Source organism: Microchirus variegatus (assembly GCF_963457635.1).
Source record: "Microchirus variegatus genome assembly, chromosome: 23".
In the NCBI taxonomy this organism is placed as follows: Eukaryota; Metazoa; Chordata; class Actinopteri; order Pleuronectiformes; family Soleidae; genus Microchirus; species Microchirus variegatus.
The window spans coordinates 13455674-13522752 of record NC_139824.1 but is presented as its reverse complement, the minus strand read 5'-3'; the positions used below and the strand labels follow the sequence as shown (position 1 = coordinate 13522752).

The 67079-nt window shown below is 42.1% G+C and overlaps 5 protein-coding genes across 5 annotated transcripts; 2 read left to right on the top strand and 3 right to left on the bottom strand.

Annotated features, from left to right (window-relative positions):
* Positions 1-2048: 2048 nt before the first annotated feature.
* Positions 2049-5314, top strand: cdk2ap2 (cyclin dependent kinase 2 associated protein 2). Its single transcript, XM_083909491.1, has 5 exons — positions 2049-2101; positions 3108-3263; positions 3682-3773; positions 4333-4453; positions 4693-5314. Exons 2-5 carry the CDS (start codon positions 3209-3211, stop codon positions 4758-4760), a joined length of 336 nt encoding a protein of 111 aa, XP_083765617.1. The 5' UTR covers positions 2049-2101; positions 3108-3208; the 3' UTR covers positions 4761-5314.
* A 143-nt stretch (positions 5315-5457) lies between these two features.
* aip (aryl hydrocarbon receptor interacting protein) lies at positions 5458-10314 on the bottom strand. Its single transcript, XM_083909490.1, has 7 exons — positions 10200-10314; positions 9110-9292; positions 8821-9009; positions 7548-7724; positions 7079-7220; positions 6519-6748; positions 5458-6415 (listed from the first exon to the last, which is right to left on the bottom strand). Exons 1-7 carry the CDS (start codon positions 10296-10298, stop codon positions 6410-6412), a joined length of 1026 nt encoding a protein of 341 aa, XP_083765616.1. The 5' UTR covers positions 10299-10314; the 3' UTR covers positions 5458-6409.
* A 2211-nt stretch (positions 10315-12525) lies between these two features.
* Positions 12526-15413, bottom strand: tmem134 (transmembrane protein 134). The gene is made up of 8 exons (XM_083909731.1): positions 15244-15413; positions 14595-14852; positions 14451-14518; positions 13765-13851; positions 13570-13646; positions 13355-13399; positions 13021-13074; positions 12526-12904 (listed from the first exon to the last, which is right to left on the bottom strand). The coding sequence occupies exons 2-8, from the start codon at positions 14808-14810 to the stop codon at positions 12822-12824; spliced, it is 630 nt and encodes a 209-aa protein (XP_083765857.1). The 5' UTR covers positions 14811-14852; positions 15244-15413; the 3' UTR covers positions 12526-12821.
* A 1577-nt stretch (positions 15414-16990) lies between these two features.
* On the top strand, positions 16991-21402 carry serping1 (serpin peptidase inhibitor, clade G (C1 inhibitor), member 1; the record flags this gene model as incomplete). Its single annotated transcript, XM_083909627.1, has 10 exons — positions 16991-17038; positions 17164-17272; positions 17355-17516; positions 17592-17894; positions 17974-18189; positions 19000-19143; positions 19302-19505; positions 19585-19724; positions 20779-21001; positions 21155-21402. The coding sequence occupies 10 exons, from the start codon at positions 16991-16993 to the stop codon at positions 21400-21402; spliced, it is 1797 nt and encodes a 598-aa protein (XP_083765753.1).
* Positions 21403-27337: 5935 nt separating this feature from the next.
* On the bottom strand, positions 27338-58948 carry doc2g (double C2-like domains, gamma; the record flags this gene model as incomplete). The annotated part of the gene is made up of 10 exons (XM_083909063.1): positions 27338-27477; positions 33712-33808; positions 33989-34070; positions 42361-42485; positions 42991-43047; positions 43876-44002; positions 53309-53418; positions 56967-57041; positions 57641-57720; positions 58561-58948. The coding sequence occupies 10 exons, from the start codon at positions 58946-58948 to the stop codon at positions 27338-27340; spliced, it is 1281 nt and encodes a 426-aa protein (XP_083765189.1).
* Between the last annotated feature and the right edge of the window lie 8131 nt (positions 58949-67079).

Sequence of the window (67079 nt, the reverse complement as noted above, 5' to 3'; positions counted from 1 at the left end):
ATATAATAATATCAGTCCAATTTTTTTTTGTTAGACGGGTACTCACGACTCCAAGAGCAGTCAGATATGAAGATGGGAGGGGAAAAGGCAAGGTGCAGTTTCAGCGGCAAGGGAATGGGCGTGCAGCAAATTCAAGCAGCTCCAGTCTCTCTTCCAGCGGTCCAGGACTCTCCCGCCCGGTCCTTATTCTCTCCCTCTTATGGCAAATGTCCGGTCCTGAATCACATAGTTCCTCTTAGTAACTAAGCTACAACCTCATTGACGGCGAAAAACCCACAGTAAATCAATTGCTAGCTACAATGCAAAATTAGCAATGTGAAAATCCCATGAGCAGGCTAAGCTAAAGGCTAGCCGCGATTAGCATTTCAGCTCGTCTTTTACATATTACACAAACAACAGAACTTAGTACATCAAAAACACATGTATTTACCTCTGGTAGATTCTCAGAGTTCACACACATCAACGACAGTCGTGTTACAACAGTTCACGGCTGTCCAGCTCGGATGCTAACCGTGCTACAGCACAAACGTCAGGTGACGCTAAGCCACGCCTCCCTGAACAAGGTGAGGCCAGATTGGCTAAGGACTTCAGACAGACCAACAGAGATGATAGAATAAAAGATGCTTCACTACCTCACTGTATTTGTGCACACAACCAATTAGAAGTTATTTTATTTATTTAGAACCAACACCACTCTTTTGTCCTCTGACTTTTACCTGTTTATAGAATGAATGTTTTAACATGTTATAATCAACTAATTTTAAAACAAATTTGCACTTCATGAATATGTTATTATTCATGAAAGAAAATAAGAGCCACAGGGCTACATAATGATTCAGAGTGCTATGATGACCCCATCCATGTCGAGGAGGTAATGGAAAACCATAATAAAGTATGGTTGAGCCGTGCCCTGCCAAGCCGAGGTGAGCTGTGCTGTAACTATGAACTGCATGAACTGTTTCTTGATTGATTTCTAGGTTCTTGTCCTTGCTCTCTCTGCAAGATCATTGATTATTTCTTCCACCCACTCTGTCACTTCACTTACAGAACACTACATGTCTTATTTCTTACAGGTTTTGAAATAGTAATTGTACTTAAGGTAACTGTCACATTTGTCCACAGTACTTTTTCACCTTCTGTCTTCAGGAAATAATATATTGAATAGCCACTTAGCGCTCACTCAGTTTGAATGGAAATCTATGGGGAAATTAGCTTCTACTTCTCTACTTTGCACTTGCTTTATAACTTTAGTTAACATTTTCCTGGTCTAAATCGTTAGTTTTCAGGTCTTCTTCAATAGCATGCTGCTGCATTTAACCCATTCAGGCCAGGGCCCACCATACACAGAGGATAACCACCCCCATGGAGGCAGGAAACAGGTCCCTGAGCCAGTCTGGGGTAAATCCTCCAAGGTCAGGTAGGGCCCAAAGGTCCCAGGGTCTGACATGCCCAAATCTGCAGTGCCGATTTTGTCCACATACCGGTTGCTGGCTTTCCTATTGAACGTATCTTGATAAATTCCACATCCTTTTCGGGATTTTAACATCTTTTTTCTTTATTTTCTTTCTCCCAACTATGCTTCTTCTCCTCGTTCACTTGCTGTTTGTTTACATTCGCGAAGCCATCAACATGGCCGCCACGTCCCAGAATGCAACGCGGTGCCCGAGCCCTGAAGAAGATTAGAACCTGGAGTACTGGGAACCTTCACCGACATACTTTGCTATAGTTTATAGACATTTGACTCATTGGAAAGAAACAGAGTTTTACCTGTGAATTCTGGTGTCAAACATCAAAATGAGATGCCAGAGTTGCAAAGGTTTTCTGTCCTGGATCCAGCAGCTCTGAGGTAGTCATTATGTAATACATAACAGACACTTTGGGATAAGTAATAATTATGTTGTAGTTGCTGTGTTGTTACTATTCAACTGTAGTTAACTGTAGTTAATAGATTATAATTTAACACAGTGTGACGACTTCTTCTAAGCAACCAATCATATAGCAATAAAATAACCTACTACGCTCCGCCTTTGCGCAGGCGCAGACGAACACACAGAGGAAGGAGCAGAATTTTATCCACAAGGATTTCAGCTCTTATTAAAAGGTGAGAAAATACAAATTGTTGAATTTCTCGTGTGGTTTTCTCAATAGACACGGACGTGTATAGCGTTGCCGTTGTCCTAACTCTGTTTGTAGAATACCACAGCTGCGTTACGACGCGTGTGTCTGCATTACTCTTTTGATGTTGTGCTACTGCTAACCGGCGAAAGCTAGCTAAACGAGCTAACGTTATCAAGTAGTAGTTAGCTCCCTGGGAAGCTAACGTCAAGCTTTTGTTTCAGCCAACAGCTGCGGGTACATTCGTCTGTTTTTCCCATCACTTCCATAAATCCACGACATGCCGAGATAATGTTCTCCCGAAACAAATAACGTGAATCACAAGACACCGCTCATTACGTATGAATGGTAAGCGAACATTGATTGCATTGAAAGGTTATCATCGCTCGACCTAATTCCCAATGGGACATCGTCGGTTCGGGCCCGTCTTTGCTTTGTGGAAATGACGAGTAAAGGTAAAACGTGTCCACGGAATACTAATAACATTCGTCATGGCTGTCAAACAGTTGTCACCACCAGTGATAATGACTACACACGTTTGCGCAGCTATTCTTGGGATTTTTAATTATTCTGATTTTCATTCATTGGGACAGCCTTATCAAAGCTTTATCCCTGATCTTAACCATCACCAGTTCATTTCAAACCCTAACCTCAATTAAACCACAATTCAAATCTTACCTTTAATCCCAACCAGGTCCTCAGAAATTAGGTTCAGCCTCATTAGGAGCATTTTGGTCTCCATAAAGACTGCTAGTCCTACAGGGTGAGAAAGGTCATAAAGAAGTAAAAGAAATATATGACCACACCTGATTCAAATGACCTGCTAATTGGCAAACACAGCAAAAGCCTGATTACAACCCATTTGAGTCAGGTGTGTTTGATTAAGGATACATGCAGTGGGTTTGGAAACCACAACTTTTCACTGTATTATGATGATAAATAATAATAAAAATGAATCATCTTCTCTTGTGTTTTCTCTTTTGTCGTATCAGCTCTTAGGAGCTCATCACCACCAGTAAAGCTGTATAAGCACCGGGTTGACGGGACCGAAGGAAGTGGCGCATCTTACGGGGAGCTGCCTGCTGACATCGCCATGAGTTACAAACCCATAGCCCCTGCGCCGTCTGGCTCCAACCACACTCCTCCAGGTATTCTGACGCTTGACTCTACACAACCCTGATGATCTGTGTGTGGAAAAGTATTAACGCCATTGCCCTTAAAAGTATTTATAATTTAGTGGTGGCTGACCCTGAGAGTTCATTAGTGAGAGAACATCGTATAAATATCCTCATGTTTTGTCAAGTGTGGTATGTGATCGTATGAAAGTGGCAGAGTTGTTTTCAGAGTGAAAGTTTAGCTTTGGCTTGTGAGTGAAAAGAGGAGGTTGTTGTTGTTGGTTGGTATTTTACTGCAATTGGCATTTTCTGTTATTTCCCCTGCTTTCATTGTCGTCCTCTCTTCTTAGGTTGTCGCATAGAAAGTTAAACGCTATTTTCTGAAAGCAGGTTTCTCATCATTTTTTTGTGTAACGACTGTTACGTGATCGAATGTCCTCTGTTTATCCAGGCTCCTCGGTTCCCTCTCCATCCCTCCCCTCGTCGTCCAGCTTTAGGCCAGCTTTCAGTGACTTTGGCCCACCCTCCATGGGTTTTGTTCAGGTATGTCTGCAGTGCACTCCAGTTTTCCATACTGTTCTGTATGTGACATTGCAGCTTTGTCAGCCATTTATTTCATTTATTTTGTATTTGAAAGGCACAGTTTACATAAGTAACATACAGTGTAAGTGAATGGCGTGCAGTACGTCTTAGAAAACTCATGCACCTGCCAACAAAACAAAGTTTTTCTGACATAGAACACTTGAAGTTAACCATTTGCATCATTTAGACATAGTGTACACATAAAACAGGATGTAGCGGAACCCTCTTAAGCTAATTCCCTTGAAAAATAACCTGCAGACAGACAAACATTTCTGAGTATTACCCCACATCTACGCTGCACTGCTGAAGCACAGTAATGACTGACTAATGGCTCTTGCTATAGTCCTCGCCATGTAGTGATTATAGAAAGTTTTAAATAGAACAATTTGTGTCTGAAAGATCGTTACCCAGTCTGTTCTTTCATTTGAAGAGTTACATTATCACACATGTTTTCTCTGTTGAGTTGTAATGGATTTTTTTTCCCCCCATCCTTTAAATTATATGTTTGTGGGAAAAACAGCCTGTCAAAGTGTCTCAAGGATCCACCTACAGTGAGCTGCTGTCTGTCATCGAGGAGATGAGCCGTGAGATCAGGCCCACATATGCCGGGAGCAAAAGCGCTATGGAGCGGCTAAAGAGAGGTATGTTTTGCGCTTTAAATAATATACATCAAGCTGTATAGATGTATATTATTAAGTGGAGAATACAGCGGTAGTAGATGAATGAATGAAAATATGTATTGTTACAATTTGCCTGGAAGCTGTAATTTTACAGGCAGGTGCTGAAGTAGTCATAAGCAGAAAACTACGACTCACAACTACGTTACATATACTGTTCATGACCTAATTTAACTCAAACTCGATTGAACTCTCTTGTACAGGAATAATCCATGCCCGTGCACTGGTCAGGGAGTGTCTTGCAGAGACGGAGAGAAGCGCCCGCACATAACCCTTTGGAAAGATCTCCCTCACTCTCACTGTAAAAGCCTGCCCTTGTTATTGTCTGTTTTTTTTTTTTATTTCTCCCATCTTTTGTGCTTTCTCTGCTGCCTTTTTGATATTGGCACAGTATGTTCCTCTTGTCGACACTGTTCCCCGTATCTCTACACCTGATTTGTTGATGAAATTTCCTGTGACCTGTGGGGTGTGTACAACATGCAGTTTTGTATCTATTTTGAACACATTTTTAAGTAGAGTTGTTGGGGGGGTGGAAGAAAAAAAACGTGTTGAATGACAATATTTAGTATTTGTTTAATAATGGCCACTGACCAATAGATTCTCTTCTCTTAAATGTTCACTATTTAAGAAAAGCAATGTTCAAACGACACATATCCTCAAATTTCTATTCTCATTGCAAACCACTTAATATTTTCAGAATTTCTTGAACAGAGCTTTGTTTCATATTTTGTAGTGTAAACTCAAGACGGATGTTTCACAACCCCAATAACTCTGTACATCTCAATTTGTTAATATGGAAATTTTGTAAACCAAATTTTTGCAGTTCAGTATGTATATCTTAATTAAATAAGAAAAAATAAAATTGTGTTTGATGTTTTTTGACAGAGAAACTCTTTTTGAGGTCACTCACTGCAATAGCAAACGTATAACGAGACAAATGGCTTATAAATGAAATATTTGGGATAAACAAATTTATTTTCAATGACAATATTACGACCCAGTGACATCTTACTTGATAATCGGCAGCTGCTCCTCGTGAATTAATTTCTTTCAAAGCAAGTGTAACAGCAAGTTAAGAACATACTGAGGGTTTAGACGAGTTCATTTTGATACAAAGAACAATGCTGCTATTTCTAACAAGTACACAGAAGAAAGCAAATAAATCGATTTCACGAGTCTAATGATTGTCACAGTCACTTCGACCGGGAGACGGCGGTCTCCTGCTTCTACTATTGACCACGAGAGAAAACATGGGTCTGACAGTGCAAGGCTGTGGTCGTGCATGAGTACATCATGATCTTTGTGCAGAATTACATTTGTTTGGTTTTCTTTGTTGGGCTAAAACTAAATTCAACAGCTTTTCACATTTCAGACAAAGCAATACAACAGTAAAGGCATAAAGTAATAATGGTAGCAAATTGATGGTTGATACATATATAAAGGCTGTATAACAACTTCCACAAGTGGTGATAAGTTAAATCATAAACAAAAGAGAAACATCTTTCGCAATTCCTTTGATAATAGTCGCCAAGGGTCACGGTTCGGCACGTTATTTACAAAGAATCTGACATTTCTGAAACCTACTGGGCTTCATAAGACCTCAAATTTTAGGTTATGGGTCAGACCACAGTGGATTATTATGGCATTTTTTAAAAATATAATTAAGTCCCAATCAAATAATTTACTTTCTAACAAAAGAGAGGGCTTTAAAAAAAAAAAAAAAAAAAGTAATATGGCAGGAATGCGAGGTTAGTTGTGGTTGTGTATGTGTGTACAACCGAACAACAAGACAATGTTTCCATGGGGGCAGAGTTTGACTTGGGTGCATTAAGGATAAAACTAAAACACCAGCAGAGTCTACAGTTCCTCCTCTGTCTTGAAATTCACAGGCATCCACTTGTTTCCAACCTAATGAGAAATTCAACCCTGTCAGGAGGAGAGAGGATTTATCGTTTATGTAACATTTTATCATAACTTGTGATTTCTGTTCAATTTTAGATACAGTTTACAAAGAAAAATGTGGACTGACTGTAGTAGCAGTGGCTGGTGGTGCGTTGTAGTCAAATAGGCTTTTGTAGCGACCCTTATCCTCCTTGTCCTTAGAGCGAATCCTCTCCTCCATGGCCCTCAGCTCCTTGGCGACAGACGGTCCCAGAGATGGGTCCAACTCCAACACCTTAGTAAAGTCAGCTCGCGCCTCTTTCTCGTTCCACACTGCGGCGTGGGCCTTAGCTCGCTTGTAGAAGGCCTTGACGTTGTCTGTTCACAAGAGAGGGAACATTAACACCAAGGACATGGCCTCAACTGACTTTGTATTAGAGGTGTAAAGTAAAAGCATGCGACTATAAATTACATGGTGTGGTAAATACATTATATTAAGTAAATATTAAGTTGTTTTTTTTGAAATACTGATACTATTCATGGAATATTACAACAACACTGCAGTTAAAGATTAAGTTTTGGAATCAATAATTGAAATGGCAATTAAATAAACCAATCATGGATTGAGTTGTCTGTGACTCATCAGTATCAAAGGACTAGTTCTATAGCGGTAAAAACAGTATATAACAATTGCCAAAATAGTCTCACCCTCATATCTGAAGACCAAGGACGTGCAGTGCTCTATGACCTCATAGTACTGGCCCTGGAGTAACTTGCACTGGCAGTAGTTGAGGAGCAGTGGTGTGATCATAAGGTCCAACTTTACCCATGCTCCATCTCCAGGATGCTCCTAAAGCACAAGATAAAAGAGTTGATGAGACTGACAGAATTACAGCTTCATTGGCCTGTGGCCCCCTGGTGGTAAATGCAGGTACTGCATGTGAACCAAAACAGTTTAAATCTTTCATAAATTCCTTTACTTTGTTGTTACATTTGCTCAGATTATTATGAGACACATTCACATACTATTGTTGCAACAGTATCTTAAAAGTCTGTGTAAAAGCAAATGTGGAGATTCTCCTCTTCACACAGTGTTAGAAAATAATGTCTGAGTGCATGTGAGGAAAAATGTGTTTACATTACTGCTAACTGAAGTGAACATAAACTGAGCCCATACCTTCATCTGTAGATTTTTGAGGCACGCAATGCCATTGTAGTACTTCTCCGTAGCCTCCTTAATTTGGCCTTGTTTAAAGAACACATTGCCCTCCTCGTGAATCTGAGGCACGAGCTTGAGTTTTTCTTCGTCCGACATAGCCCACACGTCCAGCTGGAACGATCCTGGAATCAGAACCTGAGCAGAAAAAAAACCTGGACATCAGTGGGGAGAGTGACACTGTAATGACAGGGTTAAATCTTTTTAATAACTATGGGGTCATCAAGTCCATGTGCAGCGAATGCAGAGCTTCCCCCTCTTCACGCTTTATATGCATTAGAAAACTGGGGCTGGAAAAGCTGTGGGGTAAAGAAGTATGGTGTTGAGACTGAACTCAGTTTTCTTTAATAAACGTCTAAAAATATGGTTATCTAACACACTGGAGCCGTAGTTAGAATAACTCCTCCTCAAATGCTGTAACAATATAAAAAAAAACCTCAGTGTGCTTTGTCTGTGGTGTGCCTGTGCACTCATCTGTAATTGCACCCGCTCCTACACTTGTGCTTGCTATCTAGCGGCGATGTCTTTGTCTTCAAAAAATATGCAGAAATGCTCTGCCACTTATATAAATTCTTAAAGATGAGGACATGAAGTACAGAAGAAGAACAACAGAAAGAAGAGCAGAATTGTGCATCGAGGGCAGGACTGGAGCTGAAGCAGCTCTCTGTTTGTCTTTTTTTTGTTGAAGAATATGTTTTATTTTTTCTCAAAAGTTAAATAGAAAAAAAGTATTTGTTAGGGCTATCATAGTATTGATTTTTTACTTACTGCACACATTTCTCAAATACTGCTGTTGTAACCACTATGCAGCTATGCACAGCCTGCACTTACATCCCTGTTGCTTTGTTGATTGTTTACTGGTTCACATGCACAATGTAAATAACTATTAATACACACAAAAAAACACACATAAAATAATCATGGTCAAAAGATAACATAACATAATCCTGAAGAATCATGCAGACGTCAGTGCAGAGACACATCTAACATCCCAGGCCCAGCAGCTAATATGAAAGAATCCCACTGGCAGGGCCCTCTGGTAGTGATGTGTTTGACTCTGCAGTGAGTCAGTGTAACCAAGGAATTGCAGAAACCGCAACAGCCCAAGTACTGGTTTAAAAACTCATGTATTGTGTCACAACATAATTTCTTTTTCAAACAAACCTCTGCCTTAAGTGTAATACAATAAAAAAAGCCATCAGTACAAACTATAGACTCTATCCTGCCTGCTCACCTCAATAAGTTCGATGGAGAAGACAAGAGGCTGTGGATTGGCCTGAAGACTCTCCAGATCCTTGTGCCCCAAGGAATGGTGGGAGTGGATCTGGGCGATGCCACAGCAGTGCCGCTGGCCCTCCAGGGGATCCTTACCAGCACTGATGTTTCTCAGGGACTGGGACACCAGCGGGTACAGCGCTGTGTGCTGAGGGATGAAGAGGAACACGACATGCTAACCCGTCACACCCAGTATCACACGACGGATGCACAATGTTTGCCTAATACCATGCAGCTCGGTCACAAACCTTAGTATCACAGGTGAATTCTGCCATTTCACCTGCTCTCATGGTGATGACCACTCTCTCCCACACAGCTAGTTTAAACTTCTTGCCCAGAATAAGCTCCATGGGTTTGTTGTGGCCGCCCATGGTTCTGGAGTCATCCAGCACTGTGCCATCACACAGGCTGGTGCGGTAGTGGAAGACTACCTGGTAAGGGAGAAATGGAGATGAACAAAATTCAACACTACTATGGAAATCATACAGCGTTTACAGCAGGATAATGGTGGAAAAAGCTACTTTAAGGGATGCCCCGTCCACATTCAATACATAGACTTTTTGCACTTTGTTCTATATGTTGTGAATATATAGAGCAATGTATTGCATCATGGTACTGTGTGATTCCCACCTCTAATGATAAGTCACTTTTTGCACGGTATAGAAAAGTTTAAGACTGAATAAATGATGTGCATACTTTGGGGTACGTATGTGTACATACACAAGAATTGTACTTGTCTATCCATGTTCAGTGTAACTTAATCTAAAACTAATACCCCCGCTACGTTTAAATATGCCGGTAAATACACACTGCAGCCCCGCCACTTAAAAAACAAACAAAAAAATCGATTAATCTGATCGATTGTTTACTATAAAACAAAGGAGCAACCACCACTTCTTCAGACAGGCCTGCAGCGCCGTCTATGCGTCACCATATTCTGACCAACCACAGTGAGAGGAATTTGATTGACATGACAAGTAAACCAATAAGCATTCATAAACACACGCCATCCTGTCCCGCCCCCTTCCCTTTCCATCAGATGAAAAAAAATAGGGAAAAAAATCCAACACGGTCGAAAGGGATAAAAGTCGTCCAATAGTTACAAATCTACCTTTATATCACCACACAGAAAGTTAATAAAACTACAAACTGGGCTGTCTGTGTACAAGCACACCGTTTTTACTCTAACACGAGTCCAAATGACAGCGTTCTAGAACCTACTGTTAGCCAACATACAACTGGTGATAGCATTAGCTAACGCGCTTCGTCGCATTTCAAACTCATTTGGACGTTCAAACGTAACCTCCCCCAAACACTGTAACGCTGTATTTTATTTACCTTAGTCCCATCAGGAAACGTGGACAGCTCTCCTCTGCCGGGACTGACCAGTTTCTTTATAATTCCTTCCTCGAGAAGCTTGCGTGCCTCTTCCTCCATCCTTCTCGGTGTCTCGGGTTCGCGCACGACAAAAAAATGACGATGTTTGCCGAAGTTGGCGCTGCAGCTTCGTCAGACGTCGGTTCAGGCCTCACAGCGCAGCGTGTGTGTGTGTGCGTGCGTGTTTGCGTTGATTGTCTTTACAAAATGACAATAATAAGAACAAAACACCATTACAACACAATTTGAACACGTTTTTCAAGAAATGGAAACTCAATTTCTCTTAACTCTCTTGAATAACTCTTAACGCAAAAACAGAAACTTCACAAATCTCTCGCTAACAGGGCCGGCCCAAGCCTCCATGGGGCCCAGAGCAAAATTTGATTTTGGGGCCCTCTATTACTGCCAATAATATTGATTGATAAGATTATTGATCATTCACACACCTACTATACTTAAGGTATTCTACTTATTCTACTCTGTTACGAATACGAATACACTTGTAAAACTAAACATGAGAACGTTTTGTTGTATATAGATTGTAATCCACAGTGATTAATGCATGGAAGCAGACACCAGATTTGCAAACTTCCAGAAAAATCTTTCAATTAATATTTGGCAAAATCAGCAACTCCCCCTACTGGCGACACAGAGAATCAATACATAAAACCAAACAGGTCATAAATAAAATATTAAGATATTAAGGTCTGAAAATCAAAAAATGTGCACAATCTTTGGGGGGATTCAAAATACACTCCTGTAATACAAAGATTTGACTTTTATATGTAAAAAACACAGCATTAAATAAAATAAACAAATATCAAACAAATACTTTTTTTTTTTAGTTAATTGCTTTTGGGGGCCCTCTAGTGGTCACAGGGCTCTAAGCAGCGGCTTAGTTCGGTTATGCATTGGGCCGGCCCTGCTTGCTCAATGATAACCATATTTTCAATTCACCAATAGCAACACTCCGGAGATACATTTTACAACATTTTACAACAGTAATGTTTAAATATGTGTTGCTTCATGGGGCCATATTTACAGTTACATATTTAAACACTTAACATATGTATGAGGAAATAGGTTTCTTTCATTTTTCTCGTTTTGGTTTAGCTCTTTTCCCCTGAAATAATATTTACAGCATTATGCAACACTTATTACACTTCTTTGTGTCATAGTATGGTGATTTCACCTAAAAGTACAATGAGAAACACTAGAGAAAATATACAAAATGGTAAAATACAACAACTATCTACATGTAGTTGAAAACTGAAAAACAGATGCAAATGCAATAAAACAAATCACTCTGCGTCATATCACTGACCTCAACTGACCTTATAAACTCATATACTATGCAATTTATACATCTATAAGCATGACCCAGCAAGCTTTTATGTTTTGCTGCACACTTAAAACAGAAGCTGAGCTCAACATGAGTGAGACGTATTGGTAATCAGGGTGATTACACTGTAGAGGTCACTGTTTCTAGGTCAACAAAGTGAGCACAATTGTGCAATTTGTGTTTGCAAAACCTACGATTCACATCACAACCATGTCTGAGTGAGACCAATGTGATTGTGTTCGGAGTGAAGCAGTTTGTGCTCATGTTTCTCATAAAATAGTTCATATGTGTGTGTGTGTGTGTGCACAGTTGCATAGTTTCGGGTGGATATCATGGGAAAAACCGACAAAACCATCTGTTTTTAGTGCCGTGGCTGATCGGTGTGTTCGTTTTTCGACATTTTTGACTTCTTATTTATTTTCTAAATAGATTATTTCACAAACAGAGACAGGATTTTAATATATGTATTGGACAATAACAGCTCATATCCTGAGTTCAGTGTTCTATTGATTGATTACTATTTATTTAGGACTATGGTTATGTTTTAAATTATGTTCTATTTTATATTATGTCCTATTTTGTGCTTGCTTTATCTCTGTCCATTTGGCTGCTGCAACACAGGAATTTCCCCAGTGTGGGATCAATATCAAAATCTAATCTAAAAACGTGGTTGCTATTTGTCTGAATATGATTACGATAATGTGCTTAATCTGAAAAAAAAAGTTTACTTTTACAAGAATGATAAGGGAAATGCAATGTGAGCCTTTAGTATATAAAATAAAATAAAACCTCCATGTTTCACATTAAACATTAAAGCTCCCCATGGTCTCCAGCTGTGGTATGCAGCTGTTTTGCTTTAAACAGAGAAAAACAGACTATACATGCTCTATTTAAAGGTTTTACTCCAGTGATCCACCACCAAAACCAAGTCAACTGATGTCTTAGAAAATAGAAAACGTTTTATTGTAATTTCACAGTCATTATTCACACAAAAAAAACACAGGCAAGACCCATGTCCTTCTTTTCATGTAGCCACACAACAATGTCAGTTCATACAGTGGAAACACACTCCGGACACCTAGTGGTTAAATTAGTGGTCATAACAATGACAAGGAAAAAAAAAAAACACAACGTGAGCGACAATGTGACATGATACGTTTGTTACGAAAGTGACACAAAAAAATAAAAATTCATTTTAAGATAAAATGTAGTGGAAAAAAGTGTTGCATGATCAAATTCGGTCACTTTTCAAAATAAGGCAGGTAGAACAGTTTGAAGCCTCTTCTTCCACGGACGGCGCAGCTGATGTATATCACATGGTACACTGGAGGAAATGAAAAAAAAAAAGGGTTATGTCAACAAAACAAAAGCCTGTATTGGGTCATGCAGCCAAAGGGCGTGCACAAAAATAAGTTTTTAATAACTCGATCATCTGTTTACCTCCAGGGATGAAGAGAAGGAAACCAGGGATGAAGAAAATAGCACTTGAAATTCCTGTAAGGACAATTTCATGAATGACCATTTATAATCAAATCAACCACACATTAGAGGATCAGTTTGACATCATTGGAAATAGTTTTGCTGGTAATTACTTGTCCATATCACTTTCTTTTCTCTAATCTTTACAGCTCATACATTAATCTACTGCATGTTCTTTAACCGTCTTTCTGACACTTTTATTTTGAAATATCCTGAGACATAATCTGCATAACGTGCAGGTTAATAACACGTCATTTATTCTACATTATTATGAACAAAACTAGAGAAATCTTACCCCCGCTTGGATTCAGCTGTATGACAACACCCGTGAAAATAAGAGCTGCAAGGAAACACAATGGAAAAAGTATCAGTAGATTAGTAGAATAGGGAGGAATACGACTTATTCTGGGGAATACTGAATATACGGGTCCAAAGATGTAAATCCATTTCCAAATGGCCTTTCTAAATATACATTTTTGTAGTGACAAAACCATCATACTCAAGACTCACCAAGTCCAGTGATAAGGAGAAGAAACGAGGCAAGAACCACTCTCCTGTTTTTCTTCACCAGCGGATGGGACACCCACCTGCAGCCACAGAAAATTCCAAAAAAACGACTGTGTTTATTTGTTGTTTTTCCTCCTCTGCCTGACAGAGTGTACGTTTCAGCTGGGGGTTTTTTGTGTGTGTGTTTTTTGAACGTACCCGCAGCAGTGTGCAGAAAGCTGCGTGACAGAACTCAAGGTGCTGAAAGACCACTGGGAGCTGCAGTAGGAAAGAGTTGCCGGATCACTGAAGAAAGAGCAGAAAGAGATTCTTGTTTCTGACTTATTTGTAGTTTATGACCCATATATACATATACATGTGTGTATATATATATATATATATATATATATATACACACATATATATACACATACACACATATATACACATACACACATATATAGGTATATATACATATACACACATATATATATACATACATATATATACACACATATACATATATACATATACATATATATACACATATATATAAATACATATACATATATATTATATATGTACATGGGCCTTTAATGACTCGTATATATCGTAATGCAAGGTTCAAAATGAATGCATTGTTTCCTACATACATATATACATAGATATACATATATACACATATATATAAATACATATATATATGTACATGGGCCTTTAATGACTATATCATAATGCAAGGTTCAAAATGAATGCATTGTTTCCTAAATGCACAGAATATACAAACCATAGAACAATCAAAACTAAAAGAATTGAACAGCAGATCTTGCTTGAAACTGCATTTTCATTTTAACCACAAATAATTGCTCAGTCTCGACACAGGATAACCGTACAGGGGAACTCACCTGATTTTAAATAAGTTATTGAAAGAGGAGTTGCCATTGCTGCCAAAGGCGTCTTCATTTTCCAGATTCTACAGAACAGGGAGACGATTATTATTGAAGAGCTGTACAGTTTTATAGCTTTATATTATAAGCACTTTGGTGTACCTGATACTTCAGGTTACTGTGGTCAGGGGAGCCGCTGGCAGGAGGAACAGAATGAGTCTGAGGTTTGGAGAAAGAGAGAGGACCAAACGTCATCTCTCCTCCGTCTCTGTCCTTGTTGTTTCGGCCTTTCCATCCCTCTGTCTCAGCATCAGACCCAGCTCCCTCCTCTTCTCCCTCCAGCACAAAGGCATCATCGATGCTAAACTGTGTTGCCATGGTGATTGGCCCCTTAAAACCTCAGGTCCTCTTTAATGCGCACTGTGGGTTTTGGGAGAGCAGATCGATGGTTGATCACAAGCATGTACTCACAGTTTATTTAAATGGTTATTATTCACTGTTTACATGGGATGTTTTCAACTCGTGTTATTCTGTCACGTGAATGTACGTAGAGAGCGAGTAAACGTTATCTTTTTGGGGGCTTTTTGATGTACGTGACGATGCTAAAGTGCGTTTTACATATCAACTACGTAACCACACTGAATAAAGCTAAAACATCGCAGTCTAATAAAGTGGAAAAGTACGTAATAAGATGAATAACTGAGGAGATCAGCGCAGATTTGTCTGAAACAAACGAGCGACTCGTTGTTGCTCTCCTGCCATTGTTGCTCTCTTTCCGCTAGTCGGTCATCTGACCAGGAGGAAAACTTACTGTCTTTGAGTTAATCTTGTTTTGTTGCTGCGAGGCCAGACTCGACTCCACGTTGTTCGGAGACGCGTCACATGTTGATAAACTCAGTGGAAATCCTCCGCAAAGGCTTTTCGATTAAGCCTCTGCTTTGTTCTCGAACGCGAGAGACGCCTTTAAAGGAAAGTTTCAGAGCTCTTCCTTTCTCTTTTTTTCCTCTCCTAACACACGGTGTTCGATTGCTCACGACTGATTACACCCAGCGGTGGTGTCGTCTGGAGTCAGGCTGCTCAAACGAGGATCGATTCATCGATCGGCAACGCCGTGTGCGAGTTTAACTTTGTTTTTGTCATCGATTACAACTTCTCACGACCAAGTTCACCATATAAATCGAGATTCTAGATTCTTTTTTGAAACTATTTGAATTTTAATTGAATTATTTTGAATATATTTATAATATTATAATACTTTGAGGCCACGAAATACTATTTTGAGGCCACAATCATTTTTTTTTGACCATGTCATGTCCGGGGCTCCGTAATAATGTACTTGATAAATTGTTATTTTATGATTTATTTTTGGGGATTTTTGAAGGGGTTTTATTTACTACCCAGTTTTAAAATTCAGGTAAAAAAAATAATAAATAAAAATAAAGTAATATTACTATTATTAAGTATGTACCAGATTTCGATTGTTTATTTTGGCAAAAAAATAAAAGAAACGAACAACACAATCATACGGCATGATTTAACTTTATAGGCTCATTGTAAAGATTAGTGTTGTACTTTTCATATTTATCTGACACATACATTGTATTCATAAAATATATACTGCTTTGTTAATGGTCCGATTGTTGCTAATACATTTTTTCCAGCTCCAAAATTGACAGCATTTTCCCACTTTCGGGAAATGCAAGACCTTTCGTTTATTCCTATGATTTTCAATTCCCCATATAAAATCAGTTCTACAAGAATATGTTTTATTCAAAAAGGTAAAGGTGCTATGTTGAAAAAAGTTAGATTTCCATATAATTTTTTCATTATAAAGCTGTTTGACGTGATCTACACATCACAGTTCATAATACAGTATTGGCTATCAATCTTAATTAATATTAAGCTCAGTAAATAAAGAATAAAATAACTACAACACATAAAAACATTTGAATATAACTATAATATTGCAAGTGTATGAACAAGTGTAAAGTCAGCACAGAATGTAAATACTCCCACTTCATAGTGTTGCCAATGCAAAGTCATGTGGTTTCCAGAAAGTCAGATGCTCCGTGTTGTGCAAACACACGTCTCTAAATCAACAGTTATAGGTTTAGCAGTTTACAGAAAGACTGAGGAGGTGGTGAAAGTGGACAGTTATCGTATGTGGCAGAGAAATAATTGGTAAAAAAAAAGAAAAAGTACTGTCACTTTGGATCTGTTTGGGAACTGAAGAGGTGTGAGTTGTTCAATGTTTGTCAGACTTTGTTTGTTCCTTATTTGCTGTACCCCTGGTAATATTATGTATATTATGTTTTGCATTACTGTTATGAAGAATTGTAACTTGCAATGGACCTATAGACAACCGCGTACTTAGAAGTTGTGGATAAAAAGTAAAAATGATTTAAAAGTGGGCCATATCACTATGTTTAAAAGGTTGCGCCATGTATTGATTTTTCTTACGGCTTTGTGCCATGTTCATTTGGAAATCCTGCACTTGCAAAATATCTGCACCAACCTGCTCATTTCATTTGACTCCTCTGCTCTGTTCTCTTCTACAGATGAGATCATACGTCATACTGTGTGCCCTGCTGCAGCTCGCGTTTGAGGTAAATTTACCTTCATAATATTAAACCCAGTCATGATTATAAAAGGTATAATATGCACCAGTAACATCCACAGCCGGTCCTTGACCCCTTTTTGAAGTATTCTGCTTTTTATCGTGTTTGTTCAGCTATCATCATGCACGCGTCTCCTGGTGGTACACGGTTCCACTCTGTATCTGCCGTGTCGTATGTTCCAATCTGATTACGCTCAAGCCATCATCACATGGAAATTCGATGGTATTTGTTCATATGTCCATATGTGACCATCGTCCCTTGACCTCTGTATATACACATCTAAGGTTTGACCGTTTTCTTCCAGGTAAAGAGATCAACGAAGCGTCACCAGGCTCTTTCACACTGAAAAAGGACGGCTTCTTGTTGTCTATTTCGCCCGTGACTGCTGACCATGAGGGCGAGTATGTGTGCTTGTGGAAGGAGAACAATGTCGAGTTCACGAACACGTACCACGTCGCAGTTCACGGTGAGACGTCCGAAGCTTTTGTTTAGACACAAACTTACAATGACTCACAATAAACATCTCTAACTCTCTGTACAGCATCGATGGACTATGTCATTAAGGTGATCCAAGGCTCAGAAGTTCAGCTCCCTTGTCATTTCCCGACGAGCACCCACGTCAGTTCCAACGCCGTGTGGTTCAGACAGACAGACGCCGGTACGATGACAGTGCTGAATCTTGAAGATCGGTGGAGCGACGGTGACAGCAAACTGAAGCTGCTTTATCCCAATGACCACGATCAAACCCTTCTACTCAAAAACACCGTCATGGACGACGCTGGCGTTTACCAGTGTAGATCTGTGGCCGGGGTGAAGTTGAGCAGCATACGTGTTATTGTTGAAGGTAGGTTCGACGGACCTTTCTCTGCCCGCTTTATTACAACAACAAATGCAAAGCAAAACAACCTACGCTTCTCTTTCAGCTGCACCGACTCCTGCTCCTCACAAGTGCACAGGCTTCACCGCGCCGTGGGAGCCGTGCGAGGACACGGTCAGTCACGTGGGGGAACACACGCTGAAGGAGTCCATCACAGAGTTCTCCATGAAGATCTACTCCTACCTCAGAAAGTCAAACCCCTCCAGCAACTTGCTGTTTTCTCCCATCAGCATCAATGCGATACTCTCCCATTTGTTGCTCGGTATGGAAACGATTGACTTTGTATTTACTTTGTATATGATGTCTTTTAAAAGTCTAGATCAGGGGCCTCAAACTCAAATGACCTGGGGGTCAATGCGCATCTATCGTGGTCAAGAGGGGGCTGGCCGAGAAAACAAAAAGTGGGAAAAAAAACAACTGTTCACAATATGTGCATTATGTAATAAATCTAAAGCAACTGGTCATAAAATCCTCCTAATATGTCACAGAGACTCAGGAATAATGTTCATATAACAAACTGAACTCACCAACAACAACAGTACAGACAAAATATTTGCGTTAAAAAAAATCTTTTGCAGACTGCAAATCATGTTTATGTTTTGAAATCATGTTTTGGCATGTGGCGCCACCTACCGCCGTCTACCAATCATTGCAGTCAGTAGAGTCTCAGCTGCCGAGCAACCACGGGTTGCCAGTTACGTCAGAAAACTAAAACCTAAAAGACCTCGGTATTTTGAATTTGAATGTAGTAACCGTTTTTGGCCACATTCTTACATATGGTGCCTTTAATAATAATAATACTGTTTATGATGCAAAATGAATGTATTAACATCAAAAACAGACATTTATTTTAAATTACATAAATAATAGTGTGGACAACTGTAATTAAAATTTGTGCCAGGAGCCGTTTCAGCCACTGCCATACGGTGGTGTCGTGGGCCATTTCTTCAATATAACATGATATTAAGTGGGGGGGCCGCATGTAATCAATTGGGGTTTGAGACCCCTGGTCTAGATGAAAGTGTCCACTTGTTTCCTTTGTGTATGTCTTTGCTTTAATCGTCTTTCATAGGCGCAAGGGGTGACACGCGCAAAGCCATCGAATCGGCACTTTTCCTGCCTCAGAACTTCAACTGTCTTCACTTCGAGATGAAGAAGCTGAGAGAGAAGATGGCCACTTCCTTGCAGATGGCTTCTCAGATCTACCATAAATCAGGTGCAACTATCACAGCCGTCAAGTGCAGGAAATGGCTGCTCTTTGAGGCGAAATCCAATCATAAAGACATTTGCAGGGATATGAATTCTGAACACAAAATCCTGAAAGACCTTTATCTCTGTAGCTCAACGTGGTTTCTCTGTACTTTTTTTCCCTAGAATTGGATCTGAGTGAGTCCTTTACGAACCAGTCTATTGAATTCTACGACGCAGAGCTCACCAGACTTTTGAACAGCAGCGAGGAGAACGCGCAGATGATTAACAGCTGGGTGGCAAATAAAACCAAAAACAAAATCACACACTTGGTCGACGACGTTTCACCCGCTACGGAACTGATGCTGCTCAACGCCGTCTCCTTCAGCGGTTAGTAAAGAGTATGTGTGTGTGTGGAGATGTGAAAACAGTGGACACTTATTAACGGCTGTTTGTGTTTGTGCATCAGGTCAATGGAAAGTCAAGTTTGATGTCTTTCCAAGACAGAAACTATTCACAACACTGAACGGTGATATGGTCTATGTGCCAACGCTCACTCACGAGGAATACCCTTTAGAGATGATGTACGACCCTACGCTAGAGGCACAGGTACAAAACACATTAACGCACCCATTTATGTATAATGTATGCAGGAGCTGTGGGGCTCACACTTCCTTTAGAGCTTTTCTATCAGGCAGAACAGCCGCTTAATGTGGACTCAAAGGCAACAACAGTCTCAGTGTGAAGAAAGAAAAACACCTTTTTCTGGTCTCAAACAAAAACAGGCTTCCAAAAGCACAAGGCAACAGAACAAAAATTACAGACGATGTCAAAGGACGCTTACTAAGACAAACTGGCAGCAGACACGGGGAAACACGCAGGCTAAATACACTGAGGAACAGGTGAAACACATCAGGGCGGGGCAGGTAATCACAGAGGAGGCAACGTTTACAGGAAGCAGACTCTGAAACCAGACACAATGGTCGTTATTTCAAAATAAATCAGGAAACAGAACACAAGACGAATCGGGATGTTACATTTTCGGCCTGATCACGGCAATCTGGTTTCTAACAGCACATTTGTATTCCTAAATCTAAAGTCACATCTGGCTGTTTAGAGATGATAAACTAGAGCTGCAACTAACGATTATTTTCATAATCGATCAATTATTTTCATGATTAATCGTCTTTTTTAGTCCACAAACCAAAATGATTCAGTTTTTAATGATTTATTTGTTATGTGGAGCAAAGAAACCAGAAAATATTCACATTTAAGAAGCTAAAACAATCAGAAATCTTGTTTTAATCATGACAAAAAAAAGCTTCAAACCGATTAAAAACATTTTTATACCGACTATGACCTAGATTTCCAGGCAATATCATAATCTTGGGGTATCTATTAAATGTCATTTGAGGGCATCATATAATGAGACTCATCCTAACTCCAGATATTGCCTGGAAATTGTCACATTATAATATAAATGTTTTATATTAACTTTATTTATAAATAAACACATTTAACAAGCTTAGTGTCAGCGTACAGTATCTGTTTATATCCACCAATAAAACCATGGAAACTGTATTTCAAGCATTATCTGTCGTCATCATCCATTTGTTTATATATAAACAGCAGATGTGTTTTTTTTTTTAATCTTTGCCAACAGGTGGCGAGGTTCGCTCTCTCAGGAAACAGCAGTCTTTACATCCTGTTGCCTCGCACCCACGCAGTCACCGATCTACAGCGAGTGGAAGAGAAGCTGACGGACTCGTCTGTGCGACAAATGATAGAGAAAATTCAAAGGTCCAGACACCAGAGCGTTCTGGTTATTCTGCCCCAAATCAAACTGGAAGTGGAGCCGGACATGAACGTACTTTTGAGGAATTTAGGTTTGCACATTGGTCATTTTCATGGTTTTACCTGGCAGCCATCAGGCAATAAAACCTTAATGCACCACAACTATGTCTCTCCATCCTCTGTAGGTCTATGTGAGTCACTTTGACGTCTCTCTCTATTTTCCTGTGTTACTCCTTCTCCAACAGGGCTGTCGTCGCTCTACGCGGGCGCCAACCTGTGCGGCCTCTCCTCTGAAGGGACCCTGGTTTTGGACGACGCCAGGCACAAGGCCTTCCTGGCGCTCACCGAACAAGGAGTGGAGGCCGGCGCCGCGACCAGTCTGTCGTTCGCTCGCTCACGCGACACTTTCTCTGCCATGAGGCCTTTCATCGTGCTGCTGTGGAGCGACCAGGCCAATGTGCCACTCTTTGTTGGCAGGGTGACCAACCCTTAACCAACACAGAGAGAGAGAGAGAAGAAAAGATACTGAAAGCTCTGTTGAAATTATGACATGAAACAATGTAAATCCTGTGTCTTTGAGTATTGCTTTCTAAAGTGAGAAAACGCTGGATGTAAACTTTAAAGCCGATGATCAAAATAATAAAACAAAAACAAACAAACATATGTCCAAGTTGTGTTTCTGAAGAACTGTGAACAATGTAGAGCTGAAACAATTGATCGATTAATCGATTACTAAATTGATAATCAACTATTTTGATAATGGATAAATCGGCCCCCCACTTAATATCATGTTATAATGAAAACATGGCCCATGACCTCACCGTTTTTTAGTGTGTAGCTGAGGCACAGCTGCCAGTGAGGTTATAGAATATAATATATGTTTGCTAGCAATGCTTTTAATAACAGTAATAATAAGACATTTGGTCATAATTATCCCATTATTAAATGTATCACATACAACATTCAATTACATGTATAAATACACTTGTTAGGGCCCGAGCCACGAATGGCAGTGGTCCCGAAACGGCTCCTGGTGCGAATTATTTATGTAATTTAAAATAAATGTCTGTTTTTGATATTAATACGTTAATTTTGCATCATAAATAGCATTATTATTAAAGGTGCCATATGTAAGAATGTGGCCAAATACGGTTACTACATTCAAATTCAAAATACCGAGGTCTTTTAGGTTTCGTTTTCTGACGTAACTGGCAACCCGTGGTTGCTCGGCAGCTGAGACTCTACTGACTGCAATGATTGGTAGACGGCAGTAGGTGGCGCCACATGCCAAAACATGATTTGCGGTCGGCAAAATATTTTTTTTAATGCAAATATTTTGTCTGTACTGTTGTTGTTGGTGAGTTCAGTTTGTTATATGAACATTATTCCTGAGTCTCTGTGACATATTAGGAGGATTTTATGGCCACTTGCTTTAGATTTATTACATAATGCACCATTAAGTATACATGTGACATCATGATGCAATATTCGGAACAGTTGTTTTTTTTCCCACTTTTTGTTTTCTCGGCTGGCCCCCTCTTGACCATGATAGATAGTACAATGCCATTCAAAGGGAGCCAGACAAGCACTGAAACAACTTCATTTTATTTCACGAAGTAGTTACACAAAGCCACCACAGGATGGCAGTCATACTGTGTGATTGACAGTGATGGTAACTACACAGGGACTGCAGTAGTAAATTCTCACTTCCATCTCCAAGTCTCCGAGCGTCACTGCCACAGATCGTCATTTTTAAGAAAGACAGTAAGTGTCAAAATTTTCCCAAAAGCAAACGCTCGCTTTGTAAAGCGCAGCAACTGAGCAAAAAATACCCTGAATCGTTGTTCTCACAAACAAACACGCACGGACAGTAAGAGACTGAACTGGTGGCATAGGCTGTAAACACATCTGCATTCAGGATGATCAGCAAAGGTTGCACTCGATTATACAAGCTGATGGTGCTCGCTAAATATACAGCTGTACTGCAGCTACAAATGATTACACAAGTAAAGCAGGGTCAGTAGACGACGGTCGGAAAACCAAAAAACTAAATTGGGTGACCCAGAGACAGAGAAACCATCCAGCTAGAAATGTGAACTCTATGAGATCACGTGTCACCTAAGCTAACCCCAGGCAAAGTATTCCCAGAAATATGATAATAATAACATGATATTGTTATCGATTTGGTTTGATTATCTCACTGCTGACATGCTGGAAGTTTAGATGTGCATAGAGAAAAGTACAGAAAAACCCAGTCATCCTTTGTCCAACTCTCGTATTAAAAAGAAAAATTCATGTTTTTCTTCTTCTTCTTCTTTCTTTTTTTTTTTGCAGTCAACATTGAGAGACATTCACAAGGTTGTTGAAGGACACCATGGATGTGAACAGCCGGATTGACTCAACAGTTAGTGGAAGCCACTGTTTGACATGATTTTTTCGTGAAACTGGGTCAACACATTTGAAAACTCTTACGGGCAGCAACACGCTACAGCTCACGTACAGCATTGGTATGTGCACACGGAACAATGGAGCATCTTGGGTCTCTGACGTGTGATTATCCAACCGTCTGTGTAATCTCATTTATCCCTTGAAGTTAAATTATGCGGGGGCTACATTCTCTATGTCTGCATTTGCACTAATTGCACCCTGTTTTTCTCAGCAGGCAGTCCACGCTGGTGCTGCTTTGTGTCCAAACAATTACACACGCCAAACCTGACCTGATTCAATTACAGGGCCAATTCCCAAAGTGTACATTTTCCAAAATCAATACACAATAATCAGCTGCCACATTAAAGTCGATGACATCGATTTACACTGTGACGACGGACGCTGTCAAGGGACGGTGAAGTTAATGTGTGGGAAGCAGCGAAGTAGCAGCTTGGGCAAACTGGATGACACAGCAGTGCAGTCTCCCTGGTATTGAGGCCCCTGTCCACACAAAAAAAACGTAAACAATCTTTTTTTCCTTTCATCATTTAGAAAAAGTCACCCCCCCCTGAAAACGCAGCGTCGTTTCAGGAAAATGTCTTCATGCACACGAAATGCCCCGAAACGACTCTAAACGCTACAGTACATATGCCAGGCCTGTATGTGGCGCTGTAACGCCGCTACACCAAAAAACAGAGACATTGAGCATGCATGCTGTGTGCAAACTTTTTTTTTCCTTCTTCTTTTTTTTTTTTTTTTAAATAAAGCTTTATTTGAATGAGTATACATTGGAATGTATACAATCACAGAAACAGAGAGAGAACCAAGCCAACGGGGGGAAGGAAGGAAATGAAGAAACTAAAATCGTAAAGGGAAACAGACCAAACAATCTCCACACAAGAGGAGGATGACGACGATGAAGGTAAGCGACAGTGAATGCCGGCACAAGACAGAGGTGAGACTATGACATCATCATGTTCACAGAGTACACTCTTAGAAAACAGGGTTCCAAAAAAGGTTCTTCGACCAGGGCTGAGGTTCTACCTGGAACCATTTGCTTCTGAAAAACCCTTTCTTCGGGAAAGGGTTCTTGGGTAACACTAATGGTTCCAGTAAAAAACATTTTGATCCAGAGAACCCTTTAAAACCCCTTTCCTGAATAAAGGGTTTTAAAAGGGTTCTTGGTGGAACCCTCCATAAAGGTCAACCCTCAAAAAGGTTCTACCTGGAGCCAAAAAGGGTTCTCCTATGAGGACAAGCCAAGGCGTTTTGAGATTTATCCACACTCTGGGACCTGTTTCCAAAAAAAAAACCCCACACACCTAACAACTTCAATGTTGCAGCTAATCAATGTATTACTCGTATGAGTTAGAATTTGAGTTACGGCGCTTTTCCACTACACAGTTCTAGCATGGCTCGACTCTACTCATATGTATTTTTGCTTTTCCATTAGTGTCCATTAGGTTCCAAGCGAGCTGAGCCGATACTACGGTCATTTTCACACCTAATCGTCCGCTACGGTACGATTAGGCACTCTTTTCAATTTGCTTTCACACCTGCACCTTTTCAATAACGTGTTCCCCTCCTCGCCTGAGGTGTCGCTGCGTCAAGAATTACTGAAGTAGATGACAAGGCATTCAATGAACAAGAAAAATAGCTTATCTATCTTTCCGCCACATAAGAACAAAAACATGGAGCTTTATTTTGTTTCATGTGACAGTTTACAACTGTCCAGATTTTTTACCGGCTGCTTCTTACAGCTCAATAAACTAACCTCTGGAAAGGGCGACCAGAACAAGTATGTCGGTCAACTCGAGTGTCTTTAAAATAAAGGAAAAATAAAGGATTAGCATACAAGAAGTACTTTGGTCATCAAAGCTTTGATGACAATCGCACTTTGATTTTGCACTGCACACGCTGAATAACTGCTAGAAAGTTCTACAATATAACACATAGACGCTGCAAGAATGGACTCAGCCATTTCTCCAGGCTACGCACGTATGTTTTGGTTGCATTTACCCACAATGCTCTGCATTGTAGTCCGCTATCTGCATTTGGTTCGCGAACCGAGACCGAGAAGTTTTTAGGCGGAACAGAGCTCAGTTGCGCGTCCACACCTCACCTCCCCAAACGAACCGGACTTTCCGAGCAACCGAACTCGGGTTCGATTAAGAAGTGTACGAAATGTAGCTTCGACAGACTGGCCGGCCACCGATTGGTCGGAGGGTGTCGTCACTGGAAGAGTCACGAGCACGGCGTCGGACGCAGGTATCAAACCTAACAATGCCGATACAGATCATTTTAAAAAATACTTTAAAATCCTTGAGACATGCGCTAACCTCCAACATATAGCGAGGAAGTCTGGTGTGGTGTACCAAACCAAGTAGAGTGGAGCCGTGCCCGTGCCGAGAACTGTAACGTGGAAAAGCGCCAACAAGTGAGATGAACTCGCTTTGGTTCCAGTTGTAATCCAATCCATGCTGTTGGTCAAATGAAAGGGTCGACCGACATGGACACAAAAACAGACACATTTTCATTCTTCAAGTTGCTCTGTGAATGTCAAATTGTGGAGAGACAGAGGAGGCAAAGGTTTGGCACATATGATTGACAGCTTGTCAGAAAAATCTCCAACCGGGAACATTCTTACCACACAGACCTGTGGTGTTGTTGGTGGAGGTTTTTTTTCTCTCCTCTCTTTGTCCTTTCTTATCATTTTCTTCACACTTCTGTGCTCCTGAACTTGGAGACATTTTTTGGACGGGGGGGGGGGGTGGCATGATGTGAATGCAGACACAAGACACTGTACAGAGAGTACATGTAGGCACTCGTATTCTCATAGCCCTCGCCCGCACACACACACACACACACACACACACTGAACACACACGGATATGATGATTTACAGACAGCCACTGTCACTGTAAGTGAATGAAAGACATATGGACAAAGAACACATTAAACATTAAAGGTACAAATCCACCAAATGGATTAGTTTGTGCTTTATAATATGGTGTGCTGTTTTGCATCAGATCAACAACCACTAAAAAGAGGGAGCGGAAATCCCCCTTTTTTATAACATCCCTGCTCTTTCGACTAAATACCACATTCTCCGAGTCACTCCGGTCCAAATTGTCGGTCCCTATAACACAGGGGTGTCAAACTCATTTTCACTGAGGGCCACATCAGCTTAATGGTTACCCTCAAAGGGCCAGATGTAACCGTCATACAGAATAACTGTAACCAAATATAATGTAAAATAAAGGTAAAACTACTACATAACATATTGCTAATTAATTCTCTGTATTAATTACTTACATATACAATGATACACTGCGATCTATTGGCGGGATGCCGTCACTTTGCGGGTAACGAAATCGCCATGCATTGTGGGAAATGTAGTTTGTGGTCAACGCACGCCTTAAAGCTGCATAGACTTATTTTAACACAGATTTTTTTTAAGATCAATTAATCACTCGCGGGGCCACATAAAATGACGTGGCGCGCCACATCTGGGCCCCCGGGCCTCGAGTTTGACACATGTGCTATAACACCACACGAAGTCTGAGCACGTTTGTCTCAAATCACTTCTTCAGGTGTATTTTTAAATGACAGACTATGAACAACTTCCACAATACAGTAAGGTCTAATGCACAATTATGTGAGTATTGTTTTTTTGTTTTTTTTCTTACAGTAACTCTTTAATGAGGACTTTTCCCACAATTTGGTTCACCTTTAAAAAAACGTGTTTAGAATACACCATCACTAATATTAGTATGAATATCATATAGTAATAATTAGTGGCATTAATCGACTTAATTATTCATATCACTGTTATTATTATTATCATTATTATTATTATTATTATTGCATGTTTTATCCTTTGCTCTTATTACTGATCCACTTGGTCTGCTTCAAAACCGCTCCTCAGTAAGTCAAGTGTGTACGTGTGTGTGTGCATTTGTGAGTGCGTCGATTAATGTATGCGCGATGTCGTGTATAATTTAGTCCGGTTTGTCACTGCTCGGGGCGCCTTGCTGCGTGAGCGTATGCCAGTACTCCACTTTCTTCCCTTTGTTTTTGAGACACTCGAACCAGTGTTTGAGTCTCTGTCCGCTTGCGTTGATGCCCAGCTCCACTCCACCTGAAACCAAGGGGGGGGAGAGAAGACGGAGACAGGAGTCAGACAGGAGGTGAGGAGGAGGACATGATAATGGAGGCAACATGAGTGACATGAGGCCAACTATGATCCTTTACTTTCATTCATCCACCTTCTACCGCATTATCCTCCACATGAGAGTCACTGGTGCCAATCCCAGGTCAACCATTCACTCTCACACTCACACCTACGGCCAGTTTAGAGTTATATAAGGAACGTTTTCAGTGAAACAATGGAAAAACACTTTTGCTGTTGTGGTTATCAATCGTGGGCTCATGAAATTAATCTCGAGGGTTGTGGGTGTGATTGGTGGGTTAGAAAAAAAAGAGAAAGTAAGTTGAACATACTCTACCGTTCAAAAGTTTAGGGTCACCTATACATTTCTTTGTGTGTTTTCCATTAAAAGTCACACTTGTATTCATCAAAAGAGTTGCAAAACGAATAGAAAAAATAGTCAAGACATTGACAAGATTCAAAATAATAATAATGATTTTGCCCTTTTGTCAAAGAACCAGCAAAACTGTTTTCAGCTGTGCTAACATCATTGCACAAGGGGTTTCAAGGGTTTTCTAATCATCTAATAGCCTTCTAAAGCCATTAGCAAAGACAATGTACCATTATAGAACACTGGAAATGGGCCTCTATACACCTACACTCTTAGAAATAAAAGTGCTTGTGCAGCTTGTCCTCATAGGAGAACCCTTTTTGGCTCCAGTAAGAACCTTTTTTATAAAGGTTCCACCAAGAACCCTTTTAAAACCCTTTATTCAGGAAAGGTGGTTTTAAATGGTTCTCTGGATCAAAATGGTTCTTACTGGAACCATTAGTGTTACCAAGAACCCTTGAAAAGGGTTTTTTTCAGAAGCAAATTGTTCCAGGTAGAACCTCAGCCCTTGTAGAAGAACCCTTTTGGAACCCTTATTTCTAAGAGTGTATGTACATATTCCATTAAAAACCAGACGTTTGCAGCCAGAATAGTCGTTTACCACATTAACAATGTATAGAGTGTATTTCTGATTGTGACCTGAAGTGACCCCAAACTTTTGAACGGTAGTGTATGAGCTGGCTGCTAATGTGTAATTGAGCTCTGGCAATATTATGCACATTGAGCAAAGCAGGAAATCAACTTTTCAATTTTTTTTAACATATATTTTAAGACAAATGCCTCCAGGCAGATGGAGAAAGAGAAAAGACAGGTAGCGGCGAGAACGAGATATTTAAATGCATTGCCAATGAGCCCGATGGGTGGGAGGAATAAATACACAGAGCAAAAGCAAAGGTTTGAGGTTAAAGTGAGCAGCGGTGATGGAGGCGTTGTTGGAGCAGCAGAGTGAAGGATAGAGAGATGCAGGCCATTTGTTGCACCGAGGTTATTTCAAAACCGTTCCCTTTTCTTGCGATCGTACAGGTTAATGGTGCGTGAAGTTTTAAAGCTCACATAGAGTGGTCCTGTTGCACATATATGTTAGTTATGGAGGTCTACTTACATAAATTAACTTGTTTTTATGGTCAAAAACCTCTGAGTTGCTGTAAACGAGCCGATAGAAATCCTCTTTTCTGACGCTGTTCCCCAGCCGCGATATTTCAGACTCAACTCTCACCCCGGCTTCCCAACTGTCTTGTGATTGGCCAGTACCCGGAAGTGACATATTCAGCACACCCGCTCTCAGAAGCGCAGCTCCCCCCTCTGGAACGGTGGATGCACTGCTACTCATTATCAAAACATTGTTTTAACAGTGTTTAAAAATAGCTTCTTCACCTCTCCCCGCCGCAGTCCCTTTTATGACTTTGACCCAGTCAGACCCGGAGTCGCTCGTGAAACACCTCCACAACGGACGTTATTCTTCTTCTGCGGTTCAATGTACGCAACCGGATGTGCCCGGACTAGTGCCCGGAGCAGGAGGATCTGCTGTTCCAGAGAACCGGTGTTTATGTAACCGGACCAGGTTTTTTTCAGGGATCTCGCTGAGCCCGAGATTACAATACAACACAGCGTTCTCAGCAGTGGCTGAACTGTTTGTTTAGAGCCTTCAGGGCTTCGTAAACAAGGTAATGATGCAGATACACACTAAAAAACAGCGTTAATTGGAACTTCCGGTCTAGGTCCGCTTTAAAACATGATACTTGCTGGCCACTAACAACATCTCGGACAATGCCATGCATCATTATTTCACCGTTGAGCTCCAACTCCAATCTGAAATAGTAAATGAACACTGCACTGCTGCTGGCTGAGGAGAGAGGAGCATCCTGCTTCTCTCTCCTCACACAACAGTCGCCCAACTTCAGGTATAAACCTGTTGACAGGCTCCATACAACACAACACTACACTTTTGCCATCTCCACCCCCGCAGAAACTCCCACCACCTCGGAACAGTGATGGATGGAGTAACCATCCGTCCCTGTGGGACGCCACAGTGACAAACGAAACATTTCAGACGCTCTGAAATGCAACGGGGGGGGGGGGGTTGGACGGAAAAAAGAAGGATGAGAAATCCACAGGAGCTGCACACAGACAAGGGCAAGGTTGACACAGCAGCACTAACAATTGCAGAGATCTAACACTCATCTCTGCATGTTTATTCTGACTCAAAACCAGCAAGATCTAGTATCTAGCACTAGTGTTGAAGGCCTGGTTATATTGTGAACAGCGCCAGAAGCAGCATCCTCCATCTTCTTCCCCTTTGGTCAGATGTGCATAATGTGAGGAAATAATGCAGGATTTGACCTTTTTGCCCCACACAGAACTCTTCCTCTCGCCATTGTTTTGTGCTCAGCACCAGTTGAGTGGAATAATCCGAGCATCGTCCTACACAGGATTGTGTGAAAATACACTTTTGCACACACATTTTCAAGCATGGGCCATTTGAGAACAAGCCAATGCGTTAAAAACTACGAGATCATTTGCTATGGTTTACTTTTCAATAAGTCGTGGTGTGTGGTAACTGTCAGCTGAATATGTCCGTGGTTGTGGTATTTGTATGAGTATCATCTTATAACTAACTGACAACCTAATAACTTGACTGACAAACGGATCGTTATAAATAATCCTGACGTAAATGTGTTCTTCTTCTTCTTCTTTTTTGGAGTTGACAGACTGGACGCAGCTTTCACATTATTCTGCCCCCTACTGTCTGAAGACGTATCTGCATTTAATGGGTGTCCCATTTCTAAGTGACAAAAATAAAACCTCAACACTTGGTTTTGAGGGCCAGTTAAGATTAAGGGTTGAGCTTGAGGGTTAAGATTGGAATTGGAATGGGCCCTTAGTATAAGAGTCTCCTCAAGGACCGGAGACTTCAATTGTTTGGCTTTATCTTGCTGCTCAATAGAAGCAGTTTTATATTTGTTCTCGTTGTGATATCTAATAAAATAATGAATGAATAGGAGAATAAATTGTCTGAAAAGGAGTAGGAAGAAGCATGAGCTTATTTAATCCTATTCCACTATCTCTGATCACCATTCAACTTCCTATTTACACCTTATTTACACATACAAAAAGACATGCACACATTTACACATAGAAGTAAATAAATCATCTGTGAGACATTCCCATCAAAGTCCTACTTCCTCCCTGCACCTCGTGTGAAAAACCATATTTTTGTGGCTCTCTTTGAAATGAGTCACGCTTGGACATTTTTTGCTCGAGCTCCAATCTGTTCCACAGCTTTGCTCCACATACAGAAATACAGAAGGTTTACTGACGTAGCACGGACACAGAGATGTTATTGCTTTAAATTTAACTCCCCACTGAGCTGTAACATTAAAAAAACAAAACAACAACAACAACGATATAACTATATGCTGAATCGCTGAGAATTATGACACGGATTAGTCACAAGTAAATAGCTGATATTAAGATGAGTGAGTAAGCCCTGACTGCAGTACACAGATCGAGGAGTGGCTCAAGGTGGGTGGAGCTAAACGTTTGACTCCACCCACGTTGAGCCACTTACGTACACAATACGAACGTGTGTTGGAGTTCAAAATATTGCGCGCTTTTCTGCTAAGAGGTTGAAGTTGCTGTTCGTTCCCTCGTATAAATTATGAACTCATTTATGGATAAACACTGTGGTCAAGCCAGCCGCACTTAAATTTCCAGTGCACAAGTATTCTCAACATTATGGTAAAACGGCGTAATAGAAACAGCGGATTTACTTCCAGTCCGGATAACTTCATAATAAAGCTATTAAAACTAATACCTATCTTTACTCTACTACTGTGTGGAGAAATTTCAAAATAAAAGTCCATATTTTCCAAGTGGCATAATCGGCCATATTTGAGCGACTGAAAAAATATTTTTGCACAATAATTCCTGACTATGGATGGTATCTCTCTCTTCTACACATCTAAGGCTACAAACACACACACACACACTCAATATCAAGCATTTTTACTGTACCAATATGGAGAAACTCAAGACGAGTGCTGCTGCTGATACTGAAACGCTGCTTTAATTTGCCTCAAACTTCATTTGGACTCATTTCATTACACCTAACTTGCAGCAGAAAGCCAATTATATATGTCTTTAGAGCCTCTTTCATTAGCACTTGTATTACTTTAGGTTTTAAAGTTTTTTTTGGGGGGGGGGTTGCAGGGGTGGGTTGGTGGCATTCCACAAACTCCGAGCTTTGAATTCAGTTCAGGGTGAAGATGAAATTTCCTCGGCTTCCAATTACACCAGCGAGCCATCCACTTGATATATCGCCTGTATTTTATTACTTTCACCCTCAGATTCTCTATTTCTCTCATTGTTGGGGGTTCCTCCCCCCCCCCCCCCCCCCTCGCTCCGTGTATCTTTGAAATCTCACCTTTTCACCGTTTGACATCACGAGCCCATTAGCGTACGTGTTATTGCTCTCCCTCTCGGTTCGAGGGCCAGTGGAATTGTTCTCGCTCGCTCCTCGTTATCAACTCTCATAGTCTGTGTCATTTTTCTCCCCCGGCCTTCAGTTAACATAACTGGCAGTTCCACTGTAGCTAAACCTGTAATGATAATGGTCAAGGGAACGGCTGTTATCGGGAGCTGTAAGTTAGACGGATGGCCTTTTCCTCCCTGACAGGGCTAATAACTCATTGAGCTTATCAAAACACGGGGAGTCTCCCATCCGCCCTCGCACACACGGGAGCCCACGCATTACACCGACTAAAACACCTTGATCTGAAGGCCTTCAAGCTCAAAGAGTGATTTTCTCAGTGTGCATCCCCGCTATCGTTCTTTATTGGTCCCTAAGCTCCCATCGCTGCGATATGAACAACCAGGCTTTGCGAACGCTGTTTAGCAGTGTGACGAAGAAGCAGCGATCTGTTCCATGAAGGATGGCGGTCAACAGAGGTGGAAAGTAACGAAAAACATTTACTCAAGTTACTGTATTGAATACTTTTTTTGTGTATTTTCTATTTTTTAAGTGCAATTTAAAATCAGGATTTTGTATTTTACTGCGATGGAGTGGCGAACTGTCCCCCGCCTATCGCCCAATGTCAGCTGAGATAGGCACAGCACCCGCCGCGACCCTCTGGTGGAGGATAAAGCGGTAGATAATGGATGGATGGATTTTGTATTTTACTTGAGTACGTATTGACTCAAGTGTTGTACTTAGTTACTTTATAAATCCTATCCGTTACTGAGTAGAAATAAAAATTCAGCACAATGAAAACCTACGGGGGGGAAAATATACACCAGGACCATAAGATTAGCACCAGCACTAGCGTGTGAACATAGAGAGTGTGCGCCAAAAGTGACGTAATATCCTGTGAGCTCCAAAATAGTTTTGGATTTCTGACCCCTTGTCATATTTCTACTACCCTCACACCCCACGCAAAGTAACTTTTAGTTAAAGTACATTTCAAATGATCTACTTTTTACTTCTACTTGAGTAACATTTCATCAAAGTATTGGTACTTTTACTTGTGTACAACATTTTAGTACTTTTTCTACCTCTGGCGGTCAGGAGTTGTTCTTTTTTGATTTGGAAAGCTGCACCATGTACTTTTTTTCCCACTGTTTGAAACCCTCCTTTGATCGCTCAGTTGTTCTCCTCATTAATAGCCCTCGTCTCTGTGCATTTATTTTAGCTCCTCTCTCCGCCTACGCTTGGCCTGGTTTTTTATGTTTTCTGCAATTGCGTTGCTTTCATTAAAAAAAAAAAAAAAAAAAAAACCCTTGTGCAATCATCCGATTAGATGGCCGCTGCCTCTGCTGCTGCTCCTTTATTTCCCCACCTATGAAGTCGTTGCTCATTCCCAAGTCATAGTCCCACACCGTAATCTCCAGGGTTTTCTTCGCCAGATGGTCCAGCGTGACTTCATACGAGAACTCCTGTGCAGGTGATACACAGAAAGGATTCATTTACACAGAAGTCGAAAAAAGAAACAGCCTCCGAAGACACGTCAAATATAAAGATGTGTTTAATGGCCGTGGCTCCACACGACAGGAAGTCGTTTGGAGTGCAGTAGAGTACACGAAAGACATTTCCAGGTGAACAAGAGACATATTTACCTCATTGAACTCAGGGTTGAGAGTTTTTTTCTTCACCGTGGTCTTGTTCTTGGATTTTTTACCCATGTCTGGTTGCAAGATGCTGAGAAAGAGAGAGAAATGCAGAGCTTTTACATTTAAAGAGGACTTAAAATCACTCGGACCTTGCACAGTCTCCAAGTTACATGTCAAACAGCTGAACTTTAGAGATAGATTTTGGTAAATGGAGATCTTACTGCTTTGATATATATATATCTATATATATAACTGCAGCCCGCAGCAATTAGATCAGTTTAGATTTGGAAATCAGTAAAGTGTTTACCTGTGCTGAGGCCCAAAAGTCTCTTTAACTTAAATTAAAACCCCTTATCTGGTTTAGAACCAACATCTTGTGTAATCCAAACAAACCAAATAAGCCCAACGATGGATATGATTGAAAACATGACCACAAAGTGTATTTTTTTTTAAAATGCCAAACTATTTCTCTGGTTCAAGTCAAAGCTGTAGCCCATAGACGTGCTTCTGTTAATTAAACAAAACACTTTTTTTTAATCAGGGACAACTGTGAAAGCAGTGTTTTATTAAATCAAGATCCTAAATTGCATTTTCCATTTCAATCCGGGTCAGGACATTTATTATTTCTCAGTTCCAAGTCAATGTTTGATGATATTCTATTCTATTCTGCCCCTAATGTGTGAGTAACCTTTGATGAACGGCAAAAAACGAAGGGAATTATTTGCGTTGCTACGATAAACGCCCTCAGACAAGTTCGTTCCGTTGGCGAAACTTGCAAAACGCAGCTAGATCGACGCTAAATCCAAGATGGCCGACTTCCTGTTGAATCGAGGTCATGGTCCCAAGAGGATTTTTTGGCGCAACCAAATTTTGGCCGCTCCATAGGCGCCTGACCTGAGGGGGTGCTACTGAGCCATTTTGCATTGGTTTTTTTTCCATTATTTTGTAAAATTTTTCGCCAGTTTTGATGTTTGTGCCAATTTTCGTCCATTTTCACACACGTTTAGGGGGTCAAATTTGAGATAAAAGTGGCAAAAGGAATATACGATATAACTCCTAAATATAAAGTTATACAGAGAGCAAGTGAATCGAGCCAGTGTTAGAGGAGTTTACTCTCTGTAAGTGAAGATCCAACAGAAGGATCGCTTGAGGGCAACGGGAGTCATCGTCAGAATCAAAGTCAAGATGTTAAGGTGCTGAGATATCGCACTCCTCCAGCACGCCTTCGCCCCGATGGTGACGAATCCTGGCCTGACAACTGATGCATGAGCTGGGCTCGGGGCCGAGTGGAGGATGGAGGGATGAAGGTGGAGAAGGGACAGGAGGAGGAAGAGTCACCTTTTTTTAATGATATAAAATGGTCTTCAACAGTTTGTGACTCGAGCCACTTGTGATTTAAGTACATTAAAGCAAACAGGTTAAAAACAAAAAAAGTAAAACTCACACCGTTATAGACTATCAGTGTAGCACTGAAACACAGAGAGCCTTATTTACCTTCCTGCAGTCGGAGAGATAAACACCGATGCCAGGAGAAGCATGATTAATATAAGGGGTTCATAGTATGAGATACTGGAGATAATAAAAGTTTATATCTACATTAAAAACATATTTTCTGTGAGCTGTAACACATGAGGAATTGCCTACTGTGGGTTTAGTAACCCCCAAGAAAACTATTTAACTTCTGCACTTTATATTTTGTTTATAAGTTTATAATGCAAGTTATAATGTATGTTTTTACTAAGTTTATATATATATATGTATATATATATACATATATATATGTATATATATACATATATATATATATATATGTATATATATATATATGTATATATATGTATATATATATATATATATATATATGTATATATATATATATATATATATATAGTAGTTATTTACAGTATTCTATTGTTCTAAATATGTATGTTGTCTTATACTATGGGTTCTTTACAATGTAATCATGTCCTTTTTTAAAGTCATTTACAGTATTTTATTGTTCTTTACGTTTATATTTCCACCTACTTTGTTTATTTTCCAAATTACACGGTTTTCCCATGTTATTTAATTCATTTGAAATAAAAAAGACCTTTGGACTTCTTTCATTTTCCTTTGGTGTCAGATTATTTATAACATAATGATGATGAACACTGGTCGGAAGGGCCCCCTGGCGATATTTGCTTAGGGCCCCTACAGACTCTAGAATCGCCTCTGCATTGGGCAATATTTATATTCAAGTGGCGTCATGTTTTTGGACATCAGAGAAATCCATATCAAATAACTTATTTTGTTCCCCACTCGCTCCTGAGAGTAAAAACAATCTGAGTTTTTTCAGAACTTATTTTTGCTTCTGTGAAACCAAAACAATGAGTGAAATGTGCTCAAATACTAAGTTTACTCAGTCACAGCAGCTCAGTTCTTTGGTTGTCTTCATAGGAGAAGAGAAAAAAAAAGGTAAATTGGAAGGAAAAAGGAAATCTGAGGCCAAACAAAAGTCTCTTCTCGATCAGGAGTATTTTGGAACAGTGAGGTGAAAGCCTCGGGGACATCTTAGTCTACGCTTCTGCCAAAAATCATATTTTAACATCCAGCTCCATGGCAGGTCGGCCACTGGAATACAAACAAACCCCCACAGTTTGACAGAACAAAAATACAGTCGGTAGAGCAGCATGTGTACACCGTGCTGACAATACAATGAGAAGAATAATTCACAACAGAGGAGGCTGGTCCTCAGAGATACGAGAGGATTAGCCCTTCTGTTTTTTTTTGTGAGCTTTTCCATTTAAAAAAAAAAAGTTAATTGTTCACTGTTGAATTCAGTAAAAACCCCCTGTTTATTTCTGCGTTGAATTCCTCAGCTATTTTAGCTGCAGCTTCCACCGAGCGATAAGGCTGACGGACACTGGCAGCTACTGTTCTCCCATAATCAGAGATTTTTTTTTTTTGCCACATTGGGGCAAAATGAGCAAGCAAACAACTCAAAATAGAAACAAAATGCATGATGAAAGCACCGAGGCCTTAGATGTCCTCTCCCCACTTCAGTCCTGTTCTCCTCCTGTTTCCCTTTTGTCTGCATGTGTTCGTCCGGCGTTCAGATTCCTGTTTATTGCCCACTCATCTGCACACCTGAGGTCTATTTGCTCTAAAATAGTACTCCAGTGCTTAAACACAGAACTATCCAATCAGACTTGCTCAGTCGCCCACTGTGGTAATAGCACTACAGTATGACATACTGTGGCGGCTGCTTTCAGCCTCTCAGCCTCTATGCCTCGCTTATACCTTGTTTATATTCCCACCCGTCTTCCCCCGTCTCGGCGTGCAAAGCCTTTTTCGCTGGGATTTATTTGCCCATTTGCCCGCTGCACTTTTGGATTTGGTCTGAGGGGAAACAGAGGAGTTTCAATTCAATTCAATTTTATTTGTGCACAGCAGTTGGAACGCATGCCTGCTCTGGTCTCTGGAGTCAGTCAGTCGGCCAAAGCAGCTCCATCTCATTCATCAATGAACAAGGCTTAAAACAAACGTGTTTACATATTAGACCTCGCTACAACGATGATTCATTTTCATTCATTCTATTTGTTTTTCCTGCTCCTGATTATCATTATTTTAAATGATAAACCATGATACACTATCTTGTCTACACTGAGCGTATCGCGGCGATCACAGTCTTAGTCACCAGAGAGGAAAGAGTTGTACACAGTTTACATTTTTTTGGCCTTTTTTTGGACACTGAGAGTCAAACAAATGTTATTTTAAACATATTTTATACTGTTCAAATCTCAAATTTAACACGAAAACCTGGTGTTCATGTACAAATACAGTGTTTGTTCGTTTTTTAGATAAAATCTAAAAATTTTCTCCATGTTAAATTGTTAAAACAGTATTTTACCATGCAATAAATTGTAAATAACTGCCAGATATAGAATGCTACTCTAGAAAAATTGTCACTTAGTTATAGAACATTTTATGGGTTAAATAAGCAAAAAAGTCCAGATGGACATTTTGAGGCTTATAGGTGTGAAAGGGTTAAAAGACATCTTGACTGAATCAGCCTGTGTACATACAAGCTAATATGAGGCTTCATCAGCAAATGTGTAAATGAGCTTCCACAATTTCAAAAACACTCCTGAATGTGAAAAACATGACAGCCGGAGACAACACGAGCTGGAAAACAGCAACAACAGCAGTCACACTCCAAATTCTCCACCGCATCCTTCAAAAAGGCGCATGTCATCACCTTTTATTTGTCTTTGCCCAAAAATACTCCTGCGGTTTCGTCATGTGACACTTTGACAAATCATTACCTGGGTGGGTTGTGCAATTTTTTTTTTTTTGGGGGGGGGAACCTAAAAGCATCCTGACAGCAATGTTACACGGCGAGACAAAAGGGAAGAACAAACGCGTGCTCCTTGTAAATGAGAACGGCAGAAAAAAAAACACAGTTTCCGAGCCAAAAATGTTATGACACAATGTGCAAAAGTGACTGAGAAGACGCTAAATAGCTAAATATATGCACGCTGCAGTCACCTCACACATGAAAGTGTTCAGAAGGAAAGAGAAGTTACTAAACAATGAGTCGCGCTTGGTCAGCAGGAAAACACCAGACACGTCAGGATGTAAACTCATTTGATCTTTAAAATGCCTATCGGACCTTTTTATATGAAAGACAAACGAGATCATTCAGACCTTGTGTAAATGGAACGGCTTCAAAAAGGCTTGATTGAAAGCAGAGGCGATTCTAGAGTCTGTAGGGGCCCTAAGCAACAAGGGGGGCCCTTCCAACCGGTGTTCATCACCATTATGTTACCAATAATCTGACACCAAAATGTATGAGTTCAAAATATTATGTGAAATATGTGAAAATATAAATGTAAAAAACAATAAAATACTGTAAATAGCTTTTTAAAAAACTATATAAACTTAGTTAAAAAATACATTACACTGTAAAGAACCCACATTATAAAACTATATAAAAATATAGAGCAATAAAATACTGTAAATAACTGAAAAAACATATATAAACTGAGTAAAAAAGATATGCATTACACTGTAAATAATCCTCCTTATTTTCCATCTTGCAGAACGATAACTTCACACAGGTTAACGTGAGGTGGGGCCCCTTTAGGGAGGTTTACTACTGAGATGTCATTGCAAATCGCGCATTGTTGTTTAAGGTGGACAGGGATGTGGCTGGTCACTGCACATTTCAGTAAAAACAGCCCTCAGGCTCCGAGTGTCGGGGGCCCCCTATCGGCTCGGGGGCCCCCAAGCAGTTGCCTGCCCTTGCCTGTTCACAAACTGCGCCTCTGATTGAAAGTGAGAAAGGAAAAAAAAGAAAATCCTCCTGGACAAACGCACTCCACTGGCATCAAGATAAGCTCATTCCTCGAGAGGCTCGCTGTTGTTATTTCAGCATGCCATCACTAAATGGACAGTAACGTTTGAAAACTTAATGAGCAGATTAATCCCCCGCTCTGTATACTCTGTACTCTGCGCTTCACAGACGCCAGCGCTTCATCCGCTCTTCTGTTCTTTCAAGTCACCTCCACTAAAGAGCAGTCATTATGGCAGCTCTGCTAATTCTTGGCAGAACCTTGCAGTGTAGTGATCTACGCGAGGCACTTTGTCACGGATACAGAGAGCTGCTGCTGCTGCTGCTGCTGCTGCACGAGAACAATGAAGGAAACAGAAGGAGACGCTGGCAGTCGGGCAAAGGGAAAAAACGACGGTTCTGAAATGCCAGATTTAAGGATCGGATCAGAGCGGCTGTTTAAGCAACTCGTGTAAACTGAAGTGCTGGGAAAAGAGAAACAGCGAGAGATCAAAATCCCAGTGCAAATGTCATGTTTTCTAGTGCCTGTGCATCACGATCGGCCAATAAAACACTGACAATTGTCATCAGGGCCGGCCCAAGCCTCCATGGGGCCCTAAGCAAAATGTGATTTTGGAGCCCTCTGTTACTGCCTATGCCATTATTCACACACCTACTATACTAAATGTATTCTACTTATTCTACTCTGTCACGAATACGCCTGTAAAACTAAATGTGAGAATGTTTTGTTTGACACCAGATTAATATTTAAAAGGTGCCATATGTAAGAATGTGGCCAAAAACAGTTACTAAATAAATAACTAAAATAAATTCTAAAGTTAAATAATCACATCTGACAACTATGTAAAAACTGTGAAAACGTGAGTTAATTGCTCTTCCGGCCCTGAGTGTCCTTTAAAAAAACCCAGAATCAATCGAAAATCCCATCGTTTCCCGCATGACGTGAGCTTTCAATTCAGAAAACCTTCAAAAGCAAAATAATGTGCCTACTAAAAAGTCTCTTTCATCGACTCAAAGCATAACAATTTGCAAATAGATTAGTACAATAAGAAGAAAAACAAGTTGAGTTTCTTCCAGTTCTATAAAATAGAGCCCATACAGTAAAGAATCTAAGCAGAGAAGGGAGTACGGAGCTGCATACACTCAAATCTCAATGAGTCATGCAGCGTTTGTGCCAAACAGAGTGATTTCAGGTGGTGGATTAACAGGCGAAAGAGTATAAATATCTGTAGAGATAAAAAGAATCAAAGAAAACCACAAACCTAAGAATGTTACAGCTTTAAAACCAACGTTAACCATTACAAAAGCCAGGAAATCCAAAGAAAGTAGCTGTTACTTCAGTTGTATTCATGCCATTCATCACAACTGGCCCTAAAGATAATAAAATATCTCTTAGCTTCAGCAGCTTCTTCAAGGTGGTGTGCTTTACAAGATTTGTCGTTTTAAGTGCAGCGAGCAGATCTGAGATTGGGCATTGGGCTGACTGTTCCCCCCCCTCCGTGCTTATGTCCTTCACACTGCTGCATTATAGAAGTATCGCTCTATCACTGATCAGCGCTTCATAAAAAACATCCACATTCACCACCGTCCTCCTATTGGCACTGCATGCAAATGCTGTCAGACACCTTTCTTAGAATCCTTCTACTTCAGCTCGCACAGGTGTTCAGAGATGCTGATGCTGCCTGTTGCTCAGAGTGCAGCACGTATGCTTCTTAGCACCTGGCTTTGTCCCCGGAAGCCTTTCAGTCGGACAATTATACCCTATTCCAAGTTAACCATAGTTCCCTGGTGTCCTAACGAACATGTCTGTGACATGCTTTGGTCCAAATACCTTAAGGATGAAGCACCACAGCAGTTAAATCACCCTGTCAAAACATCCCTGTCCAGAACGCTCTCTTTTGAGCGCCTGTCTCTTTAAATATGCAAATGACACACAGGAAACTACGTCAGCGTCACTGAGGCTAACGGCAGCTAACAGTTAGCATTCGGAAAAGCCATCGTTTGCCGACTCTCGCCGGCACATTGCCATCGTCATATATAAAATGTAAATCCTCTGAGGCTGGAAGTTTGTGTAGAACTCTGCGCTGCACTGTGCAGCCAAGAATAGAACACTTTGCAGACTTCCGCTCTTCCGGACACTATCGCCCTCACCTGCACTCTCTTGTTATTTAGGGACAAAATGGAGCTCCGTGAGACAACAATTCCAGGAATGTGTCATGGTGACGTAGCAATGAGCGCGGAAGTCAACATCGCATCTTTTATCTCCTGTACTTAGACTGAGGAGGACCACAAAAACATGACATGAGTCATCTTTTTTCACACTTTGCCGACTCGTAGGGCCTCCAGAGTGAGATTCAATGATTAAAAAGTTGATTTTGCATAATATGTCTCCTTTAAACTAAGTAGAAAAATGACATTCCCTTCTCTTGTAAGCTTAACAAGTGATTTAAAAATAATCCTGAATCTGGATCCATGTTTGGATCACCTCCATCATCCAAAATATCTTCCTTCAGTCGTAATCTTCATCCACAAAAATCTAAATTCATACTTTATTTTTTCCAGATGGTGGATCTAATTAAAGGTGTTGGTGAAACTGCTCAAGAGACACTAAAGAAAAAAAGTACCATGCGTTCTGCCTTCCATCTGAGCTCACATCTATCCACATTTTCTCTATCTACATCTGCCTTCAGGGCACGTCAGTCAGCTTTATTATAGTTTAATTACAGGCTTTTCAGCAGATACTCTAAAAACAATGCTCATCTGAAAATGGCCTCGAGCGGCTGTGTAGTTATTCTCATGGTTGAACAATTGGACAATTATCTGATGTTTACATTGGGAAGAAGGGTGGATGAAACGGCTTGATCGTTCTATAATGGCTCAGGTTTATTGTTAGAAATGCTTGATAATGAATGAATAAACACATAATAATAACCTATTTACCTATGCACTGTAGTATAAAATCACCTTCGGGATAAAAAAAATTATTGATGATGCAGAATAGTAAGAGTATAGTAGAATAATTTGTAAAATATCTGCTGGGACTTACATTTTGACGAAGGGGTCAGAATAGCCGTTGGAGTCCATGGCAGCCAGATGGGCACAGCGTATAATGCCCACCAGCAGACAGCCTTTCTCTGTGTTGTAGCACAGTGACACCAGGATGCGTCCACGCTGAGGACACCAAAAGAACAGCAGTGTAAGAACACGGCACCTGGGCTCCATCCTGACATATCGCGACACAGCGATCTCACATGGCAGCACTTTCCGCTCCAAAAAACTAAAACACAATAACTGTGTTTCCACCGAGTGGGATGTGGTTTCCATATTATAGGCCAAGGGGAGAATTCAAATTAAAGCTTATAATTAAAAGGTCTCATCTGAGTCTGGCTTAATGACACCGCTACCTTTTAATCTTCAGGTTGAACCATTAACTGTGTCTAATCAGAGGCCAAAAAGCCATTAGCCTCTGTCTATAAAACTGCGACGGGGAAATTAGATAACAGCCGCCAAAGGAGGGAAAACAACAAACTACCATGAAGCACTGGTGTCATTTACACACTGTAACTGCGTTCATGCGAGTGGTTTCCCCCCCTGACATTGGTGCATTAAAGTTAAAGTCGGAAATAGATGATTGATTAGGAAATTACACGTAAGAGTTGATGATGGATAATATTACCTCCTCCTCTGCCACGAGCGCTCCTGGTTCCACCGTCTGATTGTTAGCTTCTTTATTCTAGATTAAGAGACACAGAGAGAGACATTGTGGTTATAGCCTCCACACACACACACACACCCACCCACCTATATATATATATATACACATAGGGCCAATTCCAATTCCTGTCTTAACCCTCAAGCTCAACCCTTAATCTTAACTGGCCCTCAAAACCAAGTGTTGAGGGTTATTTTTAAATGGGACACCCCTTAAAATGCAGATACGTCTTCAGACTGTAGGGGGCAGAATAACGCGAAAGCTGCGTCCAGTCTGTCAACTCCAAAATAATAATAAGAAGAACACATTTACGTCACTAGTTATTAGGTTGTCAGTTAGTTATAAGATGATACTCATACAAATACCACAACCACGGACATATTCAGCTGACAGTTACCACACACCACGACTTATTGAAAAGTAAACCATAGCAAACGATCGCTTGTCCGCACCGGCCGGCTATTGACAAAAGATCGTAAAAAATAAAAAATAAATGTTTACGCAACAATGACGTCAGTAATCCATAATATGGGCCTAAACTAAGATAATACAATGGTTTTCATCATTTTTATATCTCTATTAACAAAGAAAATACTTAATTTGTGACGTACTCGTTTCGTTGCTTTCTGCACCATCTTTGTTATGGCAAAACACGCAATGCATTCTGGGTAGCCCTTGCTCCCAAGGGTGGTCTCGGAAAATCTCAATATTGAGGTTCGATACAGACCTTAAACTTGGCCCTCAACTTCATTTTTCTGAGAATCGGGACAGCACTTGCACTAGAGGGAGCGCATTTTTGAGATTGAGGGTTAAGCAAGGAATTGGAATTCACCCGTAGAATTGACATACCTGTGCAATTCTCTCCAAACCCATATTGTAGCGTTTACTCTCGCCCTCTTTCAGTTTCTTCAGCGCCACTCTGACCTCTCCGATGAATTCATTTCGTCCGAGCCTGTCCATGTCACACACACACAACCTTCATACACACACGTGCAACCACAGGGAAACAGAAACGAGAAAAGACGCATGTGAGTCGAGACCTCGAGAAAAGTTACAGATGAAACCTGTCACTGCCGAGAAGTGCTCGCCAAACGCTGTACGATCGCAAAGTGCATCCGAGCGGTTTTGCTCCATTTCGCGGCGCAAGATGAGCTTCGTAGTCGCTACGCACACGCACACACACCCCCACACAGCTCTACTGTGAATAATGAGGGTTTGTACCATTGCTGAGTGTTTCCACAGAATTTCAATCTTCTTCCGTCTTGGCTGTTACTCCATCAGATGCTAATTTGTCGTAATTGAACCACGTATAAGAGAAAACAGATTGTCAGAAGCAGGTAATCAGTCTTCCCTCGCCATTTCTGAGAGCTGAAGGCACAAACTGATTGCATGTCATTTTTTACGCAGGTAGAAGAAATTGTGTCGTGTATTATTTAAAGTGTTTTTTTGCACAGCCCGTGGCTCAGAGGAAATTAAATGGGGTGATAATGGAGGTTTGCCGGTACAGGTCAAGGGCTGGTGTACCCAATCCCCATTGCTCCCCTAGGGTTAGGGTTAGTGCTGCCCACTGCTCCTCGTTGTGTGTGTGTTCATTAACGTTGTGTAAAAAAAGGATGAGTTAAATGCAGAGATGCATTCTCATTCAAATTCTTGGATGTGCAGAGGCTTTTGGAGGCAGCTGGAAGAAGGAGTGTGCAGAGACTTGTATATGATTGCAGAGAGAGAGAGAGAGAGAGATGATTGGAGCAGACTTCAATGGGCATGTTGATGAAGGGAACGACGGTGATGAGGAAGTGGTGCGTAGGTATGTGGTGTTATGGAGAGAAAATGTGGAAGGACAGATTGTCAATAACGATGGATCGGGCTGTGGTAAATATTGAAGATGATGAAGTTACTGGGGGAAGAAGTTGGAGCTCAGTTAAGGAAAGAAGACGACATCAGTGAGCGGCAGTATGGGTGCACGCCAAGAAAGAGCACCGCAGATGCAAATTTCTCGCTTTGAGAGTGCTGATGGAGAACTATAAAGAAGGACCAGAAGGAGCTGCAGCTTATGATCAGGTGCCAAGAGAGGAACTGTGGAATTGTATGAGGAAGTCGGGAAGCGGTGATGGTTTTGACAGAAGGATAGCAGCAAACATTACCGGGGCGGCTCAGATTCGTGGATATTGTGAAGGAGGTCGTGCGGACAATTGGTCGAACAAGATCCAAGGCGTCAATACCTACACCCTACTGATGGCATAACTAACTTGCCAAAGAAAGAGAGAGAATCCACTGACCTCACGACAAGAAAGCTCCTCACTAAATCCAACACTCTGAGGTTGTACGCCGAGTGGAAGGAAGTTAGGCCGAGGATTAGCGAGGTGTCAAAGCCACTATCCAGGATGAAACAACTAACATCCAAGGATACATCAGTGAGATGGCCCCCAGTGAGTGCCTGCTAAGTAAATCCCTTTGGCAGCTGAAGAGGAGGAATCAGAAAGGAAAGACAAGCCCCTAGTTGGCATGGAGAAGGCTGGGGTGAAACACAGCACTAATCGTGGCTGCACAGGAACAGGCCCTAAGCATGAGGCTGGGGTATATCACACCTGGCAAGACCCCTGGGCATAGGCTGTGAAAAGATGCCCTGGAGAGTTAAGATACTGGCGGGGAAGTCCTGCATGGAACGCCACACCCAGTTGGCTGAGTACGGACTGGAGGTCCCGGGATCAAGAAGACGGAAGATGAAAAGATAGTGGACAACGGAGGTAAGATGCTGGGACTTCCAGATCCAGACAGATAAACTGGTGGCGGCTAATCGACCAGACGGTGGTTGTTGGTTGTAAGTATGAGAAATTCCAAGGGCTGAAAGAAGAGATAGAGAAGAAGCCTCATAAGAGAGCACTAAAGGGCTGTAACCCCCACACTGGGACCTCTATCTAGGAGAGCGCAGTCCTAGAAACAGCTAAGATACTGCACAGAACCCTTAGGCTCCCAAAGCCCAGAGGGACCTGAGCCCAAGTGGGCAATTGGGGGAATATACACAGTGCACACACACACACACATCTGCTGAATATCACACTGGCCGTAAGATTTTAAATAAAGATGCATAACAAGTCTCCACTTCCTCCCCGCTGTACAAAATGAAGTGAAAAACATGTCGGCTCTATCTGTCTGTTAGTTATGATTACAGCCCCGTGGAAATGTCACACCCCAATCTGTGGCTCACTTTATCTTGCCATGGGGCGTGCTTTATGCAAATGAGGGTCCGTAATATCACAGCGGTGTGAACGTGTTGGCTGGACTACAAACAGGGCATTTCAGGTGCATTAGAAGCTCTCTATAAATGACTTTTTAAACTCTTTAACAGATCTTTTCGTGTCACAAAAGAACACACGCCAGGGAAAAAGATGTGCCTCCTTTAAAGAAACAACCGAATCGATATCTTACTCTGTGTTGTTGCAGTCGTGTAGCATGAATTCTTTCACTTATTCAAACCAGTGGTGATGTCTGATGGAGCATGAATATTTAATCAGCCACAGTAGAGACTTCACCAGCCCCATCACCTGCTACAATATTCCCAAATGGATTGTTGCTGCCTCTGATTTCTTCTCCGCTCCTCGCTCTATTCTCAGCCTCTCGTTCTCTTTCTTTTCACACACACACACACACACATTTTTGCACGACTATTCTTCTCAGGATTGACTTCCATTCATTTGAACAGCCAAAACAACCGAACAAAGCATTAAACCCTAACCGTACCCATCATCAGTTAATGCCTAAATGAGGTTCTTCCTCATACGGACCACATTTTGGTCTTCATGAGTGCTACTGGTCCTATCAAGGTCAGTGTTTATGGTCCAAAAGAGGGAACACCCTTCCCTTCTCCTCGTTCTCTTACCGTCCCTCTGACATTTGGACATTTGACATGCTGGTTCCAGCATTTCAGTCATAACAGATGAGTCTCTCTGGCAGGGGCTTCAGAATAACTCTGACTCATGACCACAGCTGTCAAGTGATTTATGGTGCCTTTACTCTATCATACGTGTTGCAAGCACGGATTGCGATACGACACAGGTTGCAGTATGAAGCATGACACCGTCGTGTTCCCCGCCCCCCCCAAATGTTTTGACTTCCTCTGTGCAAACGCTACATCCATTTCCTCGCGCCTTCAATTTCGCGTGGGGCCCGGAAGGAGAGAAAAAAAGAATCCGTCTGAAATACCAACAGATGCTCGTGGAATCTGTTCAACCTGTGGTGCCAATTTTGACTTGACTACAGTTTTGCATTTGCAGGGTGTTTTTAGCGCGACTGCAGGGCGTCTGTACTTGTGAAAGCAGCTCTGAGGCTGCATCAATTATTGCATATATATAAAGATGGTTCGACACGACCCGACATGAAGTGGTCGTTTTACTGATAACTTTGGTTTAATTTAAAGGTGCCATATTTAAGAATGTGGCCAAAAATGGTTACTACATTCAAATTCAAACACGAGGTCTTTTAGGTTTCGTTTTTTTGACGTAACTGGCAACCCGTGGTTGCTCGGCAGCTGAGACTCTACTGACTGCAATGATTGGTAGACGGCGGTAGGTGGCGCCACATGCCAAAACATGATTTGCAGTCTGCAAAATATTTTTTTTGAATGCAAATATTTTGGCTGTACTGTTGTTGTTGGTGAGTTCAGTTTGTTATATGAACATTATTCCTGAGTCTCTGTGACATATTAGGAGGATTTTACGGCCAGTTGCTTCAGATTCATGACATGATGCACCTTTAAAACTGGGGTGAGATTTCGTCAATACCAGCTGATAACTGGATACATTGTTGGACAGACCATTTCCAAGAATACAGCATCTAAAGCAGGGCTGTCAAACTCATTTTCACTGAGGGCCACATTAGCATAATGGTTGCCCACAAAGGGCCAGATGTATCTGTAAGACAGCATAAAGGTAACTAAATGTAAACACACCCTTAGAAAAATACTTTGAAGCACGGGTGATTTCTTCAGCCAAAACAAAGCTAGCTTTCACCGCCGCATCGACTATTTGTTGTTTTTCTTGAAGGCTAACTTTGGCACACTTGGCTCCTTGTTTGGTGTCAAAATGCCGACGTAGATCGTACTCTTTGGCGACCGACACCGCCTCACGACGCAAAAGACGTACAGGTTTTTCTCCTTGAAGGACAAACATGTATTCACCTTCCCATCTTTCTTGAAACTGCCTTCCATCTGCATCAATCTTTCTCTTCCTGGATATTTTGGGATCATTTGTGGATATTCAATCAATCTCAACTTCATTCGTCGCGTGATGCATATACAACGTTACACTGCAATCTAGTGGTGGGATGCCGTCACTTCACAGTAACACAATCGCATTGCATGCATTGCGGTAAATGTAGTTTATAGTCAACGCACGCATTAAAGCAGCATAGACCACGTGGGCCACATAAAATGACGTGGTGGGCCACATTTGGCCCCCGGGGCCTTGAGTTTGACACGTGATCTAAAGACGTATGTGTTCTCCTTGATCATAACACCTGACTAATGTCACCTGAAGCGCCTTACCCCCCATCAATACCAAATCAACAATCTGTCCTGCTGTCTCAGTGAACTACAGAGCAAAAAGTATATATTACAAAGCCTGACAGAGGGATGTAGAGAATCTCAGCAGAAACTGACAAAAGGAGAGCGCAGAGACCTTGCACTGACATCACGCGGGTGGTGTTTTAACATGCACATAAGCATGCATACTAAATCTGGATGTCTTGACACCCCCCACCTCTCATCACAACACCTCCTCATGCTCCATCTCTCCTCCGTCATCAATCGTTTCAGTGATGAAAGCCACCGTATAGATCATATGATTTTGTGTATTTATAAGCACATAAAAGAGTGAATGGAATGATCGGAGCACTACATTATAATCACTGTCTCTGCTTTCTAATTTATAATTTCGCCCAAAGGCAGAGGGCAGACCGCGGCAGCGATGAAGTGATAAATTTGGACCTGATCTCAAAATCTTGTCAATGTCACTGAAATAAAAACATCTTCAATCAAGAGACAAGCTTTTTTCGCTGGAGGTCAGTGAAAAATGTCTTTTAAATGTTTTGAAATGGCAAATGTGCTGATTTTATGAAGCACTCATCTGATTATAATGACCATTTATAAAGTCCTTTGAACGGACATATGTCATCTGCATAAATTGGGTGTAAATAGGTAGTTATTTGATTTACTACTGCCTTTCTGTGCCCCCATTCTCCTCTGAACTTGTTGGCAAATACCTTATGGGAGCAAGACAAGAGTACTTTTGTGTGTGAAGACAGTGAGACGGGTGGTGTCAGGGGTGACGTGTGACAGAAGGGTAAGAAGCAAGAGTGAAAGGGAAGGTCTGCAAGACGGTCATGAGACCTGATATGGTGCATGGCTTGGACAGATAACAGACAGTACCACAGTCTAAAAGACAAGAGGCAGAGCTGCATGTAGCAGAACTGAGGATGCTGAGATTTTCGTTGAGCTCTCTGCGTCATCCCCGACTTGCACAAAATATTTTTTAAGTGTCCGTCACTCCGTCAAGGGACAACGGAGACGGCAAGAGCTGCGATTGGTCCTCAGGACAGGCCGAGCTAAGCTGCTCTGTGCCGGCTCACAGTGAGCACCGAGCGCCTACAGAGGCCGAGCTGATCACCGCCGACAACGTCGCTGCCAAACTATAAATGCGTCATATCTTAACACACACAGCACATGTTTAGACTCTAAATGGCCAATTTCTTGCCTCTAATTATCTTAAAACTGCGTTCCGTGACACAGAAAAGTGAGAAACGGCCACTGTTTCAACAACAACAGTCTTTCTCTCTCGGACGCCATTGCTCACTGTAGCCAAAAGCACAACAACCTTGCGTAGCGATGCCTACTGATCGGGCGGGAAATTGCAGTGCGTATCCGTCACCACGAAGCAGAAGTATGAAGGCTCGAGGGGTCTCCGTGGTTACGCAGTCGGATAAAAGAGGGAAAGTTGAGATGGTTTGGTCGCGTGGTATTGGATAAAGGACGTCGAAGATGGAGCTGCCAGGCAGGAGGAAAAGAAGAACACAGAGAAGGTTCATTCTGAGCTGTGGTGACCCCTCAAGGGGGAAGCAGAAAAGAGGAGGAAGAAGATTTGACCACCCCCTTCCCCCCTAAAAAAAAAAGCCTTGCTGCACCGTTTAAGGGATTAGCCAATGTGATGTCAACCATGAAGTCAGGTTTGAGGGCATAAGTTATTAGTTTACTCAATAATAACAGACAGAACCTCCAGTGGCCTGTAGAGATTTCCTCTGCACACGGAGGAAAAATAATTATCGAGGATGAATAATACTTTACCAAAATTGCAGTGACAACTGTTTATTTTTCTCTGAGAGCCATTTCGTCACCGCCCTCCACTTAGCCGTCCCACTTTGCAAATGCATATTTTACCTAAGCTTAATGGCTTTATATAATCATTTAATAGCAAACATATGTGAATAAATGGAAAGTTAATGCACAAAACCCTCTTTGCACGTTACACATTTGCACTTTAAGACAAAGCCCAGTGCAGACAGAATGGACTTGACACCGAATACAATTTTAATGACTCACAAGTCTTTGTCTGCGTTCCAACTAATCACCATCTCCGATGTGGGCTGAGCTGCCAGATATTAAGAAAACCACCTGAATGAAATCACTGCCTATTCATTTTTTTTCCCCACATGAAATAAAAACAGGGCCCACGGTTGGTGTAGTGGTTTGCACTCATTACCTTTGCAGCAAGAACACCCGGGTTCCTGGGTTTGAGGAATGTGTGCGTGGGTTCTCCGGCTTCGTCCCACAGTCCAAAAACATGCGATATGGGGATGAGGTGAATTGGTGACTCTAAATTGACCGTAGATGTGAGAGTGTGAGTGAATGGTTGTTTGTCTCTATATGAGGCCTTGTGATGGCCTGGCGAACTGTCCAGGGTGTACCCCGCCTATCGCCCAGTGTCAGCTGAGATAGCTACAGCATCCCCCGTGACCCTCTGGTGGAGGATAAAGCGGTAGATCATGGATGGATGGATGAAATAAAAATATATCCGACTCTTTGTGGTGTATGGCCCAGTTTGACTGACTTTGTGTCTGCCTCTCTGACAGACCGAGTCTGGGGCAGATGTGAGCGTGGCTCCTCGGCAGCTCGCAGCACCATGGTGATCACTGCAGCATCCCCTTGTCTACTCCCTGCTGCGACCGGCAGCGTGGAATACAGCAGAGCACAACCCCAGCGAGTAAACATCTCTCCGGGGGGGGATCCTTCTCGGTTTCTCTCTATTCTCCAGCTGTTCGCTGCTCTCTGTGCTGTAATGAGAACAGAGTCAGTCTATTGGCCGAGGAATCGCGTTGAACAGGTTTCGAACGCCTTCGCTATCTACCATTCTTAAACTCCCCATCACTCGACTTCTCTTTTCTTCCTCATCTTAGTGAACTGAATTTCCTCATTCACGACTCTATCTCTTTACTCTCTCTCGGAGCAATCCCCCCCTTTATGTTCTCTCTCTCTCTTTCAGATGACACATGAACTCTCTCCGGTGTGTCATCTGCCTCAGTCTTAGCCTCCCCGAGCTTCCTCTTCTGCAACCCCTCAGCTGTCACTTGACATCATTCATGCTTTAGCTCCTGCTCTTTGTTGGTCTTGGCAGCCACTTCTCTCATCCCTCTCTCTTCCCAGAGCATCCCTGCTGGTTTAATGTCTGCGGGCTGTGTCCTTGAACAGAGGTCAGATGGGTTTTCCTGTATTTTGAAGCAGCGTATCATCTTTAGCGGCACACACGCGCGTGTGTGTGTCTGTATGGGTGTGAGATTTGTATCTAAACGCATGTGTTGAAACGCTCAAGGACGTGCATCGTTTGCATATTATGTTATATGTGAGTGTGTGTGCACAGAGGAAGGATGCATGTTCCTCCCTGCCAGTGATTGCCCTTGACATACACACAGGAGAATAAAGCATGACTGCACACACATCTGATCGGTGAGTGCACCCGTATGCATGCATTTGGATTCTTGTTTCCTCAGAATAAACAATGCCGCCCAAGCCTATTGTGACTGCACACGTTCACAAACACAAAACACTATCTCTGAATCGACTTAATTGACTTGCACGTCGGACTTTTTCGGGGCCAAATCTGTAACGCTTGACCTCAATCACTCCATATGGAGAGAACAGCAGGGAGGAGGAGGAGGAGGAGGAGGAGGAGGGCAGGGGGTGGCAGTGGCGACTCCCGGGCCAACACCTGAGCAGTTACTGCAGTAACAGCAGAGTGGAACAGTTGGCCGGGTGTCACCTGGATCCTATAATGAATCACCCAAAAACCAACTGGGAAGCATTGGCTGGGTTGTCCACTGGAGGATTGGAAGCATGAATCTTCCTCCACATAATAAAGTGGTCACTGGGCGTCTTATACACTCTGAGAAATAGACGTGCTAAGTAGAACCATATAAGGCTCTTCGGCTTGTCCTCGTAGGAGAACCCTTTTGGAGGGTTCCCCCAAGAACCCTTTTAAAACCCTTTATTCGAGAAAGGGATTTTAAAGGGTTCTCTGGATCAAAATGGTTCTTACTGGAACCATTAGTGTTACCTAGAAGCCTTGAAAAACTCCTTCATCGGGAAAGGGTTTTTCAGAAGCAAATGGTTCCAGGTAGAACCTCAGCCCTTGTAGAAGAACCCTGTTTGGAACCCTGTTTTCGTACTTCTCCGACTGCGTAATGCGTTATCCGACTGCGTAACCACGGAGACCCCTCGAGCCTTTATACTTCTGCGTCGTGGTGACGGATACATGCTGCAATTTCCCGCCCGATCAGTAGGGGTCGCTGCACAAGGTTGCTGTGCTTCTGGCTACAGATAGCAATGGCGTCCGAGAGAGAAAGAGAGAGAAAGACTGTTGTCGTTATTGAAACAGTGGCCGTTTCTCACTTTTCTGTGTCACGGAACGCAGTTTTAAGATAATTTGAGGTGAGGAATTATCCATTTAGAGTCTAAACATGTGCTGTGTGTGTTAAGATATGACGTATTTATAGTTTGGCAGCGACGTTGTCGGCGGTGATCAGCTCCGCTTCTGTGGACGCTCGGTGCGCACTGTGACCCGGCACAGAGCAGCTTCGCTCGGCCTGTCCTGAGGACCAATCGCAGCTCTTGCCGTCTCTGTTGTCCCTTGACGGAGTGACGGACACTTAAAACATATTTTGTGGAGTCGGAGACGACGCAGAGAATAAATTGGGCTTAAGAGTGTAGGAAAAAAGCTAATTGTCGGGCGGCCGCGCCTACCTGAGCGTTTTGGTCGTCATGTCAGCCGCTGTGATGCCGTGGTACATCAGTGTTTCGTTCCACACTGGGTTCAACGTGTTCTTCAGGGTTTTTGTCCGAAGCTTGTTCGCCTGGGAAGGAGAAGGAGAAGAGCCGTGAACAGAGAGCGGAGGATTAAAAGAAAAAAGGATGCTTAAAGGTCGAGGTTTCAGTTCAGAATGAGAGCATATGAGGTGGAAAAACTGGGGATATTGTGAGATCAAAGAAGGAGGAGATCTATGTGTGGAGACATCATTTATTCCCAGTCCCGTGGGAAATCTGAAACATCTGCTGCCTACTTTGTAGAGGAGAGTGAGAGGACATAGGGCTTCCCTCGCCTCACCTGTCCATCTGTCTCCTCCCCGCCTTTACGGCGATGCCAGACTTCATAAACAAAGCGTCTTAAACACAACACAGCAGACAATTAAACTGCACATTCAGTCCATTCAGCATGGAAAATTAAAGCTCTCTCTGGGAGATTAAATTCACATGAGCACCTAATAACATCCCAGCATCCATAAATAAACTTTTTGAACCACTCTCCGCCTCATTTCCTACGATTGCTTTGAGGATCTTGTTTATTTATGTTCCTTCTTATACGTTTGTTTTAATGCACATTTTGCCAAACCTCCGCTTTATCCTCATTTGGATAATAACACTTTGTGGGACCACAGCCAGAATTAATTTCCATCACATAAATGTTTATTAATAGCAGAAAGTATTTACTGAAGACGTGTAGGTGGGTCAAATGTGATGCTTGAATTCATTATCTACTGCTTTATCCTGCACATGAGGGGTCGTAGGTCAGCTGGAGCCAATCCCAGCTGACACAGGGCGAAAGGCGGAGTCAATTTACAGTGTCCAGTTAACCTCTGCCATGTTTTTGGACTGTGGGACGAAACAGAAGTACCTGGAGAAAACACATAAAACTCATAGGGAGAACCTTTTTGGTTAGAAACCCGGGTCTTTTCACGCATGAATTTAAAGGTCACATGGAGTGGTCCTGTTGCACATATATGTTAGTTATGGAGGTCTACTTACATACATTAACTTGTTTTTATGGTCAAAAACCTCCTAGTTGCTGTAAACGAGCCGATAGGACTTTCACTCACGATGTAAGATCTCGTGTGAAATTGATATTGCAGAGCTTCACTGTCACACACACAAAGAGAAACACAAACACCAGCGAGCTGCAGTTGTGCACAGACTGACGTCATCCATCCCTGTCGCTTATTTTTTTTACCGCTCACACGGCCTTCGCGATGAAAGTGTGTTAACGCTCACGTCTGAAAATAGTCCCAATAAAGGCAATATTATTATTCTTCCTTCTGAAGAATACACCGACCAGCTGTCTTAACTTGCCTGTGAGTGACCCACTTTTGAGGATTTAAAATGGGCTCAGATCTGAGAGTCGCGAGGCGAAGCTGAAAGAAGTCAGACGGCGTAGAGAGGCGGAAGTTCAATTATTAATTGAGGTAATATCACTTAAACAGTATATATGATGAAAACGGGCAGCATATTCTGTAACATATTCAGGTACATAATCCCATCCCCTCTCTGTTTCCTGCCACAGTCAGCCTATTGCTCCATCGCCTCAGGGTCAATGCTGAATGCCGTCTGTTTTTTTGTCCCCCCACCTCCCATTGTCCTGCTCGTGCCGTCTCCCCCTTATTCTCTTGTATTTTTTTCCCGCTGGAAACTTCCAGCTCATCGATAAGCCTCAGCCCATCGCGGAGCTCATTCACCTGAGGGAATGAGTGTCTTTGACTCGTGTCATCCGTCTGATTCATTGATGTGCAGGAGGAAGCGTGCACATCGGGGCAGAGTCACGACTCGACAATACACAAACTGTTTTCTGAGGAGATGACCCAGCTACAAAGACTGAACATCTCCAGATCCCTCTGTTTGCCCCCCTGACATCTCTCTGCTTCCATCTTCCTTCGACACCAGTCCAGTGCTTTTGCGTCTGTTTCTAAATGTTTTATCTCTTGCCCTCCATCTGCACGCCCCCCCCCTCCCCTTCCCCTTTTCCCCTTCCATTTGCGTGGATGGATCCTTTTATGTCTTTTCATATTCTTCCTCAGTCCCTCGTCTTTCCCCGAGCTGTAAGTGCACAGGGTTTCTGGCTGCGAGTGAGTTTTCCCAAGCACCTCGATTAAGACAAGACGAAAGACACCAGTGGCCGCGACAGACGCTCCAACATCTAACGTGTTTATGCATGTTAGTGTGTGTGTGTGTGTGAGAGAGGCAGTGATGCAGGAGGGAAAGCATCTCTGTGCGACTGTGACTCAAGCCTGAACATCTACAAACACAAGGTCACGCGACACATGCTCGCTGTGTGATTGACACTGCAGCGTGTTTAACTCGTGTGTGTGTGTGTGTGTGGGACGGACGCCGCGTGCACCTTTGCCCGCAGTACTTTGACAGCTCGCGGGGAAAAAAAACGAAACCCTCTGGTGCCCTGGATTATTCATTCGCGGGCGCGCGGCAAACAAACTGAACCTGAATGTGCATAAGTGTAGGTGTGGGAGTGTGTCATCCCGTCATCGTCGCTCCCCCTCGCGTGCAATTGCTCGCACTTTTCCGGTGACGCGGCCGCCCCGTCTGGTGGATACGCAAACAAGCGGCAGCGCATGGAACTTTACCTACTCATTGATGCTTTTTCTTTGCACCACCACCACCGTCAACACCACTACCAACTCCACTCTCTCCCCCCATCATCGCTCGCCTGTTGACGTGAGCCGTGTAACAATCCTCCCCTGTTTCCATGGCAACCACCTGCTGCTCTCCTCCCCTCATCTGCCCCCCCCCCCCTGCCCGCCCGCCCCTACTTCTTCTTCTCCACTCCCTCCCTCCGTCCCCCTTCCTTCCCTCTCAGTTGTCTCTGCACACTGTTGGTATTTCAAGGTCAAAGAGGGTCACAGCCAGATAGTGAGATAGAGACAGAGATAGGTGGAGAAAGTGTGTGTGTGTGTGTGAGAGACCAGTAACAGTGGCTGAGAAGACAGACAGAGGCAGGATGGAGGACATAAATCCCCCCCAGACATTGTTATTGTTAGCACCTTAGACCTCAGACAGTAGCCTCATTCAACCTCAGTGTCCTTCCTTGCGCTTATCATAACCTCATTTTTAATGTCAACCTTGGGCCAAAATGGCCGACAACAGGTTGCAGTTTGTTGTTGTTTGTTGTGTGTTTGTGTGCGTAGGGGATGTTGCGGTGAACCTTATCTCCGCTGCCTCTTGCGCTGAGAACAAGACAAGAGCGGTGCAGCCGACCAGAACTTGTCTGTGCTCGATAAAGCAGCAGAGAGAGCGGCGGTGAGCAGTAACCAAACAAAACTGTCCCTGCTCAGCGGCTCGAAACGACACCGTAAATGAGTCCGCGACCGCATCGCCGTAGCCTTTCCTCGCAAACGCAATTTTTTGACCTTTTCATGGTGTCTGATCAACAAAAAATTTGGACAGGGGACACTATTATAATCCAGGAAAATACATCACTGTACATTGTTTTATAGACAAATGAAGTGTAACCACCAGTTTCTGGACTTAGTGAGTGAGTGTGAGCATCACGGCCCTGTGTGGTCGCATTGTTGTTGTTTTTTTACGTTAATTGCTACTGAGGTAAGGTTGGAGCAGTGACCTTGCTAGCCCCGGGGAGGAGATGAAGTTTGACGTATGGATCTGCCAGCCCGTTGGAGTCCATGGCTTTCAGTCCCTGTGGACACAAGCAGATGACACACACACACACACACACACACACAGAGAGAGTGTAGAGTTAGTGACGTCATCATGCCCTCAGACTCTTGACACAACTGACAGGGTCAGAAAAAGACAGAGACTATGACAGACCTCCTCTATCGTAGTTACAATCTCAACAGCGCTGCTGGGTGTTTCTTTCCATGCCACTTTTGTTTTTCCTGTCCTCATCTCCCTCTCGTGTTGTCCTCCCGGGATAAACCGTTCGGCAACACTTTATATAATTAACATAATATAACATTCGACGGTATGTAAGGCGTCCTTGCACGATGGCCGCGTTAAAATTCTGTCAGCGGTAGATTCACTGATCGCCATTTCACAGAGCCGTGAGGATGATTTGCTGCGAAGTGACAAGCTGTGGACGAACATGCGTCTTTGAAAAAGGGGGTCGAGACAAAGAAGAACGACAAACATTAAAGCGTTTGCAGCATGGCGGCGTTTTCACACCGGGACTTCAATGGAGATTACGCAACCACACAGACAGACAGACGGACAAACAGACAGACGGACGGACAAAGACGTGTTTTTGATGAAGGATATTTAGTGAGTCGTGAGTACCTTTGCTTTGTGAATAGTACAATGAAGACAGTTGTTCTCCTGATCAAACAGCAGGCTGAACTCCAGCGTTCCCAGGTAGGCTGAAAACAGCACAAACCACAGCAATTACTGTCAGTGAAGGGACAACACACACGCACACACACACACACACACACACACACACACACACACACACACACAGAACATCTGAGTCATATTTGTAGCAGATGGCCACTTAAAAAACATGACACTTTCCTAATTTGAATTGATCTGTTTTGTTTGATTGCAGCAGCAAACTCGCATGCTCAGTCCGACTATTGTAACGTCGTCTAATAAATCATCGGTGGACCTTTGTGACACTTTGGAGGCAATTTTTTTGCTCATCTGTGCACACACTGGGACTTTTCCACACTCTTGTCTTGTTTACAACAGAGGTGGAAAAAGTACTAAAATATTGTACTCAAGTAAAAGTACCAAATACTTTGATGAATAATTACTCAAGTAGAAGTAAAAAGGAGTTCATTTGAAATGTACTTTAAGTAAAAGTTACTGAGTTACTTTGTGTGGGGTGTGAGGGTAGAAATGTGACAAGGGGTCAGAAATCCAAAACTATTTTGGAACGTGACACAGGATATTACGTCACTTTTGTGCTGGTGCTAAGCACATCATCATTGGTCTGGTTCTGGTGTATATTTTCCCCCTGTAGCTCTTCATTGTGCTGAAAGCTTACGGATAGGATTTATAAAGTAACTAAGTACAATACTTGAGTCAATACGTACTCAAGTAAAATACAAAATCCTGATTTTAAATTGTACTTAAAAAATACAAAATACACAAAAAAAGTATTCAATACAGTAACTTGAGTAAATGTATTTAGTTACTTTCCACCTCTGGTTTACAATAATACACAAACACTTCAGTTTCGCCCACGCCGAACTCACTGTCTTCATCATCAGAGTCGAGCGTCTCCTCCCTGTCTTCGTCGTTGTCCCCCCTCCTCTCCCCGTCCTTGTATCCCACGCCTGTATCCCCATTGAAGGTCTCCTCTTTCAGGATCTTCTTCTCCCTCGGAGGCGGCGGCGTGCACGGGTAGTCGTGGAAGCGGGGGAAGAAGTCTGAGATCTGCGGGATGGGGAGGATGGGACCCGGGCACACGTTGATGGCAAAGTGCTCCTGCATAGAGATCTTGACCGGTGAGGGAGGGGGCAGAGGGTTGGAGTGGGGCATTGCCGACGGGGAGGAAGCGGATGAGGGAGGGGTGGAGGAGGAGGAAGCGGGGAGGGCGAGGTGAGAGGTGGAGGGCGGCGGTGGCGGTTTGGAGACGCTCATGTGGGCTGTCGAAAAGGGACTGAGCATGGGGGGGGGGGGGGTGGCGTAGGGGAGGAAGGAAAGGATGGAGGTGAGGAAATAATAGCTCAGATCAGCGGCGAGGGGACAAACAAGAGGCTCAAAACCAGTAAAGGAAAAACAAACACACCCCATTCCCAATTTCTGTGAGTTTGTACAGCGGCAATGACAATAACTTAAAGGTGCATTATGTAATAAATCTAAATCAACTGGAGGTAAAATCCTCCTAATATGTCACAGAGACTCAGGAATAATGTTCATATAACAAACTGAACTCACCAACAACAACAGTACAGACAAAATATTTGCATTAAAAAAAATATTTTGCAGACTGCAAATCATGTTTATGTTTTGAAATCATGTTTTGGCATGTGGAACATCCAAAAACATGTCCCAGCTTCCATGCAATCAAAAGTCGAAATAGAATTTTCTGGCACCATTTCCCAGTGTGACTCACAGAAAGTGTCAGAACACCAATTACATGCCCAGAATCTAACATATTCAAATATAGTGCTGTAAAGTACGAACACGTGACGTCATTTATGTGCACTTAGCTCTTCCCTTATCTCCTCTCCTCTTCTCTCCTCTTCTCTCCATCTCCAAATCCCCTAAGCAATATTTACATAATACTTTTTCAAAGGATTTCTCCTCAGTGTTTGAGCATATTTGTCACTAAATGACGCGGAATAACTGTAACTCCCGAAACTCCAGCGTCGCCAAAGCCAAATGCGATTGTTTCCCCGCTCCGCTGTTGGTCCACGTCAAAAGCGCTTCATCTTGGCGAGAAGTGCACGACGGTAAATAAAGAATTAGATAACGTGAATAAAACGAAGTCGCCTGGAACAAGAACGAGCACTTTCCTCAATTAGATTGGACTTTAACACCATGCTGCAAACACACACAGAGATTAAAAAAACTATAAACGAAACTATTTCATTATGTCCGTTATGTTGTTGCTGCTGTCGCTCATTATTGTCGTCATCTTGTGACTCTGTTCCTTTACGCCTGGGCAGTTTGTTTAATAAATGTTGTTGTGATTTATGAGGCTGTTTTGAGGTCTTTTTTTTCCCCTTTTAGCTTTCAACTGATTCATCTGATTTTTATGCAAATGATATTTGGAGCTCGGTCATTAGTCTTGTGTGTGTCGCTTTAGGGAAGAACTCCTGGGATACCATTATTACTCAATGATCAATAATACATGTACATGTTTATGTTAAAGACGATTGATCGGACGATCTCTTTACGTGACTTTGATTGATTGTACCTTTTCTGTCAAAGTACAATGATTATTTGAATAAGTTTTGCTGTGTGACGTGTTGTATGTTGCCATATGTGATCAATATGACACACAAATGTTGACTTATACAGAGAAGCCACAGCAGCTTATAACACATTTATATACTGATATTATTGCTTTGTAAAAGGCATCAACTAAATATACCAAAATCCATTAAATCCATTTTGGTGTATCATAAAATATTGACTTTCTCCTTTTTTTTAATATGTATATATATATATATACACGTCTATACTCAAGAACACACATGCTCATATAATCTTTCCTATTAAATCCACATCCTAACAGGATGGAGAGACTCCACACATGCACACGCCTGCCTCCTCGTCATCGTATGAAGTTACAGCACTGAAACAATCTCATCACCTCTCAACACTGTGACGCTCGCTCCGTCTCTTATTTCCACTCTTATGTAACGCAATCCCCCCAAAAAATTCCCCGTGCTTTTCCTTCCTTTTCCTTCACCATGTACCATCATCATCGTGTTGCCCCGTAAAGTCATCATCATCACCACCACCATTCATTCATTCATTCGCTCGCTCACACCTCTGTTACATGCAGAGACACACACATGCAAGTTCCCACACACACACACGTGTGTGCATGTACTGCACAAACACACACACACTGGAAAATGCACAAATATAGCCATCCACAAGTACATACCCAGGGACGGTCTTCATCTCTGCCAGCACTCCATCTTGTCTGCTCTCACGTTTCTCACACACTGTGAAGCATGCAGACCAGCTTTGACTCAATACCCTCCTCTCTCTCTCTCTCTCTCTCTGTACTCTGTGTGTGTGTGTGTGTGTGTGTCTCTGACTCTCTTTCTGTACTCTCTCTCTCTCTCGCCTCTCCCTCTATCCCTCCTTCCTTTCCCCCTTCCCTGTTAGTTGTGACGTGTCGGCTTAAAGTCATTCACTTTCTCAGCGGCAGCAGAGATTCAGGATGTGTGTGTGTGTGTGTGTGTGAGAGGTTTATAAAGACGGATGAGAAGACAAAACTGCCATCACACACACATTAAATCATCCCGCTACTACGACTACTACCACCACCACGCTATACTATACTATGACCAATATCAGCTGTGTGTGTTTGGGTGCGTGAGACGACATCATCTTTGGCTACATTTACACTAGCTGGATATTTTTTTATATTATATTTTCTTCCCTCCGTTTTCCAAAATAACATACAACACGTCACACAGACAATAATCTCATTCTCAAAGTTCTCCCACCTGACAGCAGTCCGCCCAGGTCGGACCCAAAACCGGCGATGCTGACGGTGACGCGGTCTCTGCTCCTATACATAGGAACTGTATTTGCACATTTTTGGAGCGAAAACTGAGTTTTCCTAAATCTCCAGTGGAGTTTTTAGAAAGAAGCGTTTTCAGAGGCGAAAACGCCGTTTGTGACAAAAAAACCCCAAAACAAACTCTTAATAAGAAAAGCAATCTCAGATGGAGCCACATAAGAGGGATAAATCCTTCAGGATGTCATGTGTACAGAAGAAATCAACTAAAATAAGGATCATGCGAGGATGTATTATAACACACAAGTGTGTCAGGAAGAGAAAACCTTTGCCAAATCAAGAATGGTACTGAAGTACGAGCATACAACTGCCATCAGGGTTATTGACCGACCGCGGGGGTGTGGATGGAAATTGTGCTATTGTTGGCTAGAAGATAAAGGGAAGAAGAGACGGGAAGCTCATGTCAGGATGGCAGCGAGACAAGAATGAAAGAGGACACTCATCATGTAGGGGGATCCTGGACTGAGCTGGCTGATATGATGAAGAGAAAAAAAGACCAGGAGGAAGGAGAAGCAAGGGCAGGAGCATCGGAGGTAGATTCAAATGTTCTATGGTTTGGATAGAAAGGGAAGAGGGTAGAGGGTTAATCTTGAAGGACGACAGAATCATGAGTTTTCATCTAGGAATTCAAGGTGTGATGTTGGAAGGTTGTCACTTCTTATGCCCCACAAGCTGGTTGTCAAGTGAGAAGAGAAGTTGGATGAAGTGGTAGAGCGTGTAGGGAACCAGAGGTGATGACTGATGAGGCAGCGTTTGGTTTAGTATGGGGTTAAGGAGAGAAATGTGGCTGGGACAGATGGTGAGGTTGATTTTGCGTAAAAAGGATGGAAACGGCTGTGGGAAAGGCTGTGCAGCAGATTAAAGTGATTAAGGACAGGGATAGAAATGTTCTAACGAAGTGAACGGAGCGAGTTGAGAAGATGGAAAGGAGCGCTTTGAGGAGCTGAGGAACGAGAAGAATGAGATGAAGGGGAGATGGAGCCTCAGACCTGTGGAGGTATGGAGATGTCTAGGAGAGAGCAGTGGACTTTTTGACCAGATTTTTTAACACAATCATGGAGAGTGAGGAAATACTGAGGAATGGAGAAGAATCCCTAACCCTAAACTTTTGCCCTAACCCTACATTTTGCACGGTGTCGTGTAGGGGGGGGGGGGGGGGGGGGGTGCGATTTTGACCTTATAATCAACCCTCAAAATGTAGTGATCTCTGACGCGGGCTTTAAACGAAGTGGAAGATGCAATTACCCATGATGCTTTGTGAATTCAGCGATTTCAACAAAGATGGCGGCCACATCTGCCGAGGAACAATTCCGTTGTAAGTATATTTTCGCAAATAAGCACGTTACAATGTCGACATATGATGGTTTTATATACTGTACATCCAAGGGACCGTTGAGCTTTGAACACTAATGTCAGAAAACAACTGACGATTTACGAATGCAGCTAGCTAACTGGCTAACTAGCGCAGAATTGTCAACATGTGACGTCGGTTAGCACGTTCGTTTACGTTCACGGCGCTAATTTGCATATAGTGGTGTCCCAATTCCATAGGGAAGCCACTTCCCTCAACAAGGGGGATTTACGTTTGAGGGAACTCCAAACCAAGTGGACATTTTGAGGGGGAGAAATGGGACGCGGCCAAAGTGTAGTGGTGCCGATGGGGGAAAGACTTGTCGAAGGCCGGTTAATGAAAGAAGTACAGAAAAAGACCTATGATGTATGGCTTGGAGACAGTAAGACATGAGGTGGACGAGCTGAAGATAATGAGATTTCTGTTGGGAGTGACCAGGATGGACAGGATTAGAAATGAGCACATTTGAGGGAGTAGCTCAACGTGAAAGGTTTGAAAATAAACAGGCAAAGGTTAACATGGTTTTGGTTATACTTCCAGAGGAGCAACAGCAATTATATTGGATTATAAGGACGCTGGAGATGGAGCTGCCGGGCAGGAGACAAAAGAGGAAAAGACCACAGAGAAGGTTCATGTTCATGTTGTCGAGGAGGACATAAGGACAGTCGGTGTAATAGAAGTGGGCACGCGGGAGAGGGCGAGATGGAGACAGATGATCCGCGGTGTGGCTTCTGTCTGCTCTCTTTAACTCCGACTGTGGCGGCTCGAGTAACAGCAGACGTCTGCCACTGAGATAAAAATGAAACACAGCCCACAGTACAACACGAAGGTTCATTTATTGATTTGATGTCTGATATTTGATATTTCAGGGGATGTTTCTAAATACTACTACTATACTACTACTAATAGTACTGCTACTATGAACAATAATAACAATAATGTTAGAAATACCTGTAGATAACTGAAGTAAGAACTGATTTTCTTTCAAACCACATTTTTAATGATGATGCATGAGTTAGAAACATGGTCAGTGCATTAATTGATTTTTGAATAATTGCCCATGGTTGAAAAGTAACCGATAAACAACAACAAAAGCACTTAAATTAATGGTCAGATGGAAAGCACTTGGGTTAATATATGAAACATGTGCTCATTCAATCATGAACATTTGACAACTCATTACTTGGACATCTCATTACTATCACTGTTACCTCATCAATAATGCGTTAACGGTCCATAACACTGTATATTCATTAATTTTGCAATGCACATGAGGGCTAAATGAGTTGGAATGGCATAAATGAATAGCCGGGGCTACTGTAGCTTAACTATTAAACTATAAATAAGTGCTTTGGACACGGGCCACTCGCTTGAAGTAGCTCGGAATGAATGCAGAGTGCTTCTGGAGTACACTACTGTTAAATGAGCAGAGGTCTGAGTCTGCGTCGCGCGGACGCGAAACATTCGTCTCGTGGTCTTCGCGGTGTCAGCTTCTGCAGAGATGCTTTGGGACTTAAGTGAAAATAATGAAGTACGTATGAAGCCAGCCGTGCTTTTACCAGCTCTCTGTGCTCTCTGTGTCGCTGGGCACCTAAGACCCACTCGCTTCTCCAGCAGGAGGGTTCTTAATGCATTTAGGTCAGTGGTGATTTACTGTTTTTTGCGTTGGTTAAAGGTACAGTACGCATTTTTGAATTTTAGCATAATGTACACTACCGTTCTAAAGTGTGAAGTCACTCTAAAGTCCTTATTCTTGAAGGAAAAAACACCTTTTTTTGATGAATATAACATTAAATTAATCAGAAATACATACATATATACATTCTTAATGTGGTAAACACACACACAGCTGTTCCACCTGGAATACTTTTGGAGGGTTCCACCAAGAACCCTTTTAAAACCTTTTATTCAGGAAAGGGGTTTTAAAGGGTTCTCTGGATCAAAATGGTTCTTACTGGAGTGTTGGTAACACTAATAGTTTTTCAGAAGCAAATGGTTCCAGGTAGAACCTCAGCCCTTGTAGAAGAACCCTTTTGGAACCCTTATTTCTAAGAGTGTAGCTGCAAACGTCTTGTTTTTAATGGAATATGTACATAGGTGTATAGAGGCCCATTTCCAGTGTTCTAATGGTACGTTGTGTTTGCTAATTGCATTAAAAGGCTATTGGATGATTAGAAAACCCTTGTGCAATGATGTTAACACAACTGAAAACAGTTTGCTGGTTCTTGACGAAAGGCCAAAATTACTATATTTTCTATTCATTTTGCAACTCTTTTGATGAATAAAAGTGTGACTTTTAATGGAAAACTCGGAAAGAATTGTATAGTTGACCCGAAACTAAGTGATCTTAGAACAGGGCAACTGGCTGTTACACTACATCAGTACATACCTACAGATCCTTTCTACTCTGTAGCAAAAGCTTCCTGTGCCTGCAAAGAAACTTGAAAAAAAGGAATAAAATCTAAGAAGTGTTGGACAATAAAAGCAATAAAAATTGTGTCAACAACAGCGGGGACTTTCAGAGACGGAGACTTTGTCTCGGTGTCATACGAAATGAGTTCATCTGTCCGTGTCCGTCTGATGAGAGCAGCTCAGGACACGGCTGCTGCAATGCAATCCCCCCCAAAAAACCTGGGTATTTTAATAACTCTGTGGATGAAACTCAATAATCAACAACTTTCTAAACCTACTCTGTGTCTTGTAGCTTCAACCGAATGGAATGACAATCTCCCCGATTACCCTTATTTTGTCACGGTCACTGCTGCTGAAGAAGAAGAACATTGAGATCAGGTCCTTGATATTAATTCAGGGAATTCAGGGTCGTCAGCTCATTAGAGGGTTCACATACTGTGGTTATAATATCATATATGGGAAATATTTTTTTTATACTTAAGATAAAGAAAAAGGTCTTAAATATCTCTGAACATCTGATGTTGCACTTAAACTTCAGCTAAACAACAATCAACGAACCACTTCAATAAATAATAACGTGAAAATCCAATTAGTGACAAAGATTAAGAGCCTCTCGCTGGAGTCTGAAGGGTAGACATGATGGCATTTCTAAAATCACGATCATCATTTTTCGGGGTCTCTCTTTGTTTGCCGTCAGCTGATTAGATATTTGTTTACTTCCTATCCCCAAGGAAAATAAGAACTAATAGTACGAAATCACTATTTTCAAACGGGAAAAGAGAAGCTAATTATCACAGTTTCTATCTTACCTTCCATCGCTCCACCCCGGGGGCAATATCTTTACAATCTAATTGAAAAAGTAACTAGGATCATGTCCTTCAAGTGAGGTAATAACTACATTCAACAGACTTAATTGACACTGTTTGTATATTCACTAAAGCCACGTGGATCTTTCTGGGTTTCCTCGTGTCCGCGACAAACGCAATCAATTGTGCATGAAGGACGAAGCCTGGACAATTGCCCTGAGATATCGATCTTTCTAAGGGGTAAACATTAGGTAGTCTGTCAGCTGGATATTTAGCACGGCGGCGGCTGCTGCTGCTGCCGACATAAAAGAATGGCCCTGCAGCATCCAAAAGAAATATAAGACAGGGAAAGAGAGAGAGAGAGAATGTTACCTGGAGAAGTCGCCTTGCCTCAGTGACAAAATAAAAAAAACGAGTAAGGGAACAAAACTCAAAAATCCATCAAGTTGTGACTGTGAGCTATGCATCTCCCAGCATGATTAAAGCGTCCGTGCCACTTATGTATATAATATAAATAATAATACACATGTGGAGGGTGGGGAGTCTTGTGGGAAAGGAAGGGAAGAGGGGTACAAGCAATTTGTGGAGGGGGCATTCATCCAGTCGGTCTGCATGGCGAGATAATCTCCTCCCATTACTACAGCACAAAGCAGTGCAGGTTTTCCATTAAGTGTACAACCACAACCTCCCCTGCCTCTCTCAGACAGCCATTAGCTCTGGGATTGAGTAAACCCTCTATTTACATACTCCAGCACTAGCACATGCTGAATCTTTCAGCATCTGCCACCAACCACCACCGCGGCGGTGAAGAAATTGCATCATATAAAGATCAAATGAAGTGTTTCGCCACACACACACACACACACACACACACACACACACACACACACACACACACACACACACACACACACACACACACACACACACACACAC

Bases quoted from the DNA above. Each gene is read 5' to 3' on its own strand.
- cdk2ap2 (XM_083909491.1), top strand. From the start codon at position 3,209: ATGAGTTACAAACCCATAGCCCCTGCGCCGTCTGGCTCCAACCACACT. The intron at 3,264-3,681 runs GTATTCTGACGC...CTGTTTATCCAG, and splicing joins CTCCAACCACACTCCTCCAG to GCTCCTCGGTTCCCTCTCCA. The intron at 3,774-4,332 runs GTATGTCTGCAG...TGGGAAAAACAG, and splicing joins CCTCCATGGGTTTTGTTCAG to CCTGTCAAAGTGTCTCAAGG.
- aip (XM_083909490.1), bottom strand. From the start codon at position 10,298: ATGGAGGAAGAGGCACGCAAGCTTCTCGAGGAAGGAATTATAAAGAAA. The intron at 7,221-7,547 runs GTATGGGCTCAG...CTTGTGCTTTAG, and splicing joins TCAAAAATCTACAGATGAAG to GAGCATCCTGGAGATGGAGC. The intron at 6,749-7,078 runs GTGAGACTATTT...TCTTGTGAACAG, and splicing joins CTTGGTCTTCAGATATGAGG to ACAACGTCAAGGCCTTCTAC.
- tmem134 (XM_083909731.1), bottom strand. From the start codon at position 14,810: ATGGCAACACAGTTTAGCATCGATGATGCCTTTGTGCTGGAGGGAGAA. The intron at 13,647-13,764 runs GTACGTTCAAAA...CTGTGGCTGCAG, and splicing joins CTTTCTGCACACTGCTGCGG to GTGGGTGTCCCATCCGCTGG. The intron at 12,905-13,020 runs GTAAACAGATGA...CATTTCCTCCAG, and splicing joins CCTTCTCTTCATCCCTGGAG to TGTACCATGTGATATACATC.